The sequence below is a fragment of the Delphinapterus leucas genome, chromosome 1 (genome assembly GCF_059928025.1).
Source record: "Delphinapterus leucas isolate spDelLeu-1000000601 "Yukka" chromosome 1, BTC_Dleu_Yukka2, whole genome shotgun sequence".
Taxonomy (NCBI): domain Eukaryota; kingdom Metazoa; phylum Chordata; class Mammalia; order Artiodactyla; family Monodontidae; genus Delphinapterus; species Delphinapterus leucas.
The window spans coordinates 79,628,555-79,700,643 of record NC_143129.1 but is presented as its reverse complement, the minus strand read 5'-3'; the positions used below and the strand labels follow the sequence as shown (position 1 = coordinate 79,700,643).

Sequence of the window (72,089 nt, the reverse complement as noted above, 5' to 3'; positions counted from 1 at the left end):
CACATTCACACTCTCACTGACCTGGGAGTGGGTCTGGTAAGTTCAGGGAACAGGTGTGTTGGCTGAGTCAGGAGAGAACCAAGGAAACAAAGAAGGGAGTGGATGCAGACTAGGAGAGCTGAATGTGCAGAGTGAAGGGTCTGGTGTGCCAAAACATGTTTCGATTTTATCCTACGGATAAAAGGAACCAGCAAGGCCTAACAGGTCACACATGTTTTTTGTTCGTTTGCTTTCCTTTTGTTTTTAAGAAAGATTACACCATCAGCACTATGAGAAATGAATAGCCAATAATGTGACTCATGAAGTGCTTGGGTGAGAAATGAGGACATTAACTCAGGCCTTGGCATGGGAAAGGAAGGAAGAGATTAGAGTCAGGAGACATTTCTGAGCTCAAAACCATAAGACTTGGAGCTAACTGCTTGTAAATAATAGTTCATAGTTATTGAGGACTATTGTGCTCTTGGATGATATTAGGCACTTCATCTGCATTATCTCATTCAGTCCTCACAAGAGCCTCAGAAGTTATGCGTTTGTGTATTCTATTTTTCAGATCTGTAAACAGAGGCTTAGATTTGGCCCCAGCTCTGTCCCAAGTATAAGCATTGAGCCAGTAAAAATACTGCCTCCCACACTTGGTGTGGATGAAGCAGAGGGGGAAAGAGTGACATGGAGTTTTCCAGCTTGGGAAATACTTTTGGGGAAAGAAGTTACATATGCTGCTGGACATGGGAGCCCTGGGATGGCCATCACACAGCCATTACACATGTGCATCTGGAGCTCAGAAAAGGATCTTGGCTGGACCCACAGAATTAAGCATTCTTAATAGATGAGAGGTTAAAACTATGACAGTGGATGAGACAATCTGTGGAGCAGTAGAGGGAAAAGACAAGAGGGACAGGGACGGAGCTTTGGGGAATGTCAATATTCCAAGGAGCCGGAGGAAAGGAACCTGTGGAGGAGGGTGATAAGAGGTAGCCAACGGCAAGAGGAAACCCAGGACAAGCATGTTCCCTCAGTGTGCCTCCTATCTATTTGGGTTTTCTCTGCCAAGGAAAGCTTGGTATAATCAAGCGAACAAAAAAACACATGTGGCCTGTCAGCCCTTTGATGTTACCTGTCAGCCCTTTGATGTTCTCTGTTACCCCTAAGATAAAATTTCAATGAAAACATTGAAATTACACCATTCTAGAGTTGATCTCTCAGAAATGCCACCTTTTATACTTCCCCTTGCATAAGAGCTTTGATTTCTGTACTCAGGACAGACCCCTGCAAATGACAAAAAAAAAAAAAAATTCTCCCCTGGTGCCACATTGAGCAGCTGGTGTAGAATGCTGTCAACATGTGTTTCAAAGTCCACAGAAATAAAATGGTCTGTGTTCTCAAATGGCAGGATTGTCTATGTAGAAAATCCCAAAGAATTGACAAAAACAAAACAAAAAACAAACAAACAAACAAAAAAACCCTCCTGGAACTAAGAAGTGTAGAAAAGTCACAGGATACAAGGTTATAAGGTTAATATACAAAAGGATACAAGGTTAATATACAAAAGTCAATTGTTTTCCTCTACACCAGAAATGAACAATTGGAATTTGAAATACACAATTTACAATAGCAGCAAAACCAATAAAATATTTAGGTATAAATCTAACTACATAGGTATAAGATGAATATGCAGAAAACTACCCAACTCTGATGAAACAAATCAAAAAAATGATTTTAATAAATGGAGAGATATTCTGTGTTCATAGATTAGAAGACTCAGTATTGTTAAGATAGCCATTCTTTCCAATTTGATCTATAGATTTAATGCAATCCCAAACAAATTTCGGCAAGATATTTTGGATATATTGCCAAACTGGTTCTAAAGTTTATACAGAAAAGCAACACACCCAGAATAGCCAACACAATAGTGAAGGAGATGACTGAAGCTGGAAGACTTACACTACCTAATTTCAAGACTTGTTATAAAACTACAGCAATCAAGACTGTGTGGTATTGGCAAAAGAATAGATACATAGATCAATAGAACAAAATAGAGAGCCCAGAAATAGACCCACTCAGATATAGTCAACTTATCTTTATTTTTTTTTTTTTTTTTTTTTTTTGCGGTACGCGGGCCTCTCACCGCTGTGGCCTCTCCCGTTGCGGAGCACAGGCTCCAGACGCGCAGGCTCAGCGGCCATGGCTCACGAGCCCAGCTGCTCCGCGGCATGTGGGATTTTCCCGGACCGGGACACGAACCCGCTTCCCCTAGCCTCGGCAGGCGGACTCCCAACCACTGCACCACCAGGGAAGCCCCAACTTATCTTTAACAAAGGAATAAAGACAATTCAATGAACAAGAGATAGTCTTTTTAAGAAATTGTGCTGGCCAAATGCTGAAGCAAGGTTGAGTAAGATTTATCCAGATTTTGATAATTAGGAGAGCATGGTTGATTTATAAAACAATGAGGTCAGAGAATAAGTGATTAAGAGGTGACAATATAATGACCAACTCCTGTTTAACCTGCTTAACATCTTATTACTTCATAACCTCCTAAGCCTAACAATGGTGATGATTCTTAACACTAATTCAAATCCAAGAAGATCTGAGACTTTTTTAAAAATTGATAATGCTGAATCTTAATAATAATTTATATATACTGACATCAGTTTCCAAGTATTGCTCATAGAGCTTTATGCATATTAACTTCTTCATTCCTCCCAACAGAGTTATTACTAACACTACCAGATAAGTGAGCTGAGGAACAGAGGCATTATGTAACTTACCTAATATCAGAAAGATAGTAAGCAGACAAGCCAGGAAAGTCAAACCATCTGATTCCAGAACCTTGTGGATTTAAGCACTAAACTGTTGTTTTTGTTTATTTGCTTTTCCTGATTTTATTGTTTACTAGTTCACAAAATTATTTCCAACAAAATAAATGATGAAAAATTGAGTGCAAAAAAAGAAAAAGAGAGAAAGAAATTGTGCTGGAACCATTAGATAGTCTATATGCAAGAAAAAAAAAAAAGAACCTAGACACAAATTTCATACCTTTCACAAAAATAACTCTAAATGAATCCTAGACCTAAATGGAAAATGGAAAACTGTAAACCTTCTAGAAGAAAATATAGGAGAAAAATCTATGTGACCTTGAATTTGGCAATTTATTTAGACACAACATCAAAAGTACAATTCATGAAAGAAAAATTGATAAATTGGACTTCATTAAAATTAAAAATTTCTACTCTGTGAATGACAATGATAAGAGAATGAAAAGACAAGCCACAGACTGGGAGAAAACATTTGCAAAACATATATCTAATAAAGGACTTGTATCCAAAATATGTAAAGAACTCTTAAAACTCAACAAGAAAACAAACAATCCAATTTTAAAATGGACAAAATACCTAAACAGACTTTGCACAAAAAAAGAGATACAGATGACAAATAAGCATATGAAAAGATGCTATCATTTGTCATTAGGGAATGGCAAGCTAAAATTAGAGCGAGATACCACTACACACCTGTTGGAATGCCTAGAATCCAAAAAACTAAGCTAGTGAGGATGTGGAGCAACAGGAATTTTCACTCATTGCTGAACGCATTGGGAATGCAAAATGATATAGTTCTTTTGGAAGATAGTTTGGCAGTTTCTTACAGAGTTAAACATAGTCTTACCATTTTATCTAGCAATCATGCATCTAGGGATCTATCCAATTGACTTGAAAACATATTCACACAAAAATTTGCATGGAAGTATTTATAGCAGCTTTGTTCATAATCAGCAAAAACTGGAAGCAACCAAGATGTCCTTCAATAGGTGAACAGTTAAACAATCTGTGGTACGTCCGTACAATGGAATATTATTCAGCAATTAAAAAGAAACAAGCTATCAAGCCAGGAGAAGACATGGCTGACTTTAAATGTATATTAATAAGGGAAAGAAGACAGTCTGAAAGGGCTATATACTGTATGCTTCCAATTATATGACATTCTGAAAAAGACAAAACTATACAGACAGTAAAAAGATCAATGGTTGCCAGGGGTTCAGGGCTTCTTTGGCGGGGGCGGGGGGGGCGGTGTTGAGTAGGTGAACTACAAAGGATTTTTAGGGAAGTGAAACTACTCTGCATGACATTGCAATTATGAAACTTGACTGTGCACTTGGCAAAACCCATTGAACCATACAGCACAAAGAATGATCCTAAATGCATGCAAACCTTTTTTAAATCATTTAGGAGGTAGGCACAGTTCTAAGATAGAACACAGGATGTATTTTCTTTCATCTAACTGTATTACAAATGTATGAAACAAGCTCACTGGAGGTAGAGTGTGCTGGAGGTGCAGGGGGAGGCTAGTGAGGCTGGAGCACAGCGAGAGAGGGGAGAAATAGTAGGAGATACGGTCAGAGGCAAAACGAGGAGCAAGGTTGAGTAGGACCTTTCAGGCCAGAGTAAGGACGTTGGCTCTTACTCTGAGTGACACGGGAGAGAAACCATCAGAGGGTTCTGAGTAGAAGAAAGACATGATCTGACTTGGTTGGATCTTAACAGTTTCTCTGTAGCTCCTGTGTTGAGAATAGGAGCCTGTCCTCCTCCAGGCCTGGGGGATGGCAGAATCAGGGAGTCCAATTAGGAGGCCATCATAACATTTCAAGTGATAGATGATGATGCACGGAACCAGCATGGTAGCCAGGGAGGTGCTGAGAAGCAGCTGAATTCTGAATATATTTTGAAGGGAGAGCCAGCTGGGCGAGGGGAATGAGAGAAAAAAAGGAGTCAGTGATGGCCCCAGGGATTTTGGGCCTGGGCAACTAGAAGCATGGCATCCACTTGCTGAGCTGGGGAAGACAGCAGTGTGAGCAGTTTCAGAGGAAAGACCAGGAGCTCAGATTTACACATCAAAGTTGTCAATGCTACTAGATAGCCAAGTGGAGATACGACCAGAGTTAGAATTTTAACCTAGTGTTAAGGAAAGGTGTTTTGGCCATAAACATTAATTTGAGAGGTAAAGGTGATGAGTTAAAATAGAGGTCCCAAAAGACCATGAACAGAAGGAAGAAGCAAAGAGCTGGACCTTAACAGAAGAGGGGACTCATCACCTTCTGAGGCTGATGTGAAGAAAGAAAAAATATGAAGAACTGCATGTGGGAATATGGTTGCAGGAACATTTGCAAGGTCACAGGATGTTGAGAGAGGTCTTGCTGGATGGGCCCCAATTTTCTCTGCTGAGAGTAAGAGGGTTGGGATGGAAGCTTGAGGAAGGAAGTGAAATGTGAGAATATTTGTGAGAACAGTGGGAGCAGGAGCTGACCAAGAGCAAGTAGGAGACTTGTCCCAAGGCAGCACTGGACACCCCTCTGGGAGGCGGGGTGGGGCTCCTCTCAGATCTCCAAGTCTCAGGAGAGGCTGCCTTGCCACTCTACATGCTGATGTGCCAAGAGTGGTTTTATTGCCAGAAGTACCAGGACTCCAACACCTAACACACCCCTGCAGCCAGTGCCCCAGCATGTTTGCATCTCCAGGCATTCTCCCTTCCTTCCTGCACCTGCACCATCTAGGCACCCCGCCTCCTCACCCAGCAGGTCCAGATATTCAGCTCTGGCAAAGGTGCTCCAACCCCACACCCACCTGTGACTCCCCAGCTCCCAGCCCCAGCCAGGGAGCCAGCTCACCTGCACCACCTACTGGCCCAACCAGGGTGGGACTCCAGCTCCCTTCTGCTGCTGTTCCTTCACCCACCCTCCACCCCAAGAGCCACAGGACTCAGAGCCCTTACTGGGACCCTCAGACCCCAAGGCATCTCAGATGTGGAAAACACCCAGGTCACCTGATTCAACCCCACAGTTGCAGAAAAGATACTGAGGACATTCATTCATTCCACAAATATTTATTAGGCTACTATTATGTGCTAGTGTACCGACATCATCCCAGGAGCTGGGGGTACACTGGGGAGGTCTAGTGAGGAAGACAGGTATAAAATAACAGCAGAATTAAAGATACAGTTCCAAATCGTGAAGTGCTGGAAAGAGGCAAGTTTCTGAATGAGTGTATAGCTGTGGGGGAGGAGCGGTGGGGGTGGGTTCATCTCTGAACACATAACATTTAGACTGGGAACTGAAGGATGAACAGAACTTGACAAGGCAAAGAAATGGAGGAGGCGGAGGAGGACATTTCAGACAGAGTTAAGCCCTGAGGTCCACAGCCCATGACCACCTCATGTCAGTTCCCTGGTGACTCTCCCTCATCTCATTCCCACCCATCTACAGATGAAGACCTCCCTAAGGAGGGGCAATATTAGTTGCCTTTAGCTTACTCAGCATGAAAATATGTGGGTATTTTATATTTCAATTTATGTGTAACATTGTAAGTTCTCTCTCTCTTTTTCCTTTAAATACCAATACAGAAAATTTCATTATTACCTAAACTTGACAGAATAGAAAACCAAAAGGGTTAAACAAGCATCCCTGGCTTCATAGGAACTAGAATCTAAACTAAGATTCCTTGTGGTTTTAAGCAGCAACACACCTTTAACATCCTCAAACACCAGAAGTGTATGGATCGTGAAGCTCCATCCACCCTCCACAAGCTGTGCATCCATCAGAAAAGTCCTTATACAAGTTCTATTTGGCTTACTATATAAATACAATGCTATCTCCACGTGCCAGCTTCAGTAACAGACCAGCATACCAAAGCTAAATTGAAGGGCTAAGGGGCCATGGTACCAGAAGATGCACACTCACAGTGTGGACCGCATCATGTGCACATAAAAGCACTAAGAGAGGGAAGATAATTAAGAACAGAGTTAAGATCCACCAGGGGGCAGACAGCAGAAGCAAGAAGAGCTACAATCCTGCAGCCCGTGGAAGGAAAACCACATTCACAGAAAGACAGACAAAATGAAAAGGCAGAGGACATTGTACCAGATGAAGGAACAAGATAAAACCCCAGAAAAACAACTAAATGAAGTGGAGATAGGAAATCTTCCAGAAAAAGAATTCAGAATAATGATAGTGAAGATGATCCAGGACCTCAGAAAAAGAATGGAGGCAAAGATTGAGAAGATGTAAGAAATGTTTAACAAACCTAGAAGAATTAAAGAACAAACAGAGATGAACAATACAATAACTGAAATGAAAAATACACTAGAAGGAATCAATAGCAGAATAACTGAGGCAGAAGAACGGGTAAGTGACCTGGAAGACAGAATGGTGGAATTCACTGCCATGGAACAGAATGAAGAAAAAAGAATGAAAAGAAATAAAGACAGACTAAGAGACCTCTGGGACAACATTAAATGCAACAACATTAGCATTATAGGGGTCCCAGAAGGAGAAGACAGAGAGAAAGGACCCAAGAAAATATTTGAAGAGATTATAGTCGAAAACTTCCCTAACATGGGAAAGAAAATAGCCACCCAAGTCCAGGCGGTGCAGAGAATCCCAGACAGGATAAACCCAAGGAGAAACATGCCGAGATACATGGTAATCAAACTGACAAAAATTAAAGACAAAGAAAAATTATTGAAAGCAACAAGGAAAAAACAACAAATACCATACAAGGGAACTCCAATAATGTTAACAATTGATTTCTCAGCAGAAAATCTACAAGCCAGAAGGGAATGGCATGACATATTTAAAGTGATGAAAGGGAAGAATCTACAGCTAAGATTACTCTACCTGGCAAGGATCTCATTCAGATTCGATGGAGAAATCAAAAGCTTTACAGACAAGCAAAAGTTAAGAGAATTCAGCACCACCAAACCAGCTCTACAACAAATGCTAAAGGAACTTCTCTAAGTGGGAAACACAAGAGGAGAAAAGGACGTACAAAAACAAATCCATAACAATTAAGAAAATGGTAATAGGAACAATACATATTGATAATTACCTTAAACATGAATGGATTAAATGCTCCAACCAAAAGACACAGGCCTGTTGAATGGATACCAAAAAAAACCTATATATATGTTGCCTACAAGAGACCCACTTCAGACCTAAGGACACATACAGACTGAAAGTGAGGGGATGGAAAAAGATATCCCATGCAAACGGAAATCAAAAGAAAGCTGGAGTAGCAATACTCATATCAGATAAAATAGACTTTAAAATAAAGAATGTTACAAGAGACAAGGAAGGGCACTACATCATGATCAAGGGATCAATCCAAGAAGAAGATATAACAATTATATATATATATGCACCCAACATAGGAGCACCTCAATATATAAGGCAACTGCTAACAGCCATAAAAGAGGAAATTGTCAGTAACACAATAATAGTGGGAGACTTCAACACCTCACTTACACCAATGGACAGATCATCCAAACAGAAAATTAATAAGGAAATGCAAGCTTTAAATGACACAATAGACCAGATAGATTTAATCGATATTTATAGGTCATTCCATCCAAAAACAGCAGATTACACTTTCTTCTCAAGTGCACACAGAACATTCTCCAGGATAGATCACATCTTGGGTCACAAATCAAGCCTCGGTAAATTTAAGAAAATTGAAATCACATCAAGCATCTTTTCTGACCACAACGCTATGAGATTAGAAATCAATTACAGCAGAATAAAACATAAAATACACAAACACCTGCAGGCTAAACAATACATTACTAAATAACCAAGAGATCACTGAAGAAATCAAAGAGGAAATCAGAAAATACCTAGAGACAAATTACAACGAAACATGACAATCCAAAACCTATGGGATGCAGCAAAAGCAGTTCTAAGAGGGAAGTTTATAGCAAACAAGCCTACCTCAGAAAAACAAGAAAATCTCAAATAAACAATCTAACCTCACCCCTAAAAGAACTAGAGAAAGAAGAACAAACAAAACCCAAAGTAAGCAGAAGGAAAGAAATCATAAAGATCATTGCAGAAATAAATGAAATAGAAACAAAGAAAACAATAGCAAAGATCAATAAAACCAAAAGCTGCTTCTTTGAGAAGATAAACAAAATTGATAAACCATTAGCCAGACTCATCAAGAAAAAGAGGGAGAGGACTCAAATCAATAAAATTAGAAATGAAAAAGGAGAAGTCACAACGGACACTGCAGAAACACAAAGCATCCTAAGAGACTACAAGCAGCTCTATGCCAATAAAATGGACAAGCTGGAAGAAATGGACAAGTTCTCAGAAAGGTATAACCTTCCAAGACTGAACAAGGAAGAAATAGAAAATATGAACAGACCAATCACAAGTAATGAATTTGAAACTGTGATTAAAAATCTTCCAACAAACAAAAGTCCAGGAACAGATGGCTTCACAGGCAAATACTATCAAACATTTAGAGAAGAGCTAACACCCATCCTTCTCAAACTCTTCCAAAACTTTGCAGAGGTAGGAACACTCCCAAACTCATTCTATGAGGCCACCATAACCCTGATACCAAAACCAGACAAAGATGTCACAAAGAAAAAAAACTACAGGTCAATATCACTGATGAATGTTGATGCAAAAATCCTCAACAAAATACTAGCAAACCGAATCCAACAGCACATTAAAAGGATCATACACCATGATTAAGTGGGGTTTATCCCGGGAATACAAGGATTCTTCAATATACAGAAATCAATCAATGTGATACACCATATTAACAAACTGAAGGATAAAAACCATATGATCATCTCAATAGATGCAGAAAAAGCTTTCGACAAAATTCAACACCCATTTATGATAAAAACCCTGCAGAAAGTAGGCATAGAGGGAACTTATCTCAACATAATAAAGGCCATAAATGACAAATCCATAGCCAACATCGTCCTCAATGGTGAAAAACTGAAACCGTTTCCACTAAGATCAGGAATAAGACAAGGTTGCCCACTCTCACCACTATTATTCAACATTGTTTTGGAAGTTTTAGCTACAGCAATCAGAGAAGAAATAGAAATAAAAGGAATCCAAATCAGAAAAGAAGTAAAGCTGTCACTGTTTGCAGATGACATGATACTATACATAGAGAATCCTAAAGATGCTAACAGAAAACTACTAGAGATAATCAATGAATTTGGTAAAGTTGCAGGATACAAAATTAATGCACAGAAAACTCTTGCATTCCTATACACTAAGGATGAAAAATCTGAAAGAGAAATTAAGGAAACACTCCCATTTACCATTGCAACAAAAAGAATAAAATACCTAGGAATAAACCTACCTAAGGAGACAAAAGACCTGTATGCAGAAAACTATACGACACTGATGAAAGAAATTAAAGATGATACAAACAGATGGAGAGATATACCATGTTCTTGGATTGGAAGAATCAATATTGTGAAAATGACTATACTACCCAAAGCAATCTACAGATTCAGTGCAATCCCTATCAAATTACAAATGGCATTTTTTACAGAACCAGAACAAAAACTCTTAAAATTTGTATGGAGACAAAATAGACTCCGAATAGCCAAAGTAGTCTTGAGGGGGAAAAACGGAGCTGGAGGAATCAGACTCCCTGACTTCAGACTATACTACAAAGCTACAATAATCAAAATATTATGGTACTGGCACAAAAAACAGAAATATAGATCAATGGAACAGGATAGAAAGCCCAGACGTAAATCCATGCACCTACGGTCAACTAATCTATGACAAAGGAGGCAAGGATATACAATGGAGAAAAGACATTCTCTTCAATAAGTGGTGCTGGGAAAACTGGACAGCTACATGTAAAAGAATGAAATTAGAACACTCCCTAACACCATACACAAAAATAAACTCAAAATGGGTTGGAGACCTAAATGTAAGACCGGACACTATAAAACTCTTAGAGGAAAACCTAGGAAGAACACTCTTTGACATAAATCACAGCAAGATTTTCTTTGATCCATCTCCTAAAGAAACGGAAATAAAAACAAAAATAAACAAATGGGACCTAATGAAACTTCAAAGCTTTTGCAAAGCAAAGGAAACTACAAACAAGACAAAAAGACAACCCTCAGAATGGGAGAAAATATTTGCAAACGAATCAACGGACAAAGGATTAATCTCCAAAATATATAACAAGCTCATGTAGCTCAATATTAAGAAAACAAACCCAATCCAAAAATGGGCAACAGACCTAAATAGACATTTCTCTAAAGAAGACATACAGATGGCCAAGAAGCACATGAAAGAATGCTCAACATCACTAATTATTATAGAAATGCAGATCAAAACTACAGTGAGGTATCACCTCACACCAGTTAGAATGGGCATGATCAGAAAATCTACAAACAACAAATGCTGGAGAGGGTGTGGAGAAAAGGGAACCCTCTTGCACTGTTGGTGGGAATGTAAATTGATACAGCCACTATGGAGAACAGTATGGAGGCTCCTTAAAAAACTAAAAATAGAATTATCGTATGACCCAGCAATCCCACTACTGGGCATATACCCTGAGAAAACCATAAATCAAAAAGACACATGCACCCCAATGTTCATTGCAGTACTGTTTACAATAGCCAGGTCATGGAAGCAACCTAAGTGCTCATCAACAGATGAATGGATAAATAAGTTGTGGTACATACATACAATGGAATATTACTCAGCCATAAAAAGGAACAAAATTGGGTCATTTGCAGAGAAGTGGATGGATCTAGAGTCTGTCATACAGAGTGAAGTAAGTCAGAAAGAGAAAAACAAATATCGTATATTAACGCATATATGTGGAACCTAGAAAAATGGTACAGATGAACCGGTTTGAAAGGCAGGTAGTGAGACACAGATGTAGAGAACAAACGTATGGACACCAAGGGGGGAAAGTGGTGGGGGGTGGTGATGGTGGTGTGATGAATTGGGAGATTGGGATTGACATATATACACTAATATGTATAAAATGGATAACTAATAAAAACCTGCTGTATAAAAAAATAAATTAAATTAAATTTTTAAAAAAAGGAACCAAAAGAGAACATGTTTTTTATTTCACTCTATATATTTAAATAGATAAAGTACTGTTGTCCCTACTGTAGAGAGGAGGCAAAAGAGGTCCAGAAAGTAAAGATTCCTGTGTCTATAAATGGAGCTAACAATACCAGAGGTATTGCAGGATTTTAACGTCAGAGACAGCAAGTTTGGGGTTGGGCCAGATGGGGGTCGTGGTGAACAGGGTCTGTGTCTCTGGCTGGTTGGAAGGGATTGCATTAAAAAGGCACAGTCCTTCAATGGCCTCCCATAATGGTCTCACACTCTTGCTTTATCACTGTTGTTTTAAGTCTTCTTTTCAGAGTCTTCCCAACCACTCGTGGAGAACACACCCACGGGAGATAACCAACCCTGCTATGCTCTGAAGGATGCTCAGTCCAGGGATTTCCCTGGCAGTCCAGTGGTTAAGATTCCACGTTTCCACTACAGGAGATGTGGGTTCAATCCCTGGTCAGGGAACTAAGATCCCACATGCCATGTGGCGTGGCCAAAAATAAAAAAATAAAACATGAAGGATGCTCAGTCCAGAAACTTGCACAAATAAAAATATGATGTCTTATGTAAAGCACCTGGCACAAAGGAAGAGCTCGGTAAATATTGGCTCCCTCCCCGAGCCTTCCTTCCTACAGCCCTGAAGAAAAGGAGGGTCAAGTTTCCACCAATCCCACTTACTGATACCCGATGTCACAGAAGTTCTGTGTGTCCATGTGATAGGACTGTACATCTCAGACACAGATCCGGCAGTCCATGGATATGTTGCAGGTCGCCCCAACGGTGTGGATGATGATGACATATTTGGCCGGAAGGTTCATTGTAGGGCAGTGTGTCTGCCTGGCTTTCCAAGCTGACCTTGTGATGATATTGGGGCAAGCTGTGGTGAGGGGAAAAACCAAGGCGATGGGAATTCACCTGGGCCCACATGTGGACAATCTCACAACTGCAGGCTGGTTACTCCTCAATTTCCCTAACCTCTGACACCCACTAGCACATCCTAACATGTGGGATTCTGTGAGATTCTGGGAAGGTCCTGATAGCAATTGTCTGGGCCAGGTGGCTGGAGCAAGGGGCAGAGGCAAATTCTGCAGGTTCTGATAACAACTGTGGAAACCAGCATTTGAACAGAAGAGAAAGGACTGTTGATCATACAGAGGCATCGCCATTTTATTCAGAAAATAAAGTATACCTACATGCTTGAATATGCATTGCAACTAAATGCAGGTGTGTGTACTTATGTAACAGGGCCAGTATGCAGAAATCAGCTGACTCTCTGAACTTATCACACACATATGGAAATAATTTGAAATCTCTAAAGAACTCTTCAAATGTCAGAGTTATCATTATTGAAGATAGCACCTGTCTGAAAGCAAGAGAAACTTCATTTAGAGATTTACAACTAAGAAAGCTTAATAAAAAGTATCCTTGAGGGCTTCCCTGGTGGCACAGTGGTTGAGAGTCCGCCTGCCAATGCAGGGGATACGGGTTTGTGCCCCGGTCCGGGAGGATCCCACATGCCGCAGAGCATCTGGGCCCATGAGCCATGGCCGCTGAGCCTGCGCGGAGGAGAGGCCACAACAGTGAGAAGCCTGCGTACCGCAAAAAAAAAAAAAAAAGTATCCTTGAGTCCAAGAAAAGGTCCACTCTAGCAGAGAGTGTTAAACTTCCGAAAGTGCTTATAATTGTACTGGCTTTAGGTTGCTGCTTGTTCATTCCAAAATAGTGCATAATTTTCATTACCCCACTTCTTGGAATATTCATACTCATGTTAGTGTAATCTGTGAATTCAAGTTTTTCTCAGTGCTGTGGTCATATTGAAATTTGGCTTGTTTTTGCATTTAGAAATGTGTCTGTGTATGTGTGTACGTGTGTGTGACAGAGATTGTGTATGTCTATGTGTATTCATGTAATATACACAAATATATATATATGTTTACCCCACCCCATTTTCATGCTCTATTCTTCTCCATAGTCCTCATGCCATTTGACATCATACATATTTGACTTTTTGACGTCTTCATTTTCTATCTTTCTCCACTGAAATGTGCAGTTTTCTCTGTTTTGTTCACTGCTGCATCCTCAGTACTTGGAAGAGTGGCTGGTATTCCATAAATATTTGCTAATTGAGTGAAAATGTGTGTACATATATATTTATGTCAAGTATGGTTCCATGGCCATATGGTTCTAGTGGAAAGGAGAGGAGGCCAGCAAGGTGCCCTCTCAGAATTTTCCGGATCTCAGCATGAGATGTTCTTGGTCCAAGAAACCAATGAACACCAGTAAGAAAAAGCATTCCCTACTGTAGTTGGGTGGTAACTGGGAGGAGGGTGAGGCAGGACTGAGGAGCTTTACCTTTCCTGGGCATCAGTGGCTGTTGAGGGACCAAGCAGCTCTCTTCTTTCAAGAGAAGTGGCTGAATATACCTGAGTGACACGTGACCCTTCTTTATGGCATAGAAGATCAGATCCTCTGCGGCTGATAAGGAAGCAGGGCTGGGCCTTCTGCCTGAAAGAGGATGACATGGAGCACAGAACTGTCAGCAAGAAGCTCCAACATGGTCTAGACCTGGAGGGAAGACAAGATGACCACCTGAGCCTGAATAACTCATGGGTGGGAAGAGCAGAAACTGGCCCAGTAGCCAGGACAGAGGAGCTGAAAGGCAAGGAAGTACTTGCACACAGCTCTTAGAAACTAAGTTGGTGACCTCTTGCAAGTGCCAAACTAAACTTTATCCTCTCCATCTCTAGGTGGGATCACTGGGAGACAGTGAAAGCTACATGCAGAGGGAGGCCCACCTGACCAAGTCAGGAACGCCCCAGCATGGTGACAAGGGTGACAGTATTTACCTAGTAGCCTCTACAATCAGACATGTGGCCAAGTGCTCTTTACATCCATTAACTCATGTAATCCTCACAGAAAACCTCTGAGATAAATGCTATTACTAGCCCCAGTTGGCAGATAAGGGTCCTGGCAAGTGCCAGTTATTTATCTATTGGCTCTTAATTCCATTCCTGCTCTGTGCTCTCCTTTGTTCTGCAGGGGGCTGGAGACCTGCAAACTACATTTCCCAGACTTGCTTGCTGGCCACTGCTTGGGTTCTACCAATGGGAGATGCTGGAGGAAGAGAGAAGCCATGTTTTCCTGCCTCTGAAGCCCCAGCCTCAGGGTCAACTTCAGACTCCAGAAGTGATGGCAATAACTGTGAACTCAAGCAGTGTCAGTGGTGACTTCACCAGTCTCACATGGGTGCAGACCAGAGAGGAGAACGAGAACCAAAAAATGCATGTCATAGAATCCAAAGGAGAAAAGAACTTCAAGAGGGGGCCATCATCATAGAGGACAATATGATGTAGGCTGAAAAGACAAGAGTGTTGAGACAACGGAGCAGAGGAAGAGAGTGTGGACAACTCCCTGGCAGAGGGACAGAGGGGATGACCATTACCTAGCTTATTGCCAAAGAAAGCGAGGCCCAAGGAGACACTGTTGTAGCCCTGGGCATGCATGCCTTGGATGTTCCAGCCGACACCTTTGTACACCCTGCCATTGTCCCCAACCAGGAAGCTGCCAGGCAAGGAAACATGATTTAATGGCAAATTCCTGTAACAGGAAACTTCACACCCATCCTCAGAAGGGAAAAGGGTTCTAGAGGCTCAAAAATACTATGCTTCAATGACATGACGGTGGGAGGGAGGGTGATAACGCATTTTAGACTTCCAAGAGATGTGAGAATATATTTTAAATTTTGTTTTGACTTAGTTTACATGTGTTTCCCAGAACCTCACTTTAAAATACTCATTTGGTTCAAAGTGGAATTCACATGTGTGACTCTCAAGAACCTGAGAACATTAGTTTGACATTTCTCAAGGGCATGAGAATTCATTCGTCATGTTTTTAAATTATAGGACCAAGCACTTGAACATTGAAAACAATCAACCTGAATTCAGGGATTCCTTTATGTTAACTTTTTCTTCAGTTTCTCCTTAGGAATTCCTAAGCTCTTCTTTATCACAGAAATTTGTTTAGGATGTTCCTTTTCTCAGTTTATTTTTTGAAGCCAATGTATCTATTTTTTTGTTGTTTTACCTCCTCCTTTCTTTCTTCCTCGTTATAAATTTCTCATCCTCCACTTTCCAGTTACAGTCTTCAAAACTGATGTTTTCACAACTCTTGCCATATTCAGCTCTTAATAAGTCATGAATTTCCACAGCAAGCTGAGCACAGAAAGAACACTTCCCTGAAGTCACCAGAGACCCAGAATGGAGTAGGGCTGACCTCCCACCCTGTGCTGACATTGGTCTGAGGACCAGGTTGGGGCCTCAGGGTGTCCGCCATGTCCCTGGCTTTGCTAGAGTACTTTCAACAGGCTGCTCTGTCCCTGCAGCCTTTGGTCAGTTCAGTGTGAAAATAGCCCCTATGGCTACAGCAGCTGCAAGGTACAAACTGGAGACTCTTACACTGTCACTGCAAAAACCTGACTTCGAGATGCAGTGGCTGAAGTAGACAACACAGCAGTGACAATGGGGGGGCGGTGGGGGCACTAGCGGTAGGGACAGCAGCTGAGCTGTAGTGAACACAGCATCCACAGAGGGTGGACGGGAAGACCCCCCACCCTGGCCCTCAGGGGCTCTGGTGGCTAAAACAGGGGCCTCAAGCTGCTTTTACTTATTTGCAGCTAAAAATAAATCAAGAAGAAAATGTGGGTTATCCTTTCCAAAGTGGATAATTCAGAAAGCATTTATGTTTGTCTTTAGAATTCAGCGGGGAGAGCACCATTCCCCCTCTCTCTCTGTCTTCTTCTACAAATACATATATATTCTGATTCTTGAGGGGAAAAGAGGAGGTTGTGGGCCTCCACTCCACAGATAATCCTCAGACGGGGTACTCAATACACAACGGAAGCATCTCCTTGCCTCACACATTTGCTTTTAACACGGGGCCCTCCTCCTTGCATCCCCAGTGGGATATCTCCTATGGGATCCCAGTCGCACTATGAGGTGGCCCTTCAGGGTACCTGGTACCTCTCGGGGTAAAAGCCCTGTCTGTGTGCAGAAGTGGAACAAGGCAGGACTAGGAGGCAGTCTGGGAATAGTTCTGGGTCCATGCTCCCTCGCTGAGTGACTTTGAGCAAATTCTCTAACTTCTCCAGACCACAGCATCCTCACCTGTGACACAGGGGTGGTAATATTTCTCCTGCCCATTCCTCAGAGTGACTGGGAGAGCCTACTTGAGTAATACTTGCAAAGACCTTTGTAAACTGAAATATTCTCCGATCTCCAAGGGGGCAAGTGTACTTATTACAAGAACCTCTCTTGCTTCTTTCCGGGAGCTCCCAGAGGCTAAGACCACATCGACATACATGGCTCAGAGCTGTCTTCCTCATGACCCCTGGGGGATTTTGGATTTTGTTTGTTTAGCATTTTTTAATTCATTAGAAAATCAACATGGATGGGAAATTAAGAAAAACAGAGAAGGGGGAGCAGGAGGCCCTCTCAGAGGGATAACTCGAATGTGGGCTCCGGGGACCCCACCAGCCTCTTACATGTAGGCCACATCGCACCAGCCTGTGTTGTAGACTGAACGGGACTGCAGGCCTCGCAGCTTCCAGCTGCACACATTCTGCTCCTGGCACTCTATCTCTGTAAGCTGGTCCATGATGACACAGGCCACAGGCCGGGTCAGCTGGGCCCTGCAGGTCAGGAATCTCAAACCCCACTCCTTGTGGAAGACAATGGTGGATGCACCTGGTGGGGGGTTCGGGGGGGAACCACAGGCTGGCATGCTAAGGTCCTGCCCATGTCCGCCACAGGCTGTCCAGGCCACCCTGGGTCCTCTGTGATGGGAGAGGCCCCAGGAGGAGGCCTGCATCACCACAGCCACCCCTTCCCATCTCCATATCCTGTTTAGGGTAAAACGAATCCCCATGCAGACTCCACACTCAGGCTGGGAAGTCAAGTGGCCTTGTTCTCCAAACACTTCCTCCTTGTACTTCCCTGGAGGACTTTGCCCATCCTCATTTCTTCTCTGCCTGCAGAAAGCAGTCCCAGCAGCACCCCCCGCCCAACCCCGGGGTTCTGAGCCTACTTCTCATGAAGCACGTCAGCATGGATGCCTCGGGATGCGTGGTGCCCACTGGCATTTGTCCTGGTGTCTGACTTGCCTTTCATCGGCTGTCCCCTCAGAACATGACTCTCTGAGGAAAGCTCTGCCACTCTCCTCAAACCACTCTGCTCACTCTCCCCGGCAAAGCCCACAGGAAGCCCCATGAACACTGAGTACGGGTCTCCCTCCTTCAGATGAAAATACACTGTGGGCAGGACCGTGAGAGCCCCACAGAGGACCCAGGACCTCCCCAGCTCTCCCTCACTATCCTTACTTGGGGGCTCCCAGGAGCTCTCTGAGGGATGCAGAGTTTCCACCCTGAGAGCTGGGGACTGGGACCCTTGTCTTTTCTCCCTGGGTTTTGTCTCTTTCCTGGAACCCAGCTTTGCCTAAGGACTCAGGACAATCCAGGGGAATAGTTGGGGGTCCACCCCACCCCACCCACCCAGCCCAGCCATAGTGACGTCCTGAGAAATACTTCTGGCCCCCTAAGAAGCCCAAGGCCACCCCCAAACGGCCTCACCACTGCGACCCTTGAGAATGAGCTGTGAGATGCCAACAAACAGGTCCAGAAGCTTCTCTGACAGCCCTCTGGCTTGGGTTTCATTCCAAGACAACTGTGGGGAATCCCCTGGGAAGGAACACTGCACTTGGTGCTGGTCCTCGGAGAACACCTGGACCAGCTCTTAGGCAGAGGCTCCACATCCCCCCTGCCCCCCCAGCCAACAGCCTCTGGGCCTCTCCAAGTCACCTGACTTCCTCTAGGAAACAAAGAAGAGGAAAACCACGGATGCATCTGGCCTCACTCCACCTCTGCCTCTCGCATCTGCCCCAATGAGGCCTTCACTCTCCCCATCCTCCCCAAGCCTCCCTCCATTTCAGACTCAGTGCAGTCTCCCCTGCCTCCTCATCTGAGCAGCTCTGCCTTTCCCAGTTCACTGGTATACAAATTAATAGATCAGGGTGTCATGTACCAAGACGGCCATCATCACGTTAACACGTATTCATATATTAAGCACCTAGTGATCCAGACAAGGTTCTTGAAATACAGAAATTTACAGATCGTTGTGACTGCCCTCACAAACTTGATGTTTTTAGATAGGATTAATGGAGGATTAATCATCACGAACATGCCTCATCCCCCTCTGCCTATTCGGTACCAGAGGTCATGGGGGCAATAGCCACTAGAACCAGCAATGTCACCCACATCACCTCTCACAGGCTGGCTCTGTAATGTACAAAGCATTTTCAAGGGCACTATCAGCTTTGTGGCTTAAAACAACTTAGTGAGATAAGCAAAGCAAATCAACTACTTCCTCTATACAGATGAGAAACTGAGATTCAGAGAGGTTATTTGTCTAAGACGATATGGGTTTTAAGCTGTGGACTTGCATTCCAACCCAGGCTGTCTGACCCCAGAGCTGTGTTGATAGCCACTAGACTCTGCAGCCACCCCAAAACTGTCGGATGACCTTGGGCAAGTCACTGCCACAATGTGGCCTGTTTCTCTGTCTTTAGGATGAGGTTGCTAAGGGTCTCCACCATGGTTCTGAGATTCTGTCCTGTGAAATCATCAGGAACAAATACTTGACCATGACACTGAAGCCAAGGTGTGCTGGGCAGGCTGGAGAGGCTGCTAAGGATGGGAGCCCATCTCAGCAGGGCGTGGGGGCACCTGAGCCAGGCTCTGAAGGGGAACATAGCTCGTGGGGAGGAGTGAGGACACTGGAGAGGATGATTTCCAAATGAAACCAGGCTGGGGCTGATGCCAAAAGCACTTGTGACCCAGTGAAAGAAACTCACCCCAGGCCCCGAGATCCAGAGCAGAGATGAGAAGAAGCCACAGCAGCATCCTCCTGTGGAAGTAGGTCACCAACAGGGAGAGTATAGACCACAGCCCTGGGAAAGACACCGACAGTTAGTCCGACCATCCTCACCCTTCAAAGAGGGCTCCCACCCCATTACATGGCCCCTGTCTGCCTCCCCGCCAAACCTGTGCACCTCCTGGGGCCAGCACCTGGCGAGGCTTCTCAGGGTCCCCAGCACAGGATTGACCCTCGGCAGGTGCTCAGTAAAGGTGAGGGTGCTAACACCTCTGTCTAGCCACCACCCTCACCAGCCTCCTATTACCCTGAGAGCTCTTGGTCCCTCCTAGGAGCCCAGTGCCTCATCTAAGGCCTTCCAACACAGATAATAACAATTTCTGAAATCCCTGAGTAGCTATTATGAATAAACTATGTGTAGATGTTTTCACATCTAGTGCTGCAATTTTATATTTAATCCTTATAAAATTCCCATAAGATATTTGTAACCCCATTTTTATAGGTGAGAACACTGAGGCTCAGAGGAGCAAACTACAATAGGGGGAGGGGTGGGCTTCATCCCCAGCGCTATCTGAGTCAGACGTGTGTTAAGTCATCCAGTTCGGTCCTCCATCCTGCAAAGATCCCTGACAGATGCTCACCTAACTTCGTCTTGAGTGAGAATAGTAATAAATAATAGCAGCTACCATTTACTGTCACATCCTATTTTCCAAGTATTTGCTGAGGACTTCATAGTTATTCCATTAAGTATCTTCACAATGACCTATGAGACCTGTACTTTTCATCAGGAAACTGGACTTCAGAGAGTTTAAGTCACTTGCCCAAAGTTACCCAATTAGAAGGAGCAGATCTGTCTGACTCCAGAGACTCTGCCTGGAACTTCTCCACAATCAGCTTGAGTTTCTGATGGTGGAGATTCTCAACAAGGATACAAGAGGTTAAACTTTGGGATTATTGTGGTCCTTTCCAGCTGCAGGAATATTTTCTGCTGTGTCAGGCAGAAATGAGTTGTTTACTTGGGCTCAATCCAAATGAAATACCAATTCCCTGAGATGTCAACCAAAACATCAACTTTTCTCCCAATTATCCTACTGAGAAACTATAGACAGAGATTTGAGATAAAATGGGGCAGATCACTGAGCTCCAGAGATTTTATATTATAATCAATAGTTCCCAGATGGAAAATGTGTAGAACCCCAGTTTAAGATGAGCATATAGGAGCTTCCTGGATCAGGACAAGAAATCTCTTGGCCGTTAGCATCCAGGAATCCAGTCATTCGAGAAGACTGTGTCCTGATGACGAACCAGCCAGCCACAGAGGAGGGCAGGCACCTGATGAACATGTGGGAAAGTGTTGAGCCTCTCTCGTTGGCCAAATGAGAGGCAAGGATTAACTTGCCCAAGTTGGAAGCCCTGTCGGCTGGCCTCCCAGGAAAGAAGCTGGTCTCTTGCAAAGCTACCTAGAAACCAGCAATCAATTCTGGTCAATAGGAGGTTTATACCCTGGTCGCTTGGCCATGGTGCTTCCCCAACCATGAATGATAAGGAGGCGAGTGCAGTCCCAAGCTTGTCACATCATAAGCTGAAATTGCAAGGCTTGAGCCCAACCCCTCATTTTACTAGGGCAGGGACTGATGGGGTCTCCCACCCCCACCTCCAACTGCATACACCGAGCTGGCAGGACAGGCTGCAGCCACAGTTTGGCCATCGTGGCTCACATTGCTATGCATCCTCTGTACTTAAAATGAAGATGAAATCTTAGGACAGAAGACAAGTGAGACATAATAGATAGGGATTCCAGGTTAGACAGAAAGGGAAGAAATTGGGTAGAGGTAACCCCAGGACCCAGAGCTTTGGCAAGAAACATCCAGGTGTGGTAGAACCAAACCCATTTAGAACAATTTAGGATAGAGAAAGTGTTCTTACTTGGAGGAAGAATTCAAGAGTGGAGATCAGGGAAACTTTCTCCACTATGTTAACTTTTTAACCTGATAGAGTCCAGTCCCTCCAATAGGTGAGGGCTTCTCAAGAAGACACACACACACACACACACACTCAGAAATACCTGTGGGTCCCTCGCTGTCCCAGCCCCACAGGTCAGGCTGCAGCCGGCTCACCCCTCATTGGCTGGCAGTGCCTTCCTTTCAGGCTTGGCCTCTGGCCCTGCCCTCCTTCTCCAGCTGCTGCCTCCTCGGCCTTCTCTCTCTCTGGCACTAGAGGGCACTCCCTCCCCGGGAATGGAGACTGGGCCCTGGCTTTCCAGAGAGAAGAGGAAGGCCCGGAGCCCTAACCAAATGGGGAGAAGAGGAGGAGGGCGGACCTCTGAGGCTCTGGGGAGCTCTGTCCACCAACCACAGAATCGAGAGGGACTCGGTGAGACCAGACAGGTGCTGACAGCAGGGGACCCGCCCTGTGAAGAAGCCCCGGGTACTTCCTCCCTGGGAAAGGGTATGGCTGCCCAAGGCTCCCTGAGCTCCTTCCTCATCCCCAGTCCCCAGGAAACCCGGCAAAGCCAGGGGTTGTGCCTGTGGGACCTGAGGGTCACCTCTGGGAACGTCCTGCCCGTGGGGACAGATCTGCTCCAGGAGTTTGAAGGCTGTGGATGGAGGTCGCTCACCAACAGCCCCCCACCCCACTCCTTTCCACTGGCCTCACCAGCAGGGGCAGGATGGGAGCAGAGAAGTAGAAAAGTACATCCCAGGAGGCCGCACACACTGTGTCCTCATCACTAGAACTTACTCCCACCCTGTGGCCAGGGGGCCCATTCACTCACCACCCCTACCTCAGCAGCAAACTGTCACCCACCCAGGAAGCCCCCCACAAAACGAGACTCTCCAGCCCCTCACCCACTCTCAGCTCATCCCCTAACATGCTCCACAGTCTGCAGCTCTGGTCTCCAGAGCCCTTGAATCTTCACAGAGGAAACTCCACATGACCCTTTGCACAAGTACAATAGGACAATGTGTCTCCACAGGGACCTGCAGGGGCTCCCACCTCCCAGTGGGTGGGGTAGCCTCCTGAGACCCTAAACGGACCCTTCTGAGGGAGTACCCCCAAATCTGCACGGGTTGCCTTAGTGGAGCTGCAGAGTCACCCTGAGGCCGGGGGTCCACAGAAAACCTCCCTCAAAGGGCTGCACTGGTTCCACCTGCTGTTGTCACCTGTTGACCCATCCAGGCCCAGGGCTGAGTCTCCCCAAGGAGAAGACTCCACTTCCCACCACCCCTCCTTCCAACCTCTGGCCTTGGTTGGCAGTGAGGGGGGCTGGGTGGGGTCTGGGCACCTATGGATCAAGCCAGGAATAGCCTGCCAGGGTCGGGACCACCACGGTTCAGCCCTGGTCTCAACCCAGGCCTGGGTTAGCCTGGGACCTGGGGCCCGCCATGACCTTCTGACATGAGGGAACCCACCGCCAACACAGGATCCCCAAGTGTGGACTCCCTTCTATTTCAAAGCCCTGTCCAGCTGCTCACTCCTGCCAACCTCTCACCCTCTTCTCCCCCCACCCATTCACTTTCATCCTCATCAGCACTACATGGTCGCAGTCAGCATCTCCGCAGAGCGCCACAGGACAACAAAAGACCGGGGGGTAGTTCATGCTCACTCGTTTCTTCATCTATTCGTGCACTCCTGCATTTATTAGTTCAACATATTGCTCCGTCCTGGGACCACGGAGGTGAGTCAGGCCACATCCCTGGCTCGGGGATCCTCAGCAAAGTGCAGGAGAAAGACCTGAAAGTCAAGAACTTCGGGCAGAGCAGAGGTCATGGCCTTCAGCACACGCCATGCTTCATTGTTAATGTTCTCATTTTCCTTTAAAATTAGTTCACGAGGGAGATTGTTAAAGATGGCGGAAGAGTAAGACGCGGAGATCACCTTCCTCCCCACACATACATCAGAAATACAGCTACACGTGGAACAACTCCTACAGAACACCCCACTGAACGCTGGCAGAAGACCTCAGACCTCCCAAAAGGCAAGAAACTCCCCACGTACCTGAGTAGGGCAAAAGAAAAAAGAAAAAAACAGAGATAAAAGAATAGGGACGGGACCTGCACCAGTGGGAGGGGGCTGTGAAGGAGGAAAGGTTTCCACACACTAGGAAGCCCCTTCGCGGGCGCAGACTGCGGGTGGCGGAGGGGGGGAGCTTCAGAGCCACAGAGGAGAGCGCAGCCACCGGGGTGCGGAGGGCAAAGCAGAGAGATTCCGGCACAGAGGATCGGTGCCGACCAGCACTCACCAGCCCGAGAGGCTTGTCTGTTCACCTGCCGGGGTGGGCGGGGGCTGGGAGCTGAGGCTCGGGCTTCGGAGGTCTGATCCCAGGGAGAGGACTGGGTTGGCGGAGTGAACACAGCCTGGAGGGGTTAGTGCATCACGGCTAGCCGGGAGGGAGTCCGGGGAAAAGTCTGGACCTGCCGAAGAGGCAAGAGACTTTTTCTTCCCTCTTTGTTTCCTGGTGCGCGAGGAGAGGGGATTAAGAGCGCTGCTTAAACGAGCTCCAGAGACGCGTGCGAGCCGCGGCTAAAAGCACGGACCCCAGAGACGGGCATGAGACGCTAAGGCTGCTGCTGAGCCACCAAGAAGCCTGTGAGCGAGCAGAGGTCACTCTCCACAACTCCCTTCCGGGGAGCCTGTGCAGCCCGCCACTGCCAGGGTACCGGGATCCAGGGACAACTTCCCCGGGAGAACGCACGGCGCGCCTCAGGCTGGTGCAATGTCGCGATGGCCTCTGACGCCGCAGGCTTCACCACATCCGTACCCCTCCCTCCCCCCGACCTGAGTGAGCCAGAGCCCCCGAATCACTTGCTCCTTTAACCCCGTCCTGTCTGAGCGAAGAACAGACGCCCTCCGGCGACCTACATGCAGAGGTGGGGCCAAATCCAAAGCTGAGCCCCGGAAGCTGTGCGAACAAAGAAGAGAAAGAGAAATTTCTCCCAGCAGCCTCAGGAGCAGCAGATTAAATCTCCACAATCAACTTGATGTACCCTGCATCGGTGGAATACCTGAATAGACAAAGAATCATCCCAAATTGAGGACGTAGACTTTGAGAGCAAGATTTATTATTTTTTCCCCTTTTCCTTTTTGTGAGTGTGTATGTGTATGCTTCTGTGAGAGATTTTGTCTGTATAGCTTTGCTTTCACCATTTCTCCTAGGGTTCTGTCCGTCCGTTCTGTTTGTTTGTTTTACATTAAAAAAATTTTTTTTCTTAATAATTATTTTTTAATTATTTTATTTTATCTTTATTTTATTTTATCCTCTTTCTTTCTTTCTACTTTTTCTCCCTTTTATTCTGAGCTGTGTGGATGAAAGGCTCTTGTTGTTGCAGCTAAGAGTCAGTGCTGTGCCTCTGAGGTGGGAGAGCCAACTTCAGGACACTGGTCCACAAGAGACCTCCCAGCTCCGCGAAATATCAAATGGTGAAAATCTCCCAGAGATCTCCATCTCAACACCAACACCCGGCTTCACTCAACGACCAGCAAGCTACAGTGCTGCCCACCCTATGCTGAACGACTAGCAAGACAAGAACACAACCCCACCCATTAGCAGCGAGGCTGCCTAAAATCATAATAAGGCCACAGACACCCCAAAACACACCACCAGACGTGGACCTGCCCACCAGAGAGACAAGATCCAGCCTCATCCACCAGAACACAGGCACTAGTCCCCTCCACCAGGAAGCCTACACAACCCACTGAACCAAATTTAGCCACTGGGGACAGACACCAAACACAACAGTAACTACGAACCTGCAGCCTGCAAAAAGGAGACCCCAAACACAGTAAGATAAGCAAAATGAGAAGACAGAAAAACACACCGCAGATGAAGGACCAAGATAAAAACCCACCAGACCTAACAAATGAAGAGGAAATAGGCAGTCTACCTGAAAAAGAATTCAGAATAATGAGAGTAAAGATGATCCAAAATCTTGGAAATAGGATAGACAAAATGCAAGAAACATTTAACAAGGATCTAGAAGAACTAAAGAGGAAGCAAGCAACAATGAACAACACAATAAATGAAATTAAAAATACTCTAGAAGGGATCAATAGCAGAATAACTGAGGCAGAAGAACGGATAAGTGACCTGGAAGATAAAATAGTGGAAATAACTACTGCAGAGAAGAATAAAGAAAAAAGAATGAAAAGAACTGAGGACGGTCTCAGAGACCTCTGGAACAACATTAAACGCACCAACATTCGAATTATAAGGGTCCCAGAAGAAGAACAGAAAAAGAAACGGACTGAGAAAATATTTGAAGAGATTATAGTTGAAAACTTCCCTAAAAAGGGAAAGGAAATAGTTAATCAAGTCCAGGAAGCACAGAGAGTCCCATAAGGATAATCCAAGGACAAACAAGACACATACTAATCAAACTGTCAGAAATTAAATACAAAGAAAACATATTAAAAGCAGCAAGGGAAAATCAACAAATAACACACAAGGGAATCCCCATAAGGTTAACAGCTGACCTCTCAGCAGAAACTCTGCAAGCCAGACGGGACTGGCAGGACATATTTAAAGTGATGAAGGAGAAAAACCTGCAATCAATATTACTCTACCCACCAAGGATCTCATTCAGATTTGATGGAGAAATTAAAACCTTTACAGACAAGCAAAAGCTGAGAGAGTTCAGCACCACCAAATCAGCTTTACAACAAATGCTAAAGGAACTTCTCTAGGCAAGAAACACAAGAGAAGGAAAAGACCTATAATAACAAACCCAAAACAATTTAGAAAAATGGGAAGAGGAACATACATATCTATAATTACCTTACATATAAGTGGATTAAATGCTACCACCAAAAGACACAGACTGGCTGAATGGATACAAAAACAAAACCCATATATATGCTGTCTACAAGAGACGCACTTCAGACCTTGGGACACATACAGACTGAAAGTGAGGGGATGGAAAAAGATATTCCATGCAAATGGAAACCAAAAGAAAGCTGGAGTAGCAATTCTCATATCAGACAAAATAGACTTTAAAATACAGACTGCTACAAGAGAAAAGGACACTACATAATGATCAAGGGATCGATCCAACAAGAAGATATAACAATTGTAAATATTTATGCACCCAACATAGGAACACCTCAATACATAAGGTAAATACTAACAGCCATAAAAGGGGAAATTGACAGTAACACATTCATAGTAGGGGACTTTAACACCCCACTTTCACCAATGGACAGATCATCCAAAATGAAAGTAAATAAGGAAACACAAGCTTTAAATGATACATTAAACAATATGGACTTAATTGATATTTATAGGACACTCCATCCAAAAACAACAGAATACACATTTTTCTCAAGTGCTCATGGAACATTCTCCAGGATAGGTCATATCTTGGGTCACAAACAAAGCCTTGGTAAATTTAAGAAAATTGAAATTGTATCAAGTATCTTTTCCGACGACAACGCTATGAGACTAGATATCAATTACAGGAAAAGATCTGTAAGAAATACAAACACATGGAGGCTAAACAATACACTACTTAATAACGAAGTGATCACTGAAGAAATCAAAGAGGAAATCAAAAAATACCTAGAAACAAATAAAAATGGAGACACGATGACCCTAAACCTATGGGATGCAGTAAAAGCAGTTCTAAGAATGAAGTTTATAGCAATATAATCCTACCTTAAGAAACAGGAAACATCTCGAATAAACAACCTTACCTTGCACCTAAAGCAATTAGAGAAAGAAGAACAAAAATTCCCCAAAGTTATCAGAAGGAAAGAAATCGTAAAGATCAGATCAGAACTAAATGAAAAAGAAATGAAGGAAATGATAGCAAAGATCAATAAAACTAAAAGCTGGCTCTTTGAGAAGATAAACAAAATTGATAAACCATAGCCAGACTAATCAAGAAAAAAACGGAGAAGACTCAAATCAATAGAATTAGAAATGAAAAAGGAGAAGTAACAACTGGCACTGCAGAAATACAAAAGATCATGAGAGATTACTACAAGCAACTCTATGCCAATAAAATGGACAACCTGGAAGAAATGGACAAATTCTTAGAAATTCACAACCTGCCAAGACTGAATCAGGAAGATATAGAAAATATGAACAGACCAATCACAAGCACTGAAATTGAAACTGTGATTAAAAATCTTCCAACAAACAAAAGCCCAGAACCAGATGGCTTCACAGGCGAATTCTATCAAACATTTAGAGAAAAGCTAACACCTATCCTTCTCAAACTCTTACAAAATATAGTAGAGGGAGGAACGCTCCCAAATTTCTTCTACGAGGCCACCATCACCTTGACACCAAAACCAGACAAGGATGTCACAAAGAAAGAAAACTACAGGCCAATATCACTGATGAACGTAGATGCAAAACTCCTCAACAAAATACTAGCAAACAGAATCCATCGGCACATTAAAAGGATCATACGCCATGATCAAGTGGGGTTTATTCCAGGAATGCAAGGATTCTTCAATATACGCAAATCTATCAATGTGAGAAACCATATGAACAAACTGAAGGAGAAAAACCATATGATCATCTCAATAGATGCAGGGAAAGCTTTTGACAAAATTCAACACTGATTTATAATAAAAACCCTGCAGAAAGTAGGCATAGAGGGAGCTTTCCTCAACATATTAAAGGCCATATATGACAAGCCCACTGCCAACATCATCCTCAATGGTGAAAAACTGAAAGCATTTCCACTCAGATCAGGAACAAGACAAGGTTGCCCACGGTCACTACTCTTTATTCAACATAGTTTTGGAAGTTTTAGCCACAGCAATCAGAGAAGAAAAGGAAATAAAAGGAATCCAAATCGGAAAAGAAGAAGTAAAGCTGTCACTGTTTGCAGATGACATGATACTGTACATAGAGAATCCTAAAGATGCTAACAGAAAACTACTAGAGATAATCAATGAATTTGGTAAAGTTGCAGGATACAAAATTAATGCACAGAAATCTCTGGCATTCCTATACACTAATCATGAAAAATCTGAAAGTGAAATCAAGAAAACACTCCCATTTACCATTGCAACAAAAAGAATAAAATATCTAGGAATAAACCTACCTAAGGAGACAAAAGACCTGTAGGCAGAAAATTATAAGACACTGATGAAAGAAATTAAAGATGATACAAATAGATGGAGAGATATACCATATTCTTGGATTGGAAGAATCAACATTGTGAAAATGACTCTACTACCCAAAGCAATCTATAGATTCAATGCAATCCCTATCAAACTACCACTGGCATTTTTCACAGAACTAGAACAAAAAATTTCACAATTTGTATGGAAACAAAAAAGACCCCGAATAGCCAAAGCAATCTTGAGAACGAAAAACAGAGCTGGAGGAATCAGGCTCCCTGACCTAAGACTATACTACATAGCTACAGTAATCAAGACAGTATGGTCCTGGCACAAAAACAGAAAGATAGATCAATGGAACAGGATAGAAAGCCCAGAGATAAACCCATGCACATAGGGTCACCTTATCTTTGATAAAGGAGGCAGGAATGTACAGTGGAGAAAGGACAGCCTCTTCAATAAGTGATGCTGGGAAAACTGGACAGCTACATATAAAAGTATGAGATTACATCACTCCCTAACACCATACACAAAAATAAACTCAAAATGGATTAAAGACCTAAATGTAAGGCCAGAAACTGTCAAACTCTTAGAGGAAAACATAGGCAGAACACTCTATGACATAAATCACAGCAAGATCCTTTTTGACCCACCTCCTACAGAAATGGAAATAAAAACAAAATTAAACAAATGGGACCTAATGAAACTTCAAAGCTTTTGCACAGCAAAGGAAACCATAAACAAGACCAAAAGACAACCGTCAGAATGGGAGAAAATATTTGCAAATGAAGCAACTGACAAAGGATTAATTTCCAAAATTTACAAGCAGCTCATGCAGCTCAATAACAAAAAAGCAAACAACCCAATCCAAAAATGGGCAGATAGACCTAAATAGACATTTCTCCAAAGAAGATATACAGATTGCCAACAAACACATGAAGGTTGCTCAACATCACTGAACATTAGAGAAATGCATATCAAAACTACAATGGGATATCATCTCACACCAGTCAGAATGGCCATCATCAAAAAATCTAGAAATAATAAATGCTGGGGAGGGTGTGGAGAAAAGGGAACACCCTTGCATTGCTGGTGGGAATGTGAATTGGTACAACCACTATGGAGAACAGTATGGAGGTTCCTTAAAAAACTACAAATAGAACTACCATATGACCCAGCAATCCCACTACTGGGCATATACCCTGAGAAAACCATAATTCAAAAAGAGTCATGTAGCAGAATGTTCATTGCAGCTCTATTTACAATAGCCAGCAGATAGAAGCAAACTAAGTGTCCATCATCGGATGAATGGATAAAGAAGATGTGGCACATATATACAATGGAATATTACTCAGCCATAAAAAGAAATGAAATTGAGTTATTTGTAGTGAGGTGGATGGACCTAGAGTCTGTCATACAGAGTGAAGTAAGTCAGAAAGAGAATGACAAATACCGTATGCTAACATATATATATGGAATCTAAGGGGAAAAAAAGTCATGAAGAATCTAGGGATAAGACGGGAATAAAGACACAGACCTACTAGGGAATGGACTTGAGGATATGGGGAGGGGGAAGGGTAAGCTGTGACAAAGTGAGAGAGTGGCATGGACATGTATACTCTACCAAACGTAAAATAGATAACTAGTGGGAAGCAGCCGCATAGCACACGGAGATCAGCTCGGTGCTTTGTGACCATCTAGAGGGGTGGGATAGGGAGCGCGGGAGGGAGGGAGATGCAAGAGGGAAGAGATATGGGAACATATGTATATGTATAACTGGTTCACTTTGTTATAAAGCAGAAACTAACACCATTGTAAAGCAATTATACTCCAATAAAGATGTAAAAAGAAAAAATTAGTTGACGAATCTTATAAGCAGGAGTTTTCACATAAAATTTCAGATTCCCTGGACCTTCGGGAGGTCCATTAACACCTGATCCACTTTCCCACTTGGCCGCCTTCCCCTGAGGCTGAGTACCAGCTGCCCCTTCAAGTTAGGAATGCTCTCATTTGCCACAGTTCTCACCACTCCCTAGTGTCCCCAACCCTGAGGCCCCATGTCGGTTGTCACGAGTCACGCTACTGATGGTGCTCTTGGTGTTCTCCAGCCCACACCGTTTCACCACTTTACTCCAGGTCCCTAGTTCCTGCAAGCTTGTGTCTTGAGATCCTTGGTCCAGAGTGAAATGTGCCCTGGTAGAGGCAGCAGAGGGCGCTGTGGACACACACAGGAGAGGCGCCCCGGGCACCTGCTGGGATGGACAGCTGCAGGCTGCTGTCTGTGCTTCCTCCATCAGCCCGAACAATGGAGGGCAGGCCCCTCGCCTTCCTAAGAGCACTCATCACAGGGCCAGGCAGGGCCATCCTTGTTGGGCTGCCCAACAAGGGGAGACGAGTGGGTTGGCCACCTCAGGGGTCCTCAGCCCACCACCAGACACTGGCTATCGCAGGTGGGAAGGCACAACCTCAGCGGGGACAGGGGGAGAGAGGGGCGCCAGAGGAGAGGCAGCTTGCTAGCTTGCTCAGGGAGGGCAGGGCTGTGGTGTGGAGGAGAAGTGGACTAACCAACCAGCTTCCTCCCAAACCAGCTCCAGGCCAGGGCTTGGAATTTCACAAAAAGGCAAAAGGGGCTTTGTGAACATTTCTTGTCCCGGCCCAGCCCCCTTCCTGGCAGTGACACAGCCTAGCTCAGGGTTACCACACTGCTTACCTGTGAAGCAATCTTCCCACAAGAGGGCTGAGTTTCTCAGCCAGAGGCCTATAAATACTGGGCCCCCATCTTTCTGTCAAACCCCTCTGTGTGACTCCTGGGCTTGGGTAAGTGAGCTGCCAGTTTCCCCGGGGCCGGAGCCTGCCTGCTGACTCTTTACTCCCCTCACCCATCTTCATGTCAAACCTCCTCCTGGAAGCCCTCCTCGATTGACTGCTCACTTTAAAGCCTCCTTCCCGTTTTCTTAGGTCATGTTCTGCTGCAGCCTCCTGTCCTCAAAGGCTCTCCTTTTTGGCACTCCCTAGATAGTCTATAAACCATTTCTACCATGTGTGGAACAGGGTCATCTCCCAGTTCTGTTGCAGCCCCTGCTTTCTTTTTATTCTGTTTCCCCCCTTCATTCCTGCGTGCGGCCAGTAGGAGGTGTCAAGGAAGCTTGATGGTCTTTTCTTCTAAGCACCAGAACTCTTGCTTCTCCTTTGCTCAAACAGAGTGCAGGAAGATGGCTGACCAACTGTCGCAGCTGGAAAGCAGCATAGAAACCATCATCAATATCTTCCACCAGTACTCTATACGGCTGCAGCCCCCGGACACCCTGAACAAGAAAGAATTCAAAGAGCTGGTGAAAAAAGAGCTGCCAAACTTTCTCAAGGTAGGGCTGGACTCCTGTCAGAACTGACCCGGACAGTCTGGGCTAAGGATGGAGAATAGGGGTGCAATCTGCAATGATCAAGGAAAAAGTTCTTGCCCCTTCCACCTAGCCTCCAGAGGCAGTGGGCTCTGTGTTTGGAACAGGATTTGGACACTGTCACTAGAGGTGGTCCATGTTAGGTGGCACCAAGAGACTGAGCATGCACAGTGTGCCAGGTCCCATCCTGGGCAGGGCATGTAGTGGCCCACCGGGACCCACTGTCCTGACAGGAGAGACACGCAACAAACGTGTTGACCAATCAAGAACACAGATAGATCCACAGCCAGTAAGTACCTGAAAGAAAAACAGAGAGAGCACTGTGGGTGATGTGGGCTGGGTACGGGGAGAGGTGACTAGTTAAATGGACATGGAGGGCACCTCTAAGGAGGTGACCTTTGAGCTGAGACCTGAATTTTGGTGGGGGAAAGCAAGTGAAGACTACCCTTGACAGGAAGCCAATGAGATTGTAAGCCTCAGATGGACTTGGAGTGGAAGACCCCAGAGGGCTTTTCTAATCCAAAGGCTCTCTGGTAAGAAACAAATGAACAGCATGTGGGAAAGGACCCAGCCCAGCACAAGTGTGTACAAAGCACTCAGTAACATGTTAGTTTATTTCCCTGATCTGAAAATGATTAGGCAGCTCTAAGAAAAGGAGGATTCGTTCCACAGGATCTTCTTGTTTTCTTTACAAATTTGGTGACTTTGGGGACACAGAGGACTGGACTAAGAAGGGTGGGACATCTAGGTCCCAGTCTCAGTTCCATTCCTGGAGCAAGATGTTCTGGGATAGGTGGCCAGCCCTACCTGGAGCCCCTCCCCACCTTGGAAAGGTGGAGAATCACAGCTGTCGGAGGTACTGGGGTTGCTGACAGCTCCCTGAAGTTGCAGACCTCAGCAAGCAGGACGCTCGGTCAGGGTAGACAAGAGAGGATACAGCCAAGAGGTTGTATGGGCAATGTTTTCCTTTGTAAGACCCCTATCCCACCCCATCCACCATGCCCCACATCCAGAGCAGATAGGCCAGGATGGGAAGCTGGGCCCCCTCCTACGGGCTGCTCAGGAGCGAGGGATCTGCCAGGGTGATGCCAAAGGTGCAAAAAAGCAGATCACGCTGAAGCGTTGCAGAGTGGGAAGGGCTTGGGAGATGAGCTGGGCACCTGCAGGTTCCCAGGAGGAGCCTCAGCGGGGGTGCCCCAGCCAGTGGGAGGCGGAGCTGGAACCCAGTGGGGCCTGGATCCTTCACCTCCCCTCATGCCCCCCTTGCACACTTATCACACCACACTGCTCTCTGTCCCCATCTCGTTTCCCTCGGGTGCTTCCCCGCCATGCAGGCTGAAATGAGTGTCACTAAGTAGTAACCTGGAGAAGGAGGGGGGAGGCGGAAAGAGGAGGGCGTGACATGGATAGGAGTAGAGGGAACGGGACAAGACTGGGCTCTGAGCCAGATCGGAATGTGCGTGTCCACCCTTCTTCTCCCAAGCCTTGTCAATCTGCACAAGCTAATTACCGTTTGTACGACTGTTTCCTCAAGTCTTCCTCAAGGAAGATTCCAAGTCTCCCTATCATTGTTATAAGGACCAAATGAGGAGACATCTCTGTACTTATGAACGTGTGTGACCTCAGGCAAGTCACTCGACCTCAGTTCCTCTCCTGTAAAATGGAGAGAATTGTGGTGGCCAGGAATCAGAAAGTGTCCAGCAGATGTTCAAACTAGGCCCAGGAGCATGGTGTCACTCTGCCTTTGCCATCGGGTCACTTGCTGTGCTCCCCGTCCTTAGCCCTGACCACACCCAGCCCTGACTGCCCTGTGTCTCCCACCGGCAGAAGGAGACAAAGGATGACAAAGCCATAAACGAGATCATGGAGGACCTGGACACAGATGTAAACAAGGAGCTGAACTTCCAGGAGTTCTCCGTGCTGGTGGGCAAGCTGACGGAAGCCTCCCACGAGGAGATGCACAAGACAGCACCCCCAGGAGTAGGCCACAGGCACGGGCCAGGCTTCAAGGAGGGTGGTTCAGGCCACGGCCACAGCCATGGCAATCACGGCCACAGCCATGGCAATCACGGCCACAGCCACTAATCAGGTCAGGCCACCGGCCCCTGCCCACCTAGGGCCACGGGGCTGCCTTAGCTGCAGGGCAGGGAGATGGGAGTGAAATATAAAGTCTTCCTCCGAGCCAGTGTTCTGTGTGCTTCTTTCCCCACCCCCTTCCCAACCTGACCTTCCTGGAGGTCTGGGGGTTTGACAGCCCTGTGGCTTAACTGGGCCTCAATGTCTGCATTCAGTAAGAACAAAACGAGAAGCAACAAAAATGTGGGTCTCTTCTGGGCCCTTTGGGTTCACCTCCCTGACCGTCTCCTCACCTCTGACTCTAGGCCCCCCTACTTAGGTCCCCGTCACCCTTCCCCAGCTCAGGACCTCTCTGTCCAGACAGTCAAAGTGGTCCTTGTCACCATAAAAAGCAAAAGGGGAGTTTCCCTTCCCCTCAACCTTCCAGCCACCCCCCAATCCTGCCCCCACCCCCTCTTCATCTAGTGCTATCCACACAGCCATCTCTCTCCTACCAGAACCTTAGTCCTCTAGACAGAACGTGTCTGTGGAGGAACACTGAAGTCCAGGACAGATGGGGTGTGTTACCCACAAATGGAGTTCTGAATCCACGGGGGCATTGGGTGTCTCTCAGCAGACCTAGGATCCTCCATGGATACGGGGGTAGGTAAGCACACGGATGGGAAGCAGGGGTCTGGCCCCGGGTGGACAGGAGTGTGAGAAGGGTACCTGCCTGCCCGTTGGAAGAAACAAGATCCACCCCTGGCTCTGCAGCTACAGAGCCTAACCACTGAGGTGCGGAGGTTGGACACTAGGTCCAGAGAGCCTCTCAGTCCTGAGGATTCTTATCCTAAGCCTCGAGGGCAAGCTGACCTCCCTGAGATGGCCAGGGTTCCTCCAGGCCCCAGTGGGTGGATGAGACCTCAGGCCAGCAGAAACCCTGGCTCCTCTGCAAACTCACGGCTGGCCTGGCTCCCAGCTTCCCTGCAGCTGCTGCTGCTGGTCCTCACCTCAGCAGCCTCCAGACCACTCACTTCAGAGACATCCAAGGGACTCCTGGCCTTAGAGCAACGCCGTAAAGTCCCCCTACTGGGTCATTACCGGGCTGGGGTGGGCCTTCCAAACTCCAGAGCCCAAATCAGGGTCGTCTGCTCTGCCCTGTGCTTTCAGCAAAGAGAAAACTCTGATAGGATTAGGATTGGGGGTGCGGGAAAAGACGAACAGCATCCATCCCCCAGGTTACAAGTGAAGAAAGTGAGGCATAGAGTCGAGAAGGGACCAGTTCAAGGTCATACAGTGGTGATTGGTGAAGATATTGCAGAGAGCCTTGAATCCATCTCCCCTGCAGCCTAGATCTCACAGCTCCTTCCCCAGTGCTGAGCATGAAGCCAGGAGCGGCAGTCAGACTCCAGCTCCCCCCAGGCCACTTGGCTGTAGCCTGGCCCCTGGCCTGCCTGCTGTGGACCGTGTAGGCCCTGTTCTAAGAGCCTTTGCTGTGGCGACAGGGATTTCCGAGCTCCCACTTGAGGGTATGAGGGTGCTTCCAGGAACCACTCCAGGCTGTGAGCTTGGGGAGAAGGGTTCAGAAGCCCCCAGCCCCTGGGGGATCCCATAGGTGGGGAGACTCATCTCCTGACAGCCCTGCTAACCCACCCTCACGTCCCTGCTGTGCAGCTTGGTGCAGGAGAAAGAGAGCTGGCCCAGCAGTTGGGAGGCCTGGGTTCTACCAGTGGCCTGGCCAGGACTAGATACCTCAGGTAGAGTAGGCTCCCCCCAACCCCTCTGCCCACCAGTGCTTATCACAATGTGTCATAAATATGTCTATGACTCTGCTCCCTCACTAGACTGTGAACTCCACGAGGTCAAGTCCATGGCATCTGTCTTATTCTCTGCTTTATTCCGAGCACCTAGAGAGGTGGCTGATACACGGTAGGTTCTCAACAGATACTGACTGTACAGATGTTCTAAAATTCCCCACATGCTCCAGGCTCCCTTCTTGGGGGCAGGTGTAGAGAAAGGAGGGAGAGGAGGTGGGATTAAAACCAGCAAAATGTCCCCACAACCAGTCGCCAAAGCTTCAATAAAATGCCTCAATCACTGGGAAAAAAAAAAAAACAGAAGGCTCTAACTATGGAAAACAGTACGGAGGTTCCTTAAAAAACTAAAAATAGAACTACCATATGTACCAGCAATCCCACTACTGGACATATACCCTGAGAAAACCAAAATTCAAAAAGGGCCATGCACCACAATGTTCATTGCAGCTCTATTTACAATAGCCAGGACATGGAACCAACATAAATGTCCATCTACAGACGAATGGATAAAGAAGATGTGGCACATATATACAATGGAATATACTCAGCCATAAAAAGAAATGAAATTGAGTTACTTGTAGAGAGGTGGATGGACCTAGAGTCTGTCATACAGAGTGCAGTAAGACAGGAAGAGAAAAACAAATACTTTATGCTAACACATATATATGGAATCTAAAAAAAAAAATGTTACCGATGAACCTAGTTGTAGGGCAGAAATAAAGAGGTAGACATAGAGAATGGACTTGAGGACATGGAGAGGGAGGGCGAAGCTGGGGCGAAGTGAGTAGCATCGACGTATACGCACTACCGAATGTAAAATAGTTGGCTGGTGGGAGGCAGCAGCACAGCACAGGGAGATCAGCTCGGTGCTTTGCATTGACCTAGGGGGTGGGATAGGGAGGATGGGAGGGAGGCTCAAGAGGGACGGGATATGGGGACATGTGTATGCATATGGCTGATTCGCTTTATTGTGCAACAGAAACTAACATGGTATTGTGAAGCAATTATACTCCAATAAAAATGTATTTTAAAAAATCCAGGGCTTCCCTGGTGGCACAGTGGTTGAGAGTCCGCCTGCCGATGCAGGGGACACGGGTTCGTGCCCCGGTCCAGGAAAATCCCACGTGCCGCGGAGCGGCTAGGCCCGTGAGCCATGGCCGCTGAGCCTGCGCGTCCGGAGCCTGTGCTCCGCAACGGGAGAGGCCACAACAGTGAGAGGCCTGCATACGGCAAAAAAAAAAAAAAAAAAAATCCAGAAGGTTCTGGATATCATCATGACATCTCAAACTGGAAGGTAAGGGCAGCAAGGGGATGGGACTCTGGAGCCCCCTCCTCAGCTTTATTCAGTCTTACCAGTTCTGCCTTCATCTGCTGCACACTAGAAGCTTCCATTTGAATAAAGCGATTTGTCTTGAAAAAAGTTTGAACATTATTTGTTTAACCCAACCTGCCTCACCCTCATGCTTGAGTGATTCTCCCCAGCATCCCTGCCATGCGGTTGGCCCAGCTCTGCCTGAACTCCTCCAGGTAAGGGAGCATCCTCCTTTGGTGCTGACACTTAGAAAGTCCTTCATTACACGGAGCCAAAATCTGTCTCCTCACGCCTGCCAAGCATTAACCCTGGTTTCCTCCCACACCACTGGGGATGCAGAATAAATCTAACCTCCTCCACGCACGCAGCTACCCATCCACTTCTTCAAAATCACATCCAGGCTTTCTACAGCCTCTACACAGTTGTACCAGGAATGCTCTCCCCACCCTGAGATCTCTAGTGAGTCCCTTAGGGCCCATGAAGGCCTAGAACCTATGTCACCACCTCCATGAAGATTCCCCTGACCACCCACCTTCCTCAAGCCCATGGGGGCTTCCTCCTCCAGGCCCGTAGAACTCTCCGGTACGTCTACCTTTGCACTTGCAATAGGGAACTGTAACCCCTTATCGGCAAGTCTGGCAGTGGCCCTGGATGCAGGGACAATGGCTGATTTGTCCCATGTCCCCAGGTACCAACGTGGAAAAAGCTCTCAGTGAGCATTTCAAATGGGCAAGGGAAGGTAGGGTGGTCCTAGGACCCTGTGGAGCTGGAGGGTGAAGCTGGAGCTTGCATGAGGAGAGGGTAAGGTGGGGGCTGCTTTGGGCATGAAGGGTGCATCCTTGGTCTGGCGATCTGGAGGCCAGGAGATGGTGGAGCCACTGGGCATCAGGACGGCAGGGGACAGAGCTTCATTGATCCCAAGGGTTCCCCGTTTTGCCTATTTCTCTGCTAGCTTGGTCTGAGAGGAGGAGGCTGTTCTAGGCCCCGCGGGAAGGTCTACAGCAATCCACTTTCACAAAGCCCTGTAGGATTTTCTTAAAAAAGAGCTGATCAAGGTGACTTAGCCCTTCCATCCCATTAGTCCCCTTCACCCCCAAAAAGACTGGTTCTATTGAGTAGAGAAGAGCTGGATTCTTCCCTCAGGTAAAGAATAAGAGTGTCAGAGTGAAGGTTAAGATTCCCACTCCAAGTGAAAATTGCTGACTACCTCTAGGATCAATGAGTCCTTTCAAGGAACAAAAGCTTTGGGGGTTCCCCAGCATAACAGTGATTAAAGAACAGAGAAAGCCTGTTGTCAGATGCCTGTCCCTCAGTTCCTATAAGAGGGAGTTGCCCTCCTTGGCAGTGGAACCTGAACTTCTGTGTACCTTTCTGGGCGTGGTGGAGAAGTACAGTGGCAGCTGCTGGATGCTGCCCGGAGGCTTAACAATGCTCAGAACATGTTCTGGGGCCTCGGTGGTATGAAATGCTTCCAGAACTGGCCACAGAGATGAATTCTTATAGCATCTACTCATTTGTCTTCTCATTCACTCATCAGACATTAACAGCAGACTTGCTGTATGTTGGGCTCTGTATAATGCTCTGAGGGGCCCCCATGATAAATATGGCTTCATTCTATCATTAAGGAACTCCCAGGACTGCAGGGCAGACGAGACAGCTCCTCAAATGATTCCGATATAAAAAAATGAAAGGCCAGAAAGGGATAAAGTTCTGTGGGGCTTAGAGATAGGAGGGCTGTCCTTCAGTTGGGCGGTCTCCCTGTGGGGGGTGAGTTAAGTCTGGTGGCCACAGGCATCCTGGGAAAAACGTGCAGATACTTCAGAAGGAGGAGAGCACGTGTGCAAAGGCCTGGACGTGGTCAGATGTGGGGTTTGAGCAACAATGAGGACTCCTGGGGGTGGAAGAGGGGGAGGTGGGAGATGCAGAGGAGAGGGGGACAGACACTAGGCCACAGAGCTACAATTTCATCCGGAGAACGGAGGGCAGAAGCAGTGGAGGTTTGGGGAGGGAAATGATATAATCATACTTGTATTTTAGAAAAGTCTGTCTGTGGTGTGTGGGATGATTTGGGGTGGAAATGAGACAGGTTAGGATGCTGCTGCGATAGTCCAGGTGAGGCTAGGAGAGCCTGAGGTGGTACTTCTCAGAGAAGATGATGCCTTCAGCCAGGGTCTCAAACTACCCAGGCCCCAAGTCAGCAAGGCAGGCATGCCCCACAACCCCTAGAGGAAGAAGAGAATTGTGTGCTGTTTCCCAAGACCTTGCCAGAAAGAAATGCCTCAGCTTTCACCAGCCGGCTGAGGCAATCTTACACAAGCCTGACACAAGCCCTTCTGTGAAGTAAACTCCAGAATCCAACCTCAACACCCTGCCCCCTCCCAGGAATTGCTGAAAACATGGTTTAGAAAGCCCAGTGTCATAGATTTTGACACTCCAATTACCAAAGTGACAACAGAACTGAAACAATTTGTTGCTCAAGTCCTGTTGCCTCTTGGGACTCAGGCCTGAAACAATTCCTCTACCCCAAGACTCAGGTCATCCTCCTGGCCAAACTGGACCCCCAACCCCCGTCCTCAGAGGTCCCCACTGCACACACAAGACAGGGAAAGTGGACACCAGGGGACGGCTGGCCTCCTGTGAGCGTCCCAGGGTTTCCTTTTCTCTGCGAACTCTCCCACTTTTGCCCATGTACCCAGAATTGTCACATGTATGGTGAGATTGTACAGTGAGAGGGGGACTGTTGAGAAGACCTGAGGCGAGGGGTGAAGAGGAGGGTGATCCCCGGACGGGTGCATCAAGGTGGCAGGATTCCGGCTTGGGGCACGGGGCAACCCAGCTCACTTCCGTCCATCCCCCTCCTCTCTTCTCCCTCTCCCTCTTGGTTTGTCCCTCTCTTTCTCTATCTTCCCTTCCTACATTCTCTCCCTGAGTCTCTCCCTCACTTGCTGCTTTCTGCCCTCCTGGTCTCAGGGCTGAGGTGCAGTCCCAAGGTGCTTGGGTGCTGCCAAGGAGGGGAATGCCTTTGAGATGTAACTCAGGGTCACATCTCACCAGGGATGATTCCTCCAAAACAAAAGATGCTCAGCTTTCAAGATGCCCATTAACAATGGAAGGAGAAAATCACAAAGGGAAACAGTTGAAGGGCTTGAGAGCATTGAGCCTGGAAAAGAGAAGCGGAAGCATGTCCTCTCCACAGCAAAGTCTCCAAAGTCTTCTGTGATGGGGCATATTTGCTGCCAGTTGCCCCCACCCTCCATCACAAGCATCTCACTTTTTAGCTGTTGGTCCCTTCAGTTAGCAAACAGTAACTCAATTCTACTAAACCAACATTCATCAGTTATTCGTTCATTAAAGGACCCCTGTAGGCAGGACACTGTCACAAGCTCATAAAACACAGCAGGTCCCTGTTCGGCTGGAGCTTATGCTTAGGGAGACTCAGGCAAGAAACAAATGGAGGAAGAAAGAATAGATCATTCCAGGTGGGTATGAGCTCCACTGCAAGAGGAAGACGTGCTAGAACAACTACTAGCAGGGCTGGGGAACCAGACAGGGCTTCCCTGGGGAGGTGACAATGGAAATGAGACCTGGGTGACAAAAAGCACTGGAGAAAGTCTGGAGGGTCTTCGTCAGGTAGTGACACATGAATTATGTTTGGACATCACGCTGGCTGTTGTGTGGATGAGGGGGTGGGGACCAGGTTGGAGGCTGTTGCAGGGATTTATTGAGCCCAGTCTTTGTGTCAAACACTCTGCTAGGTCCCCTGCCCTCAAGGAGCCTTCAACCTAATGGGGGCAACAGACACCTAAATAGCTATTTTCAATATTACATTGTGGCCAAAAGAAAAGCAACGGTAATAAGGATCAGATGCCCTGGGAGCACAGAGGAGGTGCTTTTCTTCTGTCTTCTTGGGCAAGTGCAGGCCTGCCTGCGGGGGAGGGAGGATTAAGGAAACATTCCTCAGGCTAATGCTGAAAGGGCGGGGGTTCTGCTTGCCTGGGGCTGGGTTAGGTAATGAGAGAAATCAGAGAAGCATAGGAAGTCAGGGGCTTGCCCTTCACAGCCTGCTTTGCTTCCTTTTAACTTTGAAGACTTTTATATTGACCAAGTTAAATGAAGAGTCCTAGCCATTCTTGCACCAGGGGGTCCCTGTAACCATCCCATTGAATCCAGATCCTTCTCCTGACTTCCAAAGCCCCAATATGCATGTTGGCTTGACTCACAATGTGCAACAGCCTACCGGCCTGCGACATCCTCCTGAAGGGCATGGGTCCCTTGTCACATACTAACTCTCTTGCCCAGAGGGCTCTGTCAGACTCATCATCCCCAAAGCAGCCTGTCGGCAGGACAGGAAGGTAAGTCCTAGAGTCCCCAAGTTGAAAGCCACTCTGGATAGGAGGTGGAAATATGGGAGGGGGTGTGAGCAGGATAGCTCCCTGGAGGTTGTGCCATTTGGATTGGGCCTTGGTGGGTGAGCAGGAGTTCCAGAGCCAAAGAAGGGCCCGGTAGCTTGGTAACTACAACAGAGTATCAGACACTTTTTTTTTTTTTCGGTATGCGGGCCTCTCACTGTTGTGGCCTCTCCTGTTGCGGAGCACAGGCTCTGGACGCACAGGCTCAGCGGCCATGGCTCACGGGCCCAGCCGCTCCGCAGCATGTGGGATCTTCCCGGACCAGGGCACGAACCCGTGTCCCCTGCACTGCGCCACCAGTGAAGCCCCAGACACTTTTTAAATGTTTGTGAATGAAGGGAAAAGAGGGCACTTCAGACAAAGAGAACAGTAGGACAGCAGGTGCAAAATCCAAGACGTCTGACAGTCCATGGGGAAACTGGAGAACGTTCTGGAATGGCTGGAGACTAGGGCTCATGGCAGTGGACAGGAGGTCAATGGCGAGATGCTGGAGAGGACATGTCCAATCTCTGTGGTCCTGTGGTTCTAAGTGTCCTCGTATCTGTTTGCTTGTTTCGTGATACCTGCCATCGTCCGGGGACCAGGCTCTGCATTTTGACGAAGGGACCAGAGATCACCTGGTCCAAACATCGCACTTTAAAGGTGAGAGACCAGCTCAGAGAAGCAAGGTCATTTGCTCAAACTCACAGAGCCAAGAAGCAGTTGAGCCGGGAGGCTAACCTAGTACATTTTATTCCAGGTTGAAGGCTCTTTTCATCAGCCTTGTGTGCCTCTCCGACTGATGGATTTTGACCATGTTTGGGGACCCTTAACATTTTTCTAAATATGATTGAAGTTCAATTTGTGGTTCAGTTGGCTATTTTGAAACAAAATCATGGCTGTGATTGTTTTCACAATAGCAAATGTGCTCGCTTTTGTTCTTATTGGTTGGTTGGTTGGGTGGGTGGGTGGGTGGTTGGCTGGCTGGCTGGTTGGTTGGTTAGTTGACTGGCTGGATGGATGGATGGTTGGCTGGATGGCTGGCTGGATGGCTGTTTGGTTGGGTGGTTGGCTGGCTGGTTGGTGGCTGGTTGGTTGGTTGGTTGGTTGCTGGTTGGTTGGTTGGTTGCTGGTTTTTACCAGATGTTAACATTACCATATACATCAGAGTGGCCACAGATACACATGAATTCATTAAGCAAGGGCACAGCTTGTTGCTCTGGCCTTTCGTTTAAAGGCCTTTAGAGAAAGACAGCACCTAACTGCCCTTAGTTACTTGTATAATACTGGTCAACTTTACCCAAGTTACCCCTAAAATGTAACCTAAATCTGTGCTTTGGTTTAAAATAACCTTTACCTGTTGTGGCTGCAGCAGAGAGAAGATAGCTGACCAAATGTAACTAAAACCTCCTATATAAATTAGTATTTTACTATTAATGCTAATACCTAGTGAGTGCTTACTCAGCATCAGATGCTGTGCTAAGTGCTTTACACGTGTTGCTAGGTTATCTAATCCTCACCTCAACTCTGGGAAAGGTGCTGCTTTTATTCCCATTTTATTGATGGGGAAACTGAGGCTTAGATATTTTAAGTAACTTGCTCAAGGTCTCACAATTAGTAAGTGGTAAAACTAGGATCTGAATCCAGAAATATAACTTTAATCTTCATACTTGGTCCACTACCCTTTCAGTGCCCAAATATAACTTCATTCTCATCCTTCTAGATCCTACTCAAAGTTCTCCATCCCATCCAAGTATCTCAGAACATTAAAATTGGATGACACCTGAGTGTTCACCTAGTCTAAACTCTTCAAATGAATTCACCGAATTCCTTTGAATTCTTCAATAATGAGGACAGAGATCCAGAGAGGCAAACTGTTCTTCCCAAGGTCACTCAGCAAGTGAGGGCTTTCCCTGAATGGTCCCCCTTTCTCAATCAGTGATGGAAGACTTCCAGGCTTGGGCCATTCCAAGACTGCCTTCTCTGGGTCCTGAATTCCTTCATCTTTGGCCAATCCCACTCCACCCTCATCTTCAGCCTCTCCCCCTGCCCCATCCCCAGGAGAGGGTCTCCACAGGCTCCTGCTTCCTCGCATACTTTCCACACTTCCCACCTGCCTCAGCTTTGCCTCAGATCCACATCTCATGACATAGTAGTTTCCTCTGCTGGGCAGCCCAGCAGACCTCCAGCCCTGGGGCTTCTGTGGCCAGGACTCGTCACTTTCTGGCCTCAGTCCTGAATCCCAGCTTCCTGTGCGCCATCTCCACCCAGGTTTGCACCAAATAAACCAAAATACAAACCCACCTCTGCCCCAATATAAAGCTTCTCTTCTCACTTTTCCTCATATCAGTCATACCTGGGCTCCAGCAAGTTACCTCACCTTTTAAAAATGTCGTCATACACTCTGCCCTCCTGGCCTGTCCCTCCTGCTGAGGAGGGAGCAGGGGAGCAGCCACTAGTGCGTCTGCCAGAGGCCAAGGCTGTGCCCTGGCTGCTGCGACTGTGGTGTCCTGGCCTGCTTAGGCTGCGAGAACGAATGCCATAGGCTGGATGGCTTAAACAACAGACATTTATTCTCCCAGTTCTAGAGGCTGGACATCTGGGATCAGGCTGCCAGCGATGGTTGGGGGCCTGGGGAGGGCTCTCTTCCTGGCTTGTAGACTTGCTGTGTGCTCATGGAGAGAGAGAGAAATCTCTCTCTGTTCTTCTTCTTATAAAGGCACTAATCCCATCACGAGTGTCCCACCCTCATGACCTAATCTAATTACCTCCCAAAGGCCCCATCTCCAAATACCATCACACTGGGGGTTAGGGCTTCAACAAGTGAATTTGGGAGGGCACACAAACATTCAGCCCATAACATACGGGTACTCTGACATCTTGACAAAATTGACCTCTTGACCTCTGGACTAAAGGGACACCCCATCTATCCCAGACCTGACTCAGCACCAGACAGGGGTTGGTGGGCAGGGAGGTCCCCAGTGACTTCTGCCCATTCAGACTGAATGCACTTTTCACCAGGGAATAGTGACCCAACACTTGCCCCCTAGGGAGATTATTCCTGTCCTCAGAGACCATGCTCCCTCCTGTTTCCCTCTGGACCGTTTACAGGGAATCAAATAAATAGCCTATTGATTTCCATACATTCATCCTTGTAAGAGGTATTTCTGAAACACCTACTGCATGCCAGGCACAGTGCTGCTGCTAGAGACCCAGTGCCTACTCTCACACACACCCATCCATTGAGGAGACGGACATAGAACAAATAAGCACATTAGTAGATACAGAATCACAGCAGGAGAGAAGAGCACAGAAGGAGAGCAGCTTAGTCCTAGGGGAACATTTCACAAAGAACATGGACTAGACCAGCATGGGGAGGGAGTCTGGCCCAAGAAGTCTTCCCTCCCCTTATCCTGTGCTGGACAGAGCTCATGCTCTCCCCCTCGTCCTGTCACTCTTCTTCACACACCCTTTCAAAGTTCAGCCCCAAGTTTCATGGCCCACACAGGAAACATAAGTGAAATCAATCATCTCACTCTCTTGCTCAAAACCCCCTGTGGCTCCTTAGCACACTTGGCACAAAGTCCAAGGCCCTCCCCACAGGCTGTAAGCCCCTGCTCCCTGCTCCCTGTTTCCTGAAGGCTGTGGTCTCCCACCAGCCCCACCTCAGATCTGCATCCGCCACTGTGCTGGTCTTTGAGCAGGTTAGACACATGCCTGTCTCAGGGCCTTAGCCTCTCTCTGCAGGAACTCTTGACCCACAGACAACCGCAGGCTGCTCTCCTTCCTTTCTTTTAGATTTCTGCTCAAACACATCCCTCAATTATCATATTTACAGTATCCCTGTCCTTCCCTCTGCCCCTTATTTCCTTGCTTTAGCTTTCTTCATATCACATATCATTACCTACCAGTGTATCATATGATATATCTTTATGGTAATACCTAGTGGTTTGTCTGTTGGTTCATTTTCTATCCCCTCCCCAATAGAATGCAAGCCCCAAGAGGATAGGGACTTCACGTCTTTGGTCTCTGGCTATTATAGATGCTCAGTAAATATTTGTTAAATAAATGAATAAATGAACAAATAGGGGACATTTAATAAATTATTGGTGAACAAATGAACAGAGCAGGGGTTCTCAGAGGTCTAAATGGGGACTGTCGGAACAGCAGGGGTGAGGAAGGATCAAGTTTTGTGAAAGAAAAAAAGTACACAGACACTGTTATGAACTGTTCAAGGGTACTTTTATTAACTCTCGCTTCCTTCAGGCAAGGCAAACTTCGGTGAGGAGAAGGGAAAGTCTTCTTGGGGACATTGCTGGGAAGAGCCCATCAGAGCTTCTACTCTTGGTGGATAGCCTCATGGGCAGTCTTCAGCACCCTGGACACCAGGACTACGAATTCCTCAAAGGTGACCTGTGCATCTTTATCAGCATCCAGCTCTTGGAATAGTTTGTCAATGGAAGGTTGGTCTTTGGTGTTCTTGGAGAAGGGAAAGCAGGGACAGTGAGCTCCCCTTTATCCAGGCCTCGAATCCCTCAGAACTCAGCTTAGGGAGGCCCGGGAACACCAACTGATTAGCCAAAACTATGTGGGAGAATCCAATGTGAGAAAACAGAAGACACAGAGAAGCAGCTGTCTTGGGCCATCCTAGAATAAAGTCTTAACCTAGAAGATGCTGTGTAGCTCAGCAATCCAATCCCGCCCTGCCCTGCCTCTCTCCACTCTACAGAGACAGGAAGGAGCAGAGCCTAAGGTGATGGTGGGAGTTATTCAGAGAGGGAGGCAGAGCCCCTGTCCCACAGCTGGCGGCGGGGTGGGGGGAGACATCCTTGGAAGCTCAAACTGGGAAGAACCCACCCCTTGTCCCACCATCATCCTTCAGGCCTTGCCACTGCCCTCAGTGCAGGGGGTCGGGCAACTTTTCCAAGAGAGGAGCATCACGTACCTTGAGGGCATTTGGAAGTTCCTTTGTGATCAGCTTCTTCAGCTCACTCTTGTTGAGGGTGTCATAATTCCCCAGCCGAATGGAGTAATGGTGGAAGATGTTGATGATTCCCTCCAGGTGGTCTTCCAGCTTCGTCATCTCCCTAACTTCGCATTCACCTTCAAAGAGACAAGGGAGGTCTTGTCAAGGGGCAGTTCCTCCCCCACCCCACAGCACTTCCACTCTCTCCTCTCTTTCTGTATCAAAGGTTTAGACAAGGGATGACTACCCCTGGGTCTGCTCTGCGTTCTCTCTGCTCTGTGTTTGATCCACGGTGAATGTTCTCATTTGCAAATAGGACGAGGGGAGAAGGACATAGAATACCACCTAAAGTCTAAAAGAATCAGCCTTAACTGTCGCGGTGTTCCATGTCCCCCCATCTCCTGGGGACTATAGTCCAGAGGTTGTTAATCACTCAAGCTCACCTGGGAAGGGTGCTGTGGTTGGCCAGGCTGTTCCCTTTCCCCCAAGTGTTGGTACTTAAAGGCCCTTACAGATGCCAGCCACCCCACCCACCTTGGCCATCCCCAAGTCCTGAGACTGGGTCTTCCTAGCACAGCAAGAGCTGGCATCCTTGGGCCCAAAATGCAGTCAGCCCAGAGCGGCTCCAGCAGGCAGGGGGTTGTAGCTTCCAACAGCCTGCCAAGTGGCCCCCTGAAGGCCCAGCCAAGGAAAGGACACTTACCCCTCAATGCACAGAAGTGTGGAGGCAGCAGCACTGGTGAGGAGCCCTGAGCCAGGGAGGGTTTTTATAAGGCAGGTGTCACCTTTGACCTCGAGCGAAGAAACTTCTCTCATTCACCATGGGGCATGTTTCTCTGTTGCTCAAGAGAAGCTTCAAACATGCGGCACTGACTGCAAAATGGGCAGTTCAGATTGCAAGAGAACAAGTTTCACTGCAGGCATGGCTCCTACCCGGAAAGGGAAGGGCTGGGGAGAGGCATTTGCTGAGTGTCTGTGCAACAAAAGTGATAGTGATAATAAAAGCAATCAAAGTAGACATGTAATCTGGGAAAAGAAAAAGGACATGGGTTTAAAACTAAAGAAATCTGAATACAAAGTATGGAACTTAGTTGATAACAACGTGTCAAGAGCTGCTGATTAATTGTAACGAACGTACCACACTATGTAAGATGTTAACAATAGGGGAGACTGTGTGCAGGAATACTGGAACTCTCTATATTATTTTCTCAATTTTTCCATAAATCTAAAAATGTTCTGAACTAAAGTCTAAGTGTTTGTTTGTTTGTTTGTTGGCCGTGCAGTGCAGCTTCCAGGATCTTAGTTTCCTGACCAGGGACTGAACCCAGTCCACAGCAGTGAAAGCACCTAGTCCTAACCACTGGACCACCAGGGAATTCCCTAAGTGTTTTTAAAAGGGACCATGTATTGGGCACTCACATCATGCCAGACACTGCCTTACACAAACCCTCACCTAATTCTCCAAACAGGCTTCACTCCAACAGCGCTAACGGTTTCCCCATTTTGCAGATGAAGAAAATGAGTTAAGGTTAAGGAACTTTTCTAAGTGCCAAATCCAAAATTGTCTACTTTCAAAACCTTTGCCATTTTGTAATTTTTCCCTAAAATGAGAATAGTTTTTTGTTATCAAAAATAATACATGCTTGGGGCTTCCCTGGTGGCGCAGTGGTTAAGAATCCACCTGCCAATGCAGGGGACACGAGTTCGAGACCTGGTCCGGGAAGATCCCACATGCCGTGGAGCAACGAAGCCCGTGCGCCACAACTACTGAGCCTGCGCTCTAGAGCCCACAAGCCACAACTGTTGAGCCCACGTGTCACAACTACTGAAGCCCGTGTGCCTAGGGCCCATGCTCCGCAACAAGAGAAGCCACCACAATGAGAAGAAGCCCACGCATCACAACGAAGAGTAGCCCCCGCTGGCCGCAACTAGAGAAAGCCCGCGCGCAGCAAAGAAGACCCAACACAGCCATAAATAAAATAAATAAATAAATTTATTTTTAAAATAATAATAATACTACATGCTCATACTTTTTGTAGAAAACCTAATTTTTGGTAAATGACACAATCTTATATCAGACCCTGACCTTTTCCTTCCAGTTTGTGTCCTAATGCCATCAATTCTTGATTAGCCTTTTTAAAAATTCTTTCTTCCACGCTCCCCCACACCCTCCAACTCACTGTGTGAGACTCGGGGACAGAGCAGCACAAATTCCGTGGCTGCTCTCCCGGAGTCTGCAATCTAATGGGTTCAGACACCTTCCTGAATCGTAGGAAGAGTTCACCGCACGTAATGGGGGTGGGGGGTTGGGGGGCACTAGTCAGGCCGAGACTAGCGACCTGGATTCCACACTGGCAGGGGGACTTGGGAGAACCAGGGCTGCCTGGCAGGCCACAGTGGGAAGGGTGCCAGGGACCAGCCTGTGCCCTTGGGCAAGCCTTTGACCTCTATGAGCCTGTTTCTTCATTTGTGTGGTCACCTCACCGGACTCCTTTAGTTCCCAGATTTGTTATGAGGCTCAGCTGACAGAATATATGAGAAAAGGCTTGAAAACAGTAAGGTGCCATCTTTAAGTTGGCTTTTCTTTTGCCCTTACCCACCCAGCATGGATGTGTGGATCATTTAGCCCAGCCAGCATGAACATGAGCCCAGAGCCAGCCCTCCGGGGCCTGGCCACTGAATACTGGGGGTCTCCTAGCAGAACAAAGAGACCTGCCTCTTCTACGTCTTGAAGAGCGTCCACTGGTGGAGGAGACTACACTCCAGCTTTCCCTCTGAGCACCAGCCCCTACACCTGTGCCCGTCCAGAAAGGACTTCCAGAAGTCAAGGGAGTTCACACAGAAGGCTCCTGACACAGTTCCTGGCACAGGGAATAATATCACTTGTCTTACCTTCCTCCTTCCTCCCACCTGACCTCACTGAAAATGTAGGATTGGGCCCAACAGGAAAGGCCAAACCCAACTGATGTTCCCTCCTGCTGCTGGCCTTGGTGCTCCCAAGGGTATTCCAGAGACTGGTGGCCTCCTGGCTATTCCTTGGGCTGGTCCTACCTCCCCATCAATAGGAACTCCTCAAGGCCAAGACTGTGTAGGAAGCTGATGCTCATGGCAGCCAAGAAGGATGAAGAGTATGGGAAACTCTTTTGTTGGTAGTTTGATATAGATGATACTGCAATGGTAGATGCATGTCATTTTACATTTGTCAAAACCCATAGAATGTACAATGCAAAGAGTGAACAGTAACATGAACTATGGATTTTGGTTAACAATAATGCATTAATGTTCGCTCATCAATTGTAGCAAACATACCACACCAATACAAGATGTCAATAACAAGGGAGCTGGGGGAGTGAGGGCTAAGGGACTATGTGAGAACTCACTGGACTTTCTGCTCGGTTTTTCTGTAAACCTAAAACTGCCCCTGAAAAATAAAGTTTATTAATTGAGAAAAATACTACTGCCTCTGAAGTCATTATGCACAAAAAGTAATAGCATACTACACAACAGGAAACAAACTTTTCAAGTAAATTTTGAGCCAAGTTGATAGAGATTTACTTTCACAACTTCCTCTATAAAGTTAGTCAAAATACCTTGACAATGGTGGGGAACCCAGCACATTAGAAAATATTTTAACTAGCAAAAATGTGAATTCATTCTAACTCTTCTAACCTCAACAAGAAATAAACACATGCTCTAAAGTAGAAGATAGACAGAGCTTCAGGAGGAATACACTGAATGTGATCATGTAAACACCTCGAAAAAGTATATCAAGGTAACTAAATTTTCATAATGCAAAAAACAATGAATTAAACTGGTAAATCTGAGTAAAGAGTATATGGGAATTGCTTGTACTGTACTTGCAATTTTTCTATAAGTTTGGACTTATCAAACTAAATTACATCAAATTGAAATGATACCAAAATTTTAAATTACCCAAAAAGTACTCATGGCAACCGAAATGACTCTGTTAGTCACATCAAGAAATGGGGAGGGGCACACGTAGAGCATAAAATGGGGCAGGGTGACCAGAAGGGGCAGAATGGCAACCCACCGACCTGGGTTTACCCTCCAAGTTAGCCCAGAGCCTGGCTCTGGGTAGAGACAATAAATATGAGTGCCCTACCCTTATAGAGGCACCTTCTCTGAAAAATGCTTCTCCAGGAGGGAAATAAACTCCCAGGTAAGCAAAGAGAGGGAAAAAGAGGGTGACATTGCTTTAAAGGATGGGAGGCGCTGGGTCTAAAGGGATACCATCCCCAGAGATGTGAAGAGAGCCTCAGATCCACTCTTACTTCTGAGCAATGATGAGGAGTGTGGGTTTCTTCACCTGGCAAACACTTCCTGGCCCTTCATATCTGCTAGTCACTGCTGGCCAGGCACTGGGGAAAGCAACCATGAACAGGACAGACATGGTACTGACCTCACTGAGCTTACAGTCTTGGGAGGACATAGACGGGAAAGGCTCTCTGGTAAAGCGGGGACAGAGCTAAAAAGGCCAGGAAAGGAGAGGCGTTGCTTCTTCTTGTTTGAACAAAATAAATCATCAGCTTTATCCTCAGTTTTGGCAAGCAGAATGTCAAAAATCTTTTATGTCTAAAGGGGGAGGAAGACCTCTCCCTCAGTTATTCTGGGGTGCAAAGCTAGTCACTGGACCAGCTTTCAAAAAGTATCCCAGGGTTTTCAGGAAGTGAGACAGCAATCCCTCTATGCCTTCCCCCACTTTCCCGTCACAGCCTCCAAATTTGGAAGTTAGAAAAAGCTGTCAAGTTGGGCTATGATGACCGTGATCAAAGTGCCATGGTAGGAAGAGGTTTTCAAGACCTCTGAAATAAAATCTTTTGAACTCTAGCCTGGTGACCTCCATTCAGTACCACAGACTCCCCTGCATGCTTTGTGGTAACCCAGTTACCATAGCAACATATACAGAAAGGAGGAGGGTCCAGGCCCCATATGGAGCACCACTGAGGCGTGGATGAGGACCTGCACCACCCCAGCAGCAGTAGCTAGCAGTTTGCCCCTAAAACTGCACAGCCCAGGCTTCAATGACCACACCTTACAAGCACAAGAAGCTACTGCTTTTGGGGGACAAGTGAGTGAGACCCCAGCTCCCTGCCCCTTTGGCTTGTGGAGGCAGAACAGATCCCAGCAATGGGTTAAGAAAGCCCCTGGGGTGTTTGAGCAATTCAGGGATGGGGAGGCCACAAGAGGAGAAACTGGACAGGTAGGAGCATGAGCAAACGGCAGGAAAATAAGATGCTTGTAATGGTGTGTTTATCCGCAACTGAACAAATCATGTCACGATTCAAATTGAAGTTTCATCCAGATTACTCAGCATCATGGACTAATTTGCCCTTCAGAATTAGACAATTGGCGGGGGGTGATGAATTGGGAGATTGGGATTGACATATATACACTAATATGTATAAAATGGATAACCTGCTGTATATAAAAGTAAATAAAATAAAATTAAAAAAATTAAAAAATAAAGAATTAGACAACTGATGTTGAGACCAGGCTGTGATTATGTTAGGAAATCGGGTGTGGCAGAGACTGTCCAAGGTCACTGTTTCCTTTCTTTTTACTTTTTCAGGTGAAATTAACTAGTTTTTTAACAGCTTTATTGAGACATAATTGATGTACAAAAACTGCACATATTTAATGCGTAAAACTTAATGAGTTTGGACACATGAAAACACCTATGATACGGTCACCACAATCGATGTCATAAGCACATCCATCACCTCCAAAATTTTCTTTGAGTACCTTTAGTTTTGTTTTTGGTTTCTGTGGTAAGAACACTTAGAGTGACATTACCTGCTTAACAAACATTTGCGTGCACGATACCACATCATTAACCGCAGTCACTGTGTTGTATAGCAGGTCTGTAGGTCTTTTTCATCTTGCAGGACTGTAAATTTATGTCATTGAACAATAATAGTCATGCTGTCTTTGAGGATGCCACTCAAAGGGGTGAGACTGATTAAAGAACTCCAAAAGGATGCTTCTTTTTGTTTATTTTCTTTCCCTCCCTTACTACTGCATTCCATATCGTTTTCATACATAAAAAAGACTACACATAGCATATGTCCATTATAAGACAAAATAAAACAACAAACATCTGTAAATCTACAGGAGGCCTTAGTCCCCTGGACAGAAACCAGGTGATTGGCAAAATATTCCAGAAAGCAGAGAAGAAAGAAATTAAAGAATTTCTTGTTTGCTAAAAAATGTAATTCTCTGAGAGTCCCCAGACAAGCCAGCAGAGTAGTCAGGTGTGCTTCAAGAATGATTTGTTACTAGCCAAGACATGGAAGCAACCTAAATGTCCATGGACAGATGAATGGATAAAGAATATGTGGTATGTATATACAATGGAATACTACTCAGTCATAAAAAAGAATGAAATAATGCCATTTGCAGCAACATGGATGAAACTAGAGATTTTCATACCAAGTGAAGTAAGTTAGAAAGAGAAAGACAAATGTCACATGATATCACTTATATGTGGAATCAAAAATATGACACAGGGGGCAGAGTCAAGATGGTGGACTAGGAGGACGCAGAATTTGGGTCTCTGCACAACTAGGACACCTACCAGGCACCGGTGGGGGACCATGGACACCTAAGGGGATGGGAGGAACCCCCAGTGACCAGGTAGGACGTGGGGCAAGGCGGGGAGTGAGGGAGAGGAAAAGTGGAGGTGGGATGGGACTGATGTCCCTGAGGGGCGGCTGGGGAAGGGGAAGAGATCCCACGTCCAAAGGGGGAAATTGGGGGACCATTGGGAGGGCAGAGGATCAAAAGGGAGTGTGACCAGGTTTCCCCTGCCCACTTGGGCCCCCAGGAGTCTGCTGAGATCCCAGGCCTGATGCTCTGTCCACCAAGGCCCCCTCCAGCCTCATGGGTCCTGAGGGAGAGGGAGGGAAGGGGGAGCAAAAGTAAAGGCCAGACCTACAGGACTGGCACCCCTGAGGGGTGGCTGGGGGAGGGGAAGAGTGTTCCTAAACCCAGCGGGATCCACCCATGGTTAGGGGTCCAGTGGGGACAGGGGAGACCCTGGGAGAGACCCGGGGAGGGGGGCACAGAGGAACGGAAGGGAATGGGGCCAGTGCTTTCCCTGTCCACTTAGGGACCTGGGGAGCCCGTTGGGCTCCCAGGCCTAATCCTCTGCCCTCGGAGCCTCCCTGCTGCCGTGCAGAGCCCAAGCCCTGCCCCTACAGCCCCACCAGGGCCCTACCTCTACACTCGGAGACTCCCTCTGAGACCCCCTCCAACCACACTGGGCCTAAACCCCATCCACATGCCCTCACCCAGGCCCTTACCTCCAAACTCCGGAACTCCACAATCCAGAGGCCCTTCTTTCCATGTGCTGCCTCTCCCCCTCCCCCACAGGCCCTAAGCAGAGGCCCTGCCCGCCCGATGCTTGAAAATCACCTGCCTAGGCCCCGCCCCCAGGGCCTTTTCTGGCTAAGTGGGTCCTGAGCCTAGGCCCCGCCCCACACTCAAACATCACCCACCCACCCACCCAGGTCCCACCCATCCTAAACCCCGCCCCTGCCTAAGTTCCACCCCTGCCTAAACTCTGCCCCCATAGCCAAGGCTTTTTTTTTTTTTTTTCCGTTTTTCCTCTTTCAGATTGGGGCTCTGTTTTACCTTGTTGATTCATTGTTGTTAATTCGTTTATATTTTTATTTGTCCTAATAAATCTTTTATTTTTCTAATTTTATTTTATTCCTTATACTTTGTTATTGTTCTGCTCATTTTGGCTTGTTCCCCCCCCCCTTTTTTTTTTCTTTATTCTGTTGTGGTTTTATTTTTACCTTGTTGCAGTTGTTTCAATTATATTTTTATTTTTCCTAATATATTTTTTACCTATTTTTATTTTGTTTTTTATCCTTTGTTATTGTATTACTCCTTTTTTTTTCTTTTTTTTGCCATGCCACACAGCTTGCAGGATCTTGGTTCCCAGGCCAGAGGTTGGGCCCAAGCCCCTGTGGTGGGAGCTCTGAGTCCAAACCACTGGATTAAGAGAGAACCTCAGACCCCAGGGAATATTAATCAAAGTGAGGCCTCCCAGAGGTCCTCATCTCAGCACCAAGACCTGGCTCTATCCAACTGCCTACAAACTCCAGTGCTGGATGCCTCAGGCCAAACAATGATTAAGAAAGAAATACAGCCCCACCCATTAAAAAAAAATGAAATGACAAAAAAATATGTTACAGACAGAGGAGAAAGGTAAAAACCTACAAGAGCAAATAAATGAAGACAAAATAGGCAACCTACCTGAAAAAAATTCAGAGTAATGATAGTAAAGTTGATCCAAAATCTCGGAAATAGAATGGAGAATATACAAGCAACATTCAACAGGGATCTAGAAGAAATAAGGAGCAAACAAACAATGATGAACAACACAATAACTGAAATTAAAAATACTCTAGAAGGAATCAATAGCAGGATAAGTGAGGCAGAAGAACGGATAAGTGAGCTGGAAGATAAAATAGTGGAAATAACTGCCAGGGAGCAGAATAAAGAAAAAAGAATGAAAAGAATTGAGGACAGAATCAGAGACCTCTGGGACAACATTAAATGCACCAACATCCGAATTATAGGGGTCCCAGAAGAAGACAAAAAGAAAGGGTCTGAGAAAATATTTGAAGAGATTATAGATGAAAACTTCCCTAACATGGGAAAAGAAATAGTCAACTCCAGGAAGCACAGAGAGTCCCATACAGGATAAACCCAAAGAGAAACACGCCAAGACACATATTAATCAAACCATCGAAAATTAAATACAAAGAAAAAATATTAAAGCAGCAAGGGAAAAGCAACAAATAACATACAAGAAAATCCCCATAAGGTTAACAGCTGATCATTCAGCAGAAACTCTACAAGCCAGAAGGTAGTGGCAGGACATATTTAAAGTGATGAAAGGGAAAAACCTGCAACCAAGGTTACTCTACCCAACAAGGAGCTCATTCAGCTCATTTCATGGAGAATTCAAAAGCTTTACAGACAAGCAAAAGCTACAAGAATTCAGCACCACCAAACCAGCTTTACAACAAATGCTAAAGGAACTTCTCTAAGCGGGAAACACAAGAGAAGGAAAAGACCCACAAACACAAATCATTTAAGAAATTCGTAACAAGAAGATACATATCAATAATCCCCTTGAATGTAAATGAATTAAAGGCTCCAACCAAAAGACAGAGACTGGCTGAATGGATACAAAAACAAAACCCTTATATATGCTGTCTACAAGAGACCCACTTCAGACCTAGGGACACATACAGACTGAAAGTGAGGCGGTGGAAAAATATATTCCATGCAAATGGAAATCACAAGAAAGCTGGAGTAGCAACACTCATATCAGATAAAATAGACTTTAAAATAAAGACTGTTGCAAGACACAAGGAAGGACATTATATAATGATCAAGGGATCAACCCAAGAAGAAAACATAACAATTTTAAATATTCATGCACCCAACATAGGAGCACCTCAATACATAAGGCAAATGTTAACAGCCATAAAAGGAGAAATCAACAGTAACACAATAATAGTGGGGGACTTTAACACCCCACTTTCACCAATAGACAGATCATCGAGACAGAAAATAAATAAGGAAACACAAGCTTTAAATGACACAATAGGCCAGATAGACTTAATTGATATCTTTAGGACATTCCACCTGAAAGTGGAAGAATACACTTTCTTCTCAAGTGCACATGGAACGTTCTCTAGAATAGATCACATTTTGGGTCACAAATCAAATCTTGGAAAATTTAAGAATATTGAATCATATCAAGTATCCTTTCCAACCACAACATTATGAGATTAGAAATCAATTACAGGAAAAAAAAACAGTAAAAAACACAAATACATGGAGGCTAAACAGTGCACTGCTAAATAACCAAGAGATCACTGAAGAAATCAAACAGGAAATCAAAGAATACCTAGAAACAAATGACAACAAAAACACGATGATCCAAAACCTATGGGATGCAGCAAAAGCAGTTCTAAGAGGGAAGTTCATAACAATTCAAGCTCACCTCAAGAAACAAGAAAAATCTCAAATAAACAATCTAACCTTACACCTAAAGCAACTAGAAAAAGAAAAACAAAGAAAACGCAAGATTAGTATAAGGAAATAAATCATGAAGATCACAGCAGAAATAAATAAAATAGAAACAAGAAAACAATAGCAAAGATCAATAAAACTAAAACCTGGTTCTTTGAGAAGATAAACAAAACTGAATAACATTTAACCAGACTCATCAAGAAAAAAAGGGAGAGGATGCAAATCAATAAATTTAGAAATGAAAAAGGAGAGATTACAACTGACACCACAGAAATACAAATGCTCGTAAGAGACTACTACAAGCAACTATATGCCAATAAAATGGACAACCTGAAAGAAATGGACAAATTCTTGGAAAAGCACAACCTTCCAAGACTGAACCAGGAAGAAATAGAAAATATGAACAAACCAGTCACAAGTAATGAAATTGAAAATATTCAATTTTTTGAAAAAAAATTTGATTTGATTAAAAATCTTCCAACAAACAAAAATCCAGGACCAGATGGCTTCTAAATCAAACATTTAGAGAAGAGTTAACACGTGTCCTTCTCAAACTCTTCCAAAATATAGCAGAGGGAGGAACACTCCTAAACTCATTCTATGAGGCCACCATCACCCTGATACCAAAACCAGACAAAGATGTCACAAAAAAAGAAAATTATAGACCAATATCACTAATGAACATAGACACAAAAATCCTCCACAAAATACTAGCAAACAGAATCCAACAACACATTAAAAGGATCATACACCATGATCAAGTGGGATTTATCTCAGGGATGCAGGGATTCTTCAATATACAGAAAACAATCAATATGATACACCATATTAACAAATTAAAGAATAAAAACCATATGATCATCTCAATAGATACACAAAAAGCTTTTGACAAAATTCAACACCTACTGATTATAAAAACCCTCCAGAAAGTGGGCATAGATCGAACCTACCTCAACATAATAAAAGCCATATATGACAAACCCACAGCAAAAATCATTCTCAATGGTAAAAACTGAAAGCGTTTCCTCTAAGATCAGGAACAAGACAAGGATGTCTACTCTCACCACTATTATTCAACATAGTTTTGGAAGTCTTAGCCACAGCAATCAGAGAAGAAAAAGAAATAAAGGAATACAAATTGGAAAAGAAGAAGTAAAACTGTCACTGTTTGCAGATAACATGATACTGTACAGAGAAAATCCTAAAGATGCCACCAGAAAACTACCAGAACAAATCAATGAATTTGGTAAAGTTACAAGATACAAAATTAATGCACAGAAATCTCTTGCATACTTATACACTAACAGCAAAAGATCAGAAAGAGAAATTAAGAAACAATCCCATTTACCATCACAACAAAAAAAATACCTAGGAATAAACCCTACTTAAGGAGGCAAAAGACTTTTACTCACAAAACTATAAAACACGGATGAAAGAAATCAAAATTAACATAAACAGATGGAGAGGTATACCATGTTCTTGGATTAGAAGAAACAATATTGTGAAAATGACTATACTACCTAAAGCAATCTACAGGTTCAATTCAATCCCTATCAAATTACCAATGGCATTTTTCACAGAACTAGAAAAAGAAATTTTACAATTTGTATGGAAACACAAAAGACCCCAAATAGCCAAAGCAATCTTGAGAAAGGAAAACGGAGCTGGAGGAATCAGGCTCCCTGACTTCAGACTATACTACAAAGCTACAGTAATGAAGACAGTATGGTACTGGCAAAAAAACAGAAAGGTAGATCAATGGAACAAGATAGAAAACCCAGAGATAAACCCACGCACATAGGGTCACCTTATCTTTGATAAAGGAGGCAAGAATATACAATGGAGAAAAAACAGCCTCTTCAATAAGTGGTGATGAGAAAAATGGACAGCTACTTGTAAAAGAATGAAATTAGAACACACCCTAACACCATACACAAAAATAAACTCAAAATGGATTAGCAACCTAAATGTAAGGCCAGACACTATAAAACTCTTAGAGGAAAACATAGGCAGAACACGCTATGACATAAATCACAGCAAGATCCTTTTTGACCACCCACCTCCTAGTGTAAGGGAAATAAAAATAAAAATAAACAAATGGGACCTAGTGAAACTTCAAAGCTTTTGCACAGCAAAGGAAACCATAAACAAGACCAAAAGACAACCCTCAGAATGGGAGAAAATATTTGCAAGTGACGCACCTGACAAAGGATTAATCTCCAAAATATACAAGCAACTCATGCAGCTTAAAATCACAAAAACAAAAAACCCAGTGCAAAAATGGGCAGAAGACCTAAATAGACATTTCTCCATAGTAGACATACAGATGGCAAACAAATGCATGAAAAGACACTCAACATCACTGATCATTAGAGAAATGCACATCAAAACTACAATAAGGTATCACCTCACCCTGGTCAAGACAGCCATCATCAAAAAATCTACAAATAGGGCTTCCCTGGTGGCGCAGTAGTTGAGAGTCTGCCTGCTGGTGCAGGGGACATGGGTTCGTGCCCCGGTCCGGGAAGATCCCACATGCCGCGGAGCGGCTGGGCCCGTGAGCCATGGCCGCTGAGCCTGTGTGTCCGGAGCCCGTGCTCCGCAACACGAGAGGCCAGAACAGTGAATGGCCCGCGTACCGCAAAAAAAAAAAAAATCTACAAATAATAAATGCTGGAGAGGGTGTGGAGAAACGGGAACCCTACTTCACCATTGGTGGGAATGTAAATTGATACAGCCAATATGGAGAACAGTATGGAGGTTCCCTAAAAAACTAAAAAGACAACTACCATATGACCCAGAAATGCCACTACTGGGCATATACCCTGAGAAAACGATAATTCAGAAAGAGGCATGTGGAGACTCACTTGGAAGATGGCAGAAGAGTAAGACGCAGATATCACCTTCCTCACCACAGATACACCAGAAATACACCTACACGTGAACAACTCCTACAGAACACCTAATGAACGCTGGCAGAAGACCTCAGACCTCCCAAAAGGCAAGAAAGTCCCCACGCACCTGGGTGGGGCAAAAGAAAAAAGAATAAACAGAGACAAAAGGATAAGAATAAACAGAGACACCAGTGGGAGGGAGCTATGAAGGAGGAAAGGTTTCCACGCACTAGGAAGCCCCTTCGCAGGCAGAGACTGCGGGTGGCGGAGGGGGAAAGCTTCGAAGCCGCAGAGGGGAGCGCAGCAACAGGGGTGCGGGGGGCAAAGCGGACAGATTCCCGCACAGGGGATTGATGCAGACCAGCACTCACCAGCCCGAGAGACTTGTCTGCTCACTCGCCGGGGCGGGTGGGGCTGGGAGCTGAGGCTCGGGCTTCGGTCCGAGCGCAGGGAGAGGACTGGGGCTGGCGGTGTGAACACAGCCTGCAGGGGGTTAGTGCACCACGGCTAGCTGGGAGGGAGTCCGGGGAAAAGTCTGGACCTGCTGAAGAGGCAAGAGACTTTTTCTTCCCTCTTTGTTTCCTGGTGCGGGAGGACAGGGGATTAAGAGCACTGCTTAAACTGATTCATTTTGTTGTAAAGCAGAAACTAACACACCATTGTAAAGCAATTATACTCCAATAAAGATGTTAAAAAAAAAAAAAAAAAAGGAGGTCCAGACACGGGCGTGAGCCGCGTCTAACAGCGCAGACCCCAGAGACGGGCATGAGACACTAAGGCTGCTGCTGCCGCCACCAAGAACCCTGTGTGTGAGCACAGGTCACTATCCACACCCCACTTCCAGGGAGCCTGTGCAGCCCGCCACTGCCAGGGTCCGGAAATGCAGGGACAACTTCCCCGGGAGAACGCACGGCGCCCTCAGGCTGGTGCAACTTCCCGCTGACCTCTGCCGCGGCAAGCTCGCCCCGTATCGTCCCCCTCCCTCCCCCTGGCCGGAGTGAGCCAGAGACCCCGAATCAGCGGCTCCTTTAACCCCGTCCTGTCTGAGCGAAGAACAGACGCCCTCCGGTGACCTACACACAGAGGCGGAGCCAAATCCAAAGCTGAGCCCCGGGAGCTGTGCGAACAAAGAGAAAGGGAAATGTCTCCCAGCAGCCTCAGAGGATGTGGATTAAAGCTCCACAATCAACTTGATGTACCCTGCATCTGTGGAATACCTGAATAGACAACGAATCATCAGAAATTGAGGAGGTGGACTTTGAGAGCAAGATTGATTATTTTTTCCCCTTTTCCTCTTTTTGTGAGTGTCTATGTGTATGCTTCTGTGTGAGATTTTGTCTTTATAGCTTTGCTTTCACCATTTGTCCAAGCGTTCTATCCATCCATTTTTTATTTGTTTTGTTTTATTTTTACTTTTTAAAAAAATTTATTCTTAATAATTATTTTTTATTTTAATAACTTTACTATATTTTATCTTACTTTATTTTATTCTTTTTATCCTCTTTCTTTCTTTCTTTCTAATTTTTCTCCCTTTTATTCTAAGCCATGTGGATGAAAGGCCCTTGATGCTGCAGCCAGGAGTCAGCGCTGTGCCTCTGAGGTGGGAGAGCCAACTTCAGGACACTGGTCCACAAGAGACCTCCCAGCTCCACGTAATATCAAATGGGGAAAATCTCCCAGAGATCTCCATCTCAACACCAACACCCAGCTTCACTTAACGACCAGCAAGCAACAGTGCTGGACACACTATGCCAAACAACTAGCAAGACAAGAACACAACCCCACCCATTAGCAGAGGGGCTGCCTAAAATCATCATAAGTCCACAGACACCCCAAAACACACCAAAAGACGTGGACCTGCACACCACAAAGACAAGATCCAGCCTCATCCACTGGAACACAGGCACTAGTCCCCTCCACCAGGAAGCCTACACAACCCACTGAACCAAATTTAGCCACTGGGGACAGACACCAAGAACAACGGGAACTAAGAACCCGCAGCCTGCAAAAAGGAGACCACACAGTAAGATAAGCAAAATGAGAAGACAAAAAAACACACCGCAGATGAAGGACCAAGATAAAAACCCACCAGACCTAACAAATGAAGAGGAAATAGGCAGTCTACCCGAAAAAGAATTCAGAATAATGATAGTAAAGATGATCCAAAATCTTGGAAATAGAATAGACAAAATGCAAGAAACATTTAACAAGGACCTAGAAGAACTAAAGATGAAACAAGCAACGATGAACAACACAATAAATGAAATTAAAAATACTCTAGAAGGGATCAATAGCAGAATAACTGAAGCAGAAGAACGGATAAGTGACCTGGAAGATAAAATAGTGGAAATAACTACTGCAGAGCAGAATAAAGAAAAAAGAATGAAAAGAACTGAGGACAGTCTCAGAGACCTCTGGGACAACATTAAATGCACCAACATTGGAATTATAGGGGTACCAGAAGAAGAACAGAAAAAGAAACAGACTGAGAAAATATTTGAAGAGATTATAGTTGAAAACTTCCCTAATATGGGAAAGGAAATAGTTAATCAAGTTCAGGAAGCACAGGGAGCCCCATACAGGATAAATCCAAGGACAAACATGCCAAGACACATACTTATCAAACTGTCAGAAATTAAATACAAAGAAAACATATTAAAAGCAGCAAGGGAAAAACAACAAATAACACACAAGGGAATTCCCATAAGGTTAACAGCTAATCTTTCAGCAGAAACTCTGCAAGCCAGAAGGGAGTAGCAGGACATATTTAAAGTGATGAAGAAGAAAAACCTACAATCAATATTACTCTACCCACCAAGGATCTCATTCAGATTTGATGGAGAAATTAAAACCTTTACAGACAAGCAAAAGCTGAGAGAGTTCAGCACCACCAAACCAGCTTTACAACAAATGCGAATGGATCTTCTCTAGGCAAGAAACACAAGAGAAGGAAAAAACCTACAATAACAAACCCAAAACAATTTAGAAAATGGGAATAGGAACATACATATCGATAATTATCTTAAATGTAAATGGATTAAATGCTCCCACCAAAAGACACATATTGGCTGAATGGATAAAAAGCAAGACCCATATATATGCTGTCTACAAGAAACCAACTTCAGACCTAGAGACACATACAGACTGAAAGTGAGGGGATGGAAAAAGATATTCCATGCAAATAGAAACCAAAAGAAAGCTGGAGTAGCAATTCTCATATCAGACAAAATAGACTTTAAAATAAAGACTATTACAAGAGACAAGGACACTACATAATGATCAAGGGATCGATCCAAGGAGAAGACATAACGATTGTAAATATTTATGCACCCAACATAGGAGCACCTCAATACATAAGGCCAATACTAACAGCCATAAAAGGGGAAATCGACAGTAACACATGCATAATAGGGGAATTTAACACCCCACTTTCACCAATAGACAGATCATCCAAAATGAAAATAAATAAGGAAACACAAACTTTAAATGATACATTCAACAAGATGGACTTAATTGATATTTATAGGACATTCCATCCAAAAACAACAGAATACACATTTTTCTCAAGTGCTCATGGAACATTCTCCAGGATAGATCATATCTTGGGTCACAAATCAAGCCTTGGTAAATTTAAGAAAATTGAAATTGTATCAAGTATCTTTTCTGACCACAATGCTATGAGACTAGATATCAATTACAGGAAAAGATCTGTAAAAAATACAAACACATACACATGGATGCTAAACAATATACTACTTAATAGTGAAGTGATCACTGAAGAAATCAAAGAGGAAATTAAAAAATACCTAGAAAAAAATGACAATGGAGACACGATGACCCAAAACCTATTGGATGCAGCAAAAGCAGTTCTAAGAGTGAAGTTTATAGCAATACATTCCTACCTTAAGAAACAGGAAACATCTCAAATAAGCAACCTAACTTTGCACCTAATGCAATTAGAGAAAGAAGAACAGAAAAACACCAAAGTTATCAGAAGGAAAGGAATTGTAAAAATCAGATCAGAAATAAAAGAAAAAGAAATGAAGGAAACGATAGCAAAGATCAATAAAACTAAAAGCTAGTTCTTTGAGAAGATAAACAAAATTGATAAACCATTAGCCAGACTCATCAGAAAAAAAAGGGAGAAGACTCAAATCAATAGAATTAGAAATGAAAAAGGTGAAGTAACAACTGGCACTGCAGAAATACAAAAGATCATGAGAGATTACTACAAGCAACTCTATGTCAATAAAATGGACAACCTGGAAGAAATGGACAAATTCTTAGAAATGCACAACCTGCCAAGACTGAATCAGGAAGAAATAGAAAATATGAACAGACCAATCACAAGCACTGAAATTGAAACTGTGATTAAAAATCTTCCAACAAACAAAAGCCCAAGACCAGATGGCTTCACAGGCGAATTCTATCAAACATTTAGAGAAGAGCTAACACCTATCCTTCTCAAATTCTTCCAAAATACAGCAGAGGGAGGAACACTCCCAAACTCATTCCACGAGGCCACCATCACCCTGATACCAAAACCAGACAAGGATGTGACAAAGAAAGAAAACTACAGGCCAATATCACTGATGAACATAGATGCAAAACTCCTCAACAAAATACTAGCAAACAGAATCCAACGGCACATTAAGAGGATCACACACCATGATCCAGTGGGGTCTTTTCCAGGAATGCAAGGATTCTTCAATACATGCAAATCAATCAATGTGATAAACCATATTAACAAATTGAAGGAGAAAAACCATATGGTCATCTCAATAGATGCAGAGAAAGCTTTCGACAAAATTCAACACCCATTTATGATAAAAACCCTGCAGAAAGTAGGCATAGAAGGAACTTTCCTCAACATAATAAAGGTCATATATGACAAACCCACAGCCAACATCGTCCTCAATGGTGAAAAACTGAAAGCATTTCCACTCAGATCAGGAACAAGACAAGGTTGCCCACAGTCACTACTCTTTATTCAACACAGTTTTGGAAGTTTTAGCCACATCTATCAGAGAAGAAAAGGAAATAAAAGGAATCCAAATTGGAAAAGAAAAAGTAAAGCTGTCACTGTTTGCAAATGACATGATACTATACATAGAGAATCCTAAAGATGCTACCAGAAAACTACGAGAGCTAACCAACGAAGTTGATAAAGTAGCAGGATACAAAATTAATGCACAGAGATCTCTTGCATTCCTATACACTAAGGATGAAAAATCTGAAAGTGAAATCAAGAAAACACTCACAGTTACCATTGTATCAAAAAGAATAAAATATCTAGGAATAAACCTACCTAAGGAGACAAAAACCTGTATGCAGAGAATTATAAGACACTGATGAAAGAAATTAAAGATGATACAAATAGATGGAGAGATATACCATGTTCTTGGAGTGGAAGAATCAACATTGTCAAAATGACTCTACTACCCAAAGCAATCTATAGATTCAATGCAACCCCGATCAAACTACCACTGGCATTTTTCACAGAACTAGAACACAAAATTTCACAATTTGTATGGAAACACAAAAGACCCTGAATAGTCACAGCAATCTCGAGAAAGAAAAATGGAGTTGGAGGAATCAGGCTCCCTGACTTCAGACTATACTACAAAGCTAGAGTAATGAAGACAGTATGGTACTGGCACAAAAACAGAAAGATAGATCAATGGAACAGGATCAAAAGCCCAGTGATAAACCCACGCACATATGATCACCTTATCTTTGATAAAGGAGGCAGGAACGTACAGTGGAGAAAGGACAGCCTCTTCAATAAGTGGTGCTGGGAAAACTGGACTGGTACATGTAAAAGTATGAAATTAGAACACTCCCAAACGCCATACACAAAAATAAGTTCAAATGTATTAAAGACCTAAATGTAAGGCCAGAAACTATCAAACTCTTAGAGGAAAACATAGGCAGAACACTCTATGACATAAATCACAACAAGATCCTTTTTGACCCACCTCCTAGAGAAATGGAAATAAAAACAAAAATAAACAAATGGGACCTAATGAAACTTCAAAGCTTTTGCACAGCAAAGGAAACCATAAATAAGACCCAAAGACAACCCTCAGAATGGGAGAAAATATTTGCTAATGAAGCAACTGACAAAGGATTAATCTCCAAAATTTACAAGCAGCACATGCAGCTCAATAACAAAAAAGCAAACAACCCAATCCAAAAATGGGCGAAAGACCTAAATAGACATTTCTCCAAAGAAGATATACAGACTGCCAACAAACACAAGAAAGAATGCTCAACATCATTAATCATTAGAAAAATGCAAATCAAAACTGCAATGAGATATCATTTCACACCAGTCAGAATGGCCATCAAAAAATCTAGAAACAGTAAATGCTGGAGAGGATGTGGAGAAATGGGAACACTCCTACACTGCTAGTGGGAATGTGAATTGGTACAGCCACTATGGAGAACAGTATGGAGGTTCCTTAATAAACTACAAATAGAACTACCATATGACCCAGCAATCCCACTACTGGGCATATACCCTGAGAAAAACATAATTCAAAAAGCGTCATGTACCAAAATGTTCATTGCAGTTCTATTTACAATAGCCAGGAGATGGAAACCACCTAAGTGTCCATCACTGGATGAATGGATAAAGAAGATTAGGCACATATATACAATGGAATATTACTCAGCCATAAAAAGAAATGAAATTGAGTTATTTGTAGTGAGGTGGATGGACCTAGAGTCTGTCATACAGAGTGAAGTAAGTCAGAAAGAGAAAGACAAATACCATATGCTAACACGTACATATGGAATCTAAGAAAAAAGAATGTCATGAAGAACCTAGGGGTAAGACAGGATTAAAGACACAGACCTACTAGAGAATGGACTTGAGTATATGGGGAGGGGGTAGGGTAAGCTGTGACAAAGTGAGAGAGTGGCATCGAGATATATACACTACCAAACGTAAAATAGATAGCTAGTGGGAAGCAGCCACATAGCACAGGGAGATCAGCTCGGTGCTTTGTGACCACCTAGAGGGGTGGGATAGGGAGTGTGGGAGGGAGGGAGACGCAAGAGGGAAGAGATATGGGAACATATGTATATGTATAACTGATTCACTTTGTTATAAAGCAGAAACTAACACACTATTGTAAAGCAATTATACTCCAATAAATATGTAAAAAAAAAAACAAAAAAAACAGACATGTGGACTTCCCTGGTGGTACAGTGGTTAAGAATCCACCTGACAATGCAGAGGACACAGGTTCGAGCCCTGGTCCAGGAAGATCCCACATGCCACGGAGCAACTAAGCCCATGCGCCACAACTACCGAGCCTGCACTCTAGAGCCCACGTGCCACAGCTACTGAGCCCACATGCCACAACTACTGAAGCCCGCATGCCTAGAGCCCATGCTCCATAACAAGAGAAGCCACTGCAATGAGAAGCCTGCACACCGCAACGAAGAGTAGCCCCCACTCGCTGCAACTAGAGAAAGCCCGTGTGCAGCAATGAAGACCAATGCAGCCAAAAATAAATAAATAAAAATAAAGTTTTAAAAAAAAACCAGCTTTTAAAAAAAAAAAAAACAGAGACATGTACCACAATGTTCATTGCAGCACTATTTACAATAGCCAGGACATGGAAGCAACCTAAATGTCCATCAACAGATGATTGGATAAAGAAGATGTGGTACATATATACAATGGAATATTATTCAGCCATAAAAGGGAACGAAATTGAGTCATTTGTAGTGAGGTGGATGGACCTAGAATCTGTCATACATTGCAAAGTAAGTCAGAAAAAGAAAAACAAATACTGTATGCTAACGCATATATATGGAATTTTAAAAAGTGATACTGATGAACCTAGTGGCAGGGCAGGAATAAAGACGCAGAGGTAGAGAACAGACTTGAGGGCATGCGGGGGAAGGGGAAGCTGGGATGAAGTGAAAGAGTAACATTGACATATATACACCACCAAATATAAAATGGATGGCTAGTGGGAATGTGCTACATAGCACAGGGAGATCAGCTTGGTGCTCTGTGATGACCTAGAGGGATGGGATAGGGATGGTGGGAGGGAGGCTCAAAAGAGGGAGGGGATATGGGGATATATGTATACATGTAGCTGATTCACTTTGTTGTACTGCAGAAACCAGCACAACATTGTAAAACATTTATACTCCAACAAAGATGTGGGGGGAAAAAGAAAGAAAGAAAATATGACACAAATGAACCTACCTACAAAATAGAAACAGACTCACAGACAGAGAGAACAGACTTGTGGGGTTGCCAAGGGGGAGGAGAGTAGGGGAGGGATGGACTGGAAGTTTGTGATTAGCAGATACAAACTATTACACAAAGAAGGAATAAACAACAAGGTCCCACTGTATAGCACAGGGAACTATACTCAATATTGTGAGGTAAACCATAGTGAAAAAGAGTATTAAAAAGAATGTATATAATATATGTGAATCAGTTTATTGTACAGCAGAAATTAACACGACATTTTAAATCAACTCTACCTCAATTAAAATTTTTTTAAATTTAAATAAAATGAAAAGTCTTTTAATAAAAAAAGAATAATTTGTTACTAAAAAAAATCAGTAATTTTAAATAAGGCAAGTACTTCCCCTTAGGAAAAAAAAAAAGGAATGATTTGTTAGCTTCTCTACCTCAGACTAAATTTCTTAAGACACTGAGACTCTTCCTGGAAGAGGGCTGGCCCACAGTGCTTGGATCAGAGGGTTCTGGGAATGAGGCCGCCCCAAGACTCTGACCCAACCCCAGGGCAGTTGGTGGAGGCAGTCAGGTACAAAGAGGGAGTGTGGTTCATGGCAGTTGACATTACAGCCTCATGGAAGCATCATTCCAGACAGGACTGGGAACCTGGCTGAAACTTTTAAGAGAAAAGGAGACATGAAGGAGGTCATGAAACCCCTCAAGATCCATATGGGCTTCACATAGAGAAAGCCTCTGCCACTGTGGTGGAGAAGCAGAGGCCACACAATGTGTACTTGCAGCTGTGATGAATCATGTGGCCCCAGTGGGATTTCCTAGAAACCTGGGAAGGCGACTGATGTTGCTAGGTCCTGTGCTCCAGAAGCTGCTGGAGAAGGCGCCAGGGCCCAAGGGTGCACCAGGCAGACTTGACCAGGCTGAGTCGTGGGGATGGGGGCCACCCATCACAAAGGTCTCTGTGCTGAGCGCCTCCAGCCTGACTGGTGTCCCTGAGGCTAGTTCCAGAAGGTGGTGGAGGGGAGTAGGCTGTGATCCATAGCAAGAGGAAAAAGAGAGACAGACACATCTCATTTGAGAAAGCAGCTTAGGGCCCCATACAGGCCAAGGCACCTGGCTGGGACTTTTGAGTTCCACTCATGGCAACAGTCAATGTGAATTTCTAAAGCTCTGAAGGTCTGAGAAGGGGCTATTTCTGAGACAAGTTCTAAAGGCCTTGAAAAAAATGAAAATGGCCATCCTCTCACCTACCTGTGGGAAAGATGCCCATTTTCTGCTGACCTAACCCCACTCGGTGAATCTGTCTATAGCATTCCAGAGGCTAAGGTAACGTACACAGGAGATAGCCCCTGAGGAGCTCCCCACCCCACAGGATTCAGCTCAGTTAATACAAGGGCCTCTTCCTGCCCCCGGGGAAGAAACACTAGAGGAAGGTGGTAAAAACTCAGGTCAGGGAAAGGCGGCCATCCAAAAGAAAGTCAGTAGAGATCTCTGCTCCCCCAGCTGCACCCCACCACAGAGAACAGGAGAGGAAGGAGAGAGGGTTTCCTTGGCAGGGAGCGAGAGCCGCCCCTTCCCAGCCTGGGGAGCCCCAGAACTGGAGAAGTCCACCACCCTGCAGGTGAGAATGGCATGAGTGATTGATCCGCCACTAGTGTCCAAATCCGGATGGATTAAAGCCTGAAACAGGAGCTGTTTACCTGTTTTCAGAATAGGGAATGCAGAGAGCTATCTTGAAGCAGTTCTGTTTTGCTCTGTGGGGCAGTGGTATTGAGTTGCCTGCCCTCTGACCCCCAGTATGCAGTTAGTCAGCATCACTGCTGGCTGATCTGGGGAAGAGAAATCTCCTGGAGATGTGAGGCAGGAGAAATGTATTGGCCCCATCCAGATCCATAGGCAGGAAAAGTTTCCTGAAGTCAAATTACCACGAGGAAAAGGGGAGACCATGCCAGTGACAAAGGAGACCCAGGGATAATAAGAGTGATGGAAATTCTTCCAAGCCCAGCCTTCCTGTGTGCTTTGGATGACAATGCCTGGGCATCAAAGTAGGAAGTAAAAAGAACAGAACTTGTTTCCCAGCACAGAGCACCACAGAGCCTGGCCTTTATAGAGGGCATCCCAGCAGCTTTCTAGAGAAGCATCATCTACGGCATTGTGCAGACTGGCCTTCAACATCAGCTCCTATAGCAAATAGAAGGAACCACAAAAGAGACTGCTGCTGTTCATGAGAGCAGAATTGATCCCCACACCCTCACTGGCCTGAGTGAGCCCTAGCCTCAAGAAGGAGATACCAGGCTTCCTCTTAATAGGGGATGTGGAAGCCTGAACAGCTAACTGGGAAAATAAAAAACACGTGACTGTAATTGATCAAATCATACCTATTGCATTTGGGCGTTCCTTGGAAGACTCCCGTCTGCCTCGTGGATCAATTGATTTCCCTGGAATTGGAGCCAGCTGCTTTATAAGACAGTAGCTATAACTGTGTTGAAAGTTTGGTTTATGGGGACGGATGTGATGTTGACTATCAAATGTCAGTGCTGGGATGGGCTGAGTTTGAAGGATTCCTACAGGATACCCTTGGACAGTACAGAGTGGTTGGCAGAATATTCTGGAGTAAAAAGAAGGCAAATAAATAAAGCATTTTTTGAAATTAGTGAAAAGGTAATTCTCTGTGAGACCCAGAATAGATAATAGAAAAGGAGTGCATCAGAAATGACTTTTTGAGGTCCCTACCTCAGACTGTAAATTTCCAAATTTCTGAACTGTTTCCTAGAGGAGGGGACTCTTAGTATCTGATGTCTCCAGAGTGCTACAGTATGGCACCCTCTATTCTGCTCCAAGCCTGGGTGTTCCAGATGCAGGCTGTGGAAAAGACCGTTCATCCTACAGAGGGAACTAAGAAACACCAAGTCAGTAATGTTACCAGTAATGTTTTCCAGTAATGACATTAATAGCCTCAGGGGAAGAATTAAGTTCAACTTGGATGGACACATTCCTGAAAAAATAGTAGCAGTTATCCAGAAGAAGAAATAAGGGAGGCAATGAAATGCAGAAACAAGAGTGCCCTGCAGGGTATTAGTTTACTTCACATGGTCAATGCCTCCAGATCTCCCATTACTTCACATTTAGTTTTCCTTGTCTTATAACACTGGCTAGGGCCTCCAATACAAATATTAAATAGAAGTGGTAATGGAGTCATCTTTGTGTTCTTCCTGTCATTAAAGATGAATGTCTGTGGAAGCAACCTAAATGTCCATCAACAGTTGAATGGATAAAGAAGATGTGGGGCGGGGGAGCTTCAACATGGCGGAAGAGTAAGACGCGGAGATCACCTGCCTCCCCACAAATACATCAGAAATACGTCTGCATGTGGAACGACTCCTACAGAACACCTACTAAACACTGGCAGAAGACCTCAGACCTCCCAAAAGGCAAGAAACTCCCCCACGTACCTGGGTAGAGCAAAAAAAAAAAAAAGAGACAAAAGAATAGGGACAGGACCTGCACCATTGGGAGGGAGCTGTGAAGGAGGAAAGGTTTCCACACACTAGGAAGCCACTTTGTGGGCAGAGACTGCGGGTGGCGGAGGGGGAAACCTTTGGAGCCGCGGAGGAGAGCACAGCAACAGGGGTGCGGAGGGCAAAGCGGAGAGATTCCCGCACAGAGGATCAATGCTGACCAGCTCTCACCAGCCCGAGAGGCTTGTCTGCTCACCCGCCGGGGTGGGCAGGGCTGGGAGCTGAGGCTCAGGCTTCGGTCGGAGCACAGGGAGAGGACTGGGGTTGGCGGTGTGAACACAGCCTGAAGGGGGCTAGTGCGCTGCAGCTAGCCAGGAGGGAGTCCGGGAAAAGTCTGGAGCTGCCAAAGAGGCAAGAGACTTTTTCTTCCCTCTTTGTTTCCTGGTGCGCGAGGAGAGGGGTTTAGAGCGCTGCTTAAAGGAACTCCAGAGACGGGCGCGAGCCGTGGCTAAAAGCGTGGATACCAGAGACGGGCGCAAGCCGCGGCTAAAAGCACGGACCCCAGAGACGGGCATGAGACGCTAAGGCTGCTGCTGCCGCCACTAAGAAC

At 45.2% G+C, this 72,089-nt stretch overlaps 3 protein-coding genes across 3 annotated transcripts; 1 reads left to right on the top strand and 2 right to left on the bottom strand.

Moving 5' to 3' along the window:
* Window positions 1-12,567: 12,567 nt before the first annotated feature.
* On the bottom strand, window positions 12,568-19,871 carry LOC111167004 (peptidoglycan recognition protein 3). Its single transcript, XM_089907846.1, is given in 5 exon segments — window positions 12,568-12,770; window positions 14,246-14,398; window positions 15,336-15,454; window positions 17,433-17,634; window positions 19,796-19,871. Coding segments are annotated over 5 exon segments (726 nt in total). The 5' UTR covers window positions 19,845-19,871.
* Window positions 19,872-32,088: 12,217 nt separating this feature from the next.
* On the top strand, window positions 32,089-34,466 carry S100A9 (S100 calcium binding protein A9). The gene is made up of 2 exons (XM_022559553.1): window positions 32,089-32,249; window positions 34,113-34,466. Exons 1-2 carry the CDS (start codon window positions 32,100-32,102, stop codon window positions 34,368-34,370), a joined length of 408 nt encoding a protein of 135 aa, XP_022415261.1. The 5' UTR covers window positions 32,089-32,099; the 3' UTR covers window positions 34,371-34,466.
* An 11,611-nt stretch (window positions 34,467-46,077) lies between these two features.
* On the bottom strand, window positions 46,078-47,649 carry S100A12 (S100 calcium binding protein A12). Its single transcript, XM_022559599.2, has 3 exons — window positions 47,527-47,649; window positions 46,803-46,960; window positions 46,078-46,336 (listed from the first exon to the last, which is right to left on the bottom strand). The coding sequence occupies exons 2-3, from the start codon at window positions 46,938-46,940 to the stop codon at window positions 46,196-46,198; spliced, it is 279 nt and encodes a 92-aa protein (XP_022415307.2). The 5' UTR covers window positions 46,941-46,960; window positions 47,527-47,649; the 3' UTR covers window positions 46,078-46,195.
* Window positions 47,650-72,089: the final 24,440 nt, after the last annotated feature.

Excerpts from the sequence above, each read along its gene's own strand:
- S100A9 (XM_022559553.1), top strand. The coding sequence starts at position 32,100 with ATGGCTGACCAACTGTCGCAGCTGGAAAGCAGCATAGAAACCATCATC. Across the intron at positions 32,250-34,112 it reads AGCTGCCAAACTTTCTCAAG|AAGGAGACAAAGGATGACAA; the intron begins GTAGGGCTGGAC and ends TCCCACCGGCAG.
- S100A12 (XM_022559599.2), bottom strand. The coding sequence starts at position 46,940 with ATGACGAAGCTGGAAGACCACCTGGAGGGAATCATCAACATCTTCCAC. Across the intron at positions 46,337-46,802 it reads AACTTCCAAATGCCCTCAAG|AACACCAAAGACCAACCTTC; the intron begins GTACGTGATGCT and ends CCCTTCTCCAAG.